Below are 60,948 nucleotides of genomic sequence, written 5' to 3' on the forward strand. Positions count from 1 at the left end.
TAATGACACCTTGGTTATCTAAGCCAAAATAGCAATTTACGATATAAGGAGAGTGTTTGTGGACTCAGACGGCTCCGTTAATGTCATATTCTAAGGATCACTAGACCAAATGGATTTAAAAGATTATAGACTTGACCCTGTGGAAATTGATATGTTTGGATTTGCAGGTCATATAGTTCACTCCGGGGGAGATTGTGCTCCCCTTGACAATAAGATTTGGAGAATTGAGAAATCAACTATGACCATTTCACGTTGGTCAACGCACCTCCTCTTCGTACAATGTCATACTGAGAAGACTGGTCATGAATGCTTTCAAGGCCATCGTCTCCACTTATCATCAGAAAATTAAGTTCCCAGTAAAAGGTAGAGTCGGGGAAGTTCGAGCAAATCAACCCTCCTCACGCAAATGTTACATTGAGACTGTCGGAGTGGAGAAGAATAGGGCAATAATGGATGAGTACGGAAAAAGAATAGGAAAAGGAGAAGAAGTGCATTCAGTAGAATAAATGCAGATGGTAGTGGGAGAGGGCATGAAGAAATTATCTTAATCCTTGGAAATCCTGGGAGAAGCACCAAAGTTGCCTGGGACCTGGAATCAGTCATCCGAGCTCAATTAATAACTTTTTTAAAGCAGAATGTGGATACTTCATGTGGTCCCTTATGGAATTAATAGGGATGCCCGTGTAGTTGAACACAAACTAAATACTCTCCCAAACTCTCGGCTAATGGTGTAGAAGAAAAGACATTTCGGACCAGAAAAAGACATGATAATAATAGAGCAAGTGGGGGAGCTTCTGAAATCTAGCCAAGTCCGAGAAGTGTTCTTGTCACGTCTACTGATTTTAAAAGTACGGAATTTTTTTTTTCTAGAAGCATTTTCGATTATAAATTTACATTTAAAATGATCTTAAATATTTGTCAGTAAAAATAACGCCGTTTAAAATAACCCAACTCGTCGAAAATCATACGTAAACATAAACGTATAAAATTCTTAAATTCATCAACGTATGAAAATATTCATCTCCTCTCAATCTCATAAATCGTAATGCGGAAAACATGTGGTCCTCGGGTCGTGTCACCCCACCAAATCTGCCTACTAAGAGTTCGGCACCTTCAGTCTCCTCAGCATTAAGCTCACCTGCATCACACATGCCTAGTGAGTCTAAAGACTCAACACGCCTGTACCAGGAATAACAAGTACATATACATATCACACAGCAGTAAAAAATATCATACTTAACATATCTTTCATGAACTTAAAAGCATAATGCCAACATACCTTTCATGAACTTAAAAGCATAATATAAACGTGTTGTGTAAAATCATATTGTGTCAAAACATGTCATCATATACATAAATGTGTCGTGTAAAATCATATTGTATTAAATCATGTGATCTCATGTCATCATATACGTATACATTTTCTTTTTAATTGAATTCAGTTCATTAGTTGTGACTTTCGTATCAGCTCTATCGATGGATTCATCTACGTATAACCACAGTACTGGGCGGCGGGGACACCAGCGACACTCTCACCCGTCAACTGGGCCTTGGCCTATCATATCATCATATCATGTCAATGGAAATACGATCGTCGAGCTCCCTCTGGGGCCTTCTCCCGTAAACGGGCTCCCTCTGGGGCCTTTTTCCTCACGATATCTCCAATCATATCATCATATACATATACATCGTCAGTCACAACCAACTCCCATCCTTCAAAAACATTATCATATTCACCACTTAATAAAAATATGCATATGCGTAATTTTTCCTTTAAACCAAGTAGGCAACGTGTATTTTCATAAAATCTTAAAAATCGTGAATCATGATGCTGTGAACATTTAAAATATCATGAATTTGTGCTCAGGGCGCTGCCAGGACCAAAATCTCATCTCGAGTGCAAAATGACTATATTGCCCCTGGAAACCCAAAAATTATCGTTTTACCCCTAGACGTCTAAAATTTACCCGAAGCTTACCGAACTCCTTAAAATATCCCAAAACATATTTATAAGCATTCATAGACGTAAACTCGAGCTCATTTTATAACCTAATCGATTCGTTTTAAAACTTGGACCGGGGTTCCGTTTTAACTCGAATCGGACCGCAACTTAACCAAAACTTTCCCAAATTTTTACCATACCTTAAAAACATCTAAAAGGTCCTAAAAACCTCAAAACCAGACCTTTAGACACTCGAATAAGACCTTGAACAGCTGCTGGAAATTCCAGCAAGCCATCACCCAACTCTAGCCATGACCCTAGCATGCTTCTAACTACTTCATGCTTAAACCGACTCGAACCAGACCCGAACCAGGCCCTAGACTCGACCCTTAGACATAACTTAAGACCATGGTTAAGCCCTTTTTAACTCAGAACCATCACCTAAGCCCCAAAAAATCAGAACCGTGACAGCAGCTACAAGAGTCTCAAATTGTGCAGCTTTCATGTTTCTGGTTGTACAGCTTTCTCCAGCCAACCAAGCCACAAACCACCTTAATTAGGCTCATCCTAGGACCCTTAGAGACTGCCTAAATCATAGCCAAGAGCCCCAACCCAGCCCCAAGCCGAAACCATAAGATCAAACACCTACAGCCCTTACATGCACCCCAATTCTGTGCAGCTGTATTGTTTTAGTTCCAGCCTTCTTTACAGCCAACCAGCTCATGAACCACCACACCAAGACTCATCCTAGGACCCTAAGACATGCCCCAAACCGTATCCAAGAGCCCTGGACCAGCCATACGCTGAACAACAAGATCCAACACCTACAGCCGCTACATGAACCTCAATTGCGTGCGGCTGTATTTTTTTCTAGTTCCAGCAACCTAGCTGCCACTCCAGGCCATCAACCATCCTAACAAGACTCATCCTAGGACCCTTAAACAACTAAAAGCCACAGTCCCTTGCACATGAAATCATAGAAACGTGAGTAATATTAAAAGAAATGCATGCCATGAACAAAAACCGAAGATCCTCCATGCTCTCGGTTAAATCGAGAATAATTCATGCATAATACATACACATCAGATATATATAACGTGAATGATGCAGCAATAAAAGTACATGGCGTGCCTTGGTGATTTGAAGTGCAAGAACGAGACAAGGGAACCCGGATGAATTTCCCTTTGCAAAACAATTGACCACCGAAGCTTCTCCATGGTTGGCTGCTGTAAAATCGAGGAAGAAATGTCTGAATGAGGAGGTGGGTGTCGGCTGGTTCTATTATTGGTGTAGCAATTATAATATTTAATTAATTATTAATCAAATAGCTAATGGCTCTAAATGGTTTAATTAAAAGATTAAAAAAGTTTTAAGTCCAAAGAGCTTAAAAGTTGGCTCATTGAATCCAAAGACACCACCGAAAAATATTTCGAGTTGGAAAGATTTTGAAAATATTAGCCGAACCCTCAAAAATTCTCCCGATTTGATAAAATTTGCGTATCGGTTAAAATAAAATAATGCGGGTCAAAATACACAATAAAATCCCATTTCTTGAAAAATACATTTACAACACCTTATATTAGTTAATAAAAATTAATCATGTAATAAAATAATTTTTCCTGAAAATTCTCCGATCTCCGTTCCTCGTTCGAGCGCGAAATGAAACTTAAAAATTTTTAATGAATGAACCTTAAATTTCATTAATTAAATTCTATCATGCATGAATTATGCATAAAATGCATAAAAATATTTAAACACAAATTAACGAAATAAAAATGCATTTAAAACTTCAAAACAATTTAATAAAATACCAAAGAAATTTAACAACTTACATGCATGTGGTTTACGTGAACCTTCAAATTCTCGGGACGTTACAGTTATAGTCCAAAAAGCCACCGGTATATGGAGGATATGTGTGGATTTCAGATATCTGAACAGAGCTTGTCCCAAAGATTATTATCCTTTGCCCCGGATTGATCATCTGGTCGATTCCACGTCTTGATATGAATTAATGTGCTTCATGGATGCCTACCAGGGATATCATCAAACAAGGTCAGTTTTATAATCTTTGGTGGAACATTTTTTTTTATACAGTAATGCCGTTTGTTTTGAAGAATGCATGGGCTACTTATCAAAAATTGATGGACAAAACTTTTGAAAAGCAAATCGAAAGGAATGTTGAGGTATACGTGGATGACATCTTGGTCAAATCCAAAGAGAAGGCAAGTTTCATTTTAGATCTGGAAGAAACTTTCTCAACTCTCAGAAAATAAGAGGTCAAGTTAAATTCACTAAAGTGCACTTTCGGAGTCAAGAGTGATAAGTTTCTGGGCTTCATAGTAACCAGGAGGGGAATTGAAGTTAATCCGAAAAAAGGTGAAGGCTATTTTGGAAATGGTCTCTCCTAAAACCATCAAGGATGTGCAAAAGCTGACGGGCCGGATTGCAGCTTTTTCTCGTTTCATATTAATATCGACACATCGAAGTTATCCCTTCTTCCAGGTACTCAGAAAGGAACAAATATTCGGATGTGATGATAAAACTGAGCAAGCCTTTCAAGATCTAAAAAGTTATCTAGTCGGGTTGTCTATCTTGATTAAACCCGGGCAGGGATAACAATTGCTGGTCTATTTGTCTGCCACTGAATGCGCCGTCAGCTCAATCTTATTCAATAAGATGGAACTGATCATAAGCTCGTGGCCCCGAATTGAGTTATACGGAACTGGAAAAAATACCCTTGGCATTGGTCATAACTGCAAGAAAATTGAAACCATATTTCCTGTCTTATCCTATCATTGTCTTTACCAACAGCTCCCTGGGAGAATCATGACCAATCCAGATATCTCGGGGAGGCTTGTAAAATGGACAATAGAGCTCGGGGAGTATGAGAGTCGTTCTAGTTTCGCCACAGGAGAAAAAATAAAGCTTGCTGTAAGATTGGACTTATGTGCCTTGAATAATGAAGCTGAGTATGAGTCGGTAGTGATCGGAATAAAAACTGCCCGGGAAGCTGCAAGTCAAAGGCTCTTATGAAGTTCAAGATGGGAGATTAAAAGAGTATTTAAAAGCCACTCAAGAACTATCGGAAAGTTTTACTAATTGGAATGCGGAACAAATCCTGAGAGAAGAAAATACTGAAGCAAATGCACTGGCTAAAATGACATCCTCTTTGACAGGAGAAGGTGGTAGATATGTTATTCATCATACCAAAAAGTGTCATTTTATGTAATTAATGATTAAAATTAGTAAGTAATAGTGTTTTATTATAATAAAGATATTTAAAATTTTAAATTTTAAATATTATACAAGAATTATTATATAAAAAATATTTATGTAATTTGAGATAACAAATGAGGATAACAATCTTCTATTGTTAAATTGTCTTCTTTGTCTTGGGTGAATGAAACTGTTACTAATAAAAAGAATAGAAAAAAATATTTAAATAGATCATATATTATTTTTATTTTTGAAATTTTAAACAACAAATAAGTATTTTTCAAAAATTCAAAATTGTTGTCATTTATTAGATGAATAAATTTTGATTAAATTTGTTAAGTAGTTTTTGAAGACATGTTGTAAAATATTTATATTAAAGCCCTAATTAAGGTAAATAATAATAACAATTTACGAACAATCAATAAGCTAAAAATTCAATACGACTGACTTTTTAAAATTTGAAAAACATAATATTATATATAAAAATATATATTTTTTATTTAATATGATGGAGATTAATTAGAATTAAAAATATAAAAGTAACACAAAACTCAAAATCATAACTAAAATTTAATGAAATGATATAATCAATGCAGACACTTAAATATAGTTCATATTTTCAAGAGATATCAAATTCAAATTTGAATTTTAAAAATAAAATGAAAAGACAACACTTTCCAAATATGACAAAAACTTGGTTTTATATATGTATTTTTAAATATAATAACAAAATAAATATGTTAATTTTTTCGCTTGGTTCGTGAGATGAAACGATGAATGATGTGATAATAAATTTTTCAAAAAAATTTATAATATATTATTTAAAATTTGAATGAAACGTTAAATGATCTAATAATATTGAATAATCATTTGTAGAAAAAAGTGACATTCCGCCATAGGGTGGTTGAATCTGAAATGTGGTGAAATTCAGGCTAACCCGTGGTTTAACCATCCTATAAATTCTAGTCAAATACAAAATTAAATATTTTATTGCATATAAAATAATCGTGTATTGATATATATGTTATGTAAAAATTCAGCAAAATCAAAATTTCACATCTTAAATAATATAATTAGAATATGTTAGGTTAAGTGTGCATTAATGAGAGTAGTATTGGGATGAGTGATATCTTGAGAAGTTCTCATGTGTCAATCTACTGACATTGCGCCGCTTGATCTAGTTGGCTAGGTAGGCCATAAAACAGTGAAATCAGATCTTAACGAGTAATATTGTCTATGCTGGGGACATGGTCGGCAATAGAGAAATGGTAAGATCGATCGCTAAGGATACGAGATAGCATCTGGAGATAAACACGGACCTCTTTGGACTTATTGACCTAACAACCCGACCCATTAGCACCCATGTAAGTGATTATTGTCGATGTCATGAGTATAAGGAAATAAAGTTGCACCTTGACTAACAGTTATAGCTTTTGATCTAGTGGTAAGCGATTGATCCTAACAATTAATGAGAATAATACTGCAATGGTTGATCTCTTGGGAAGTTCTCATACGTCAAACTGCTGACGTTGTGTCGCTTTGATCTGATTGGCTTGGTAGGCCGTAAAAAAGTGACCCCAAATCTTTAACGTTAACGAGTGATAGTATCTCCGCTGGGGACAGGGTCCGCTATATGGAAATGATAAGACTAATCTCTAAGGATATAAGACAACACCAGCAGACACACACACACTTCCCCGAACTCATGAGTCTAACAACCCGACCTATTAGCACCCAAGTAGGTGCATTTTACTCTGTCACGAATATAAAGAAATAAAGCTGATCTTTGACTAACAATATATCTTTGGACCTAGTGGTAAGCACTTGATCCTAACAGAATATTCTCAGGGATAATTATTGATTCATTGATAAAAATGCATTCAATGAAGAAAATATGGAAAAAAAATTATGTGTGTTAATAAAATAGCAAATAAGTTGTTTTAGAGTTTATAATATATGATAATTTTGTTTGGTAAAAAAATTTGCAAACAATTTATAAACTATCAAAATAAGTTGTTTGACACTTTATAAATTGTTTCTAGGGGTGATATATCGTACCGTATCGTACCAAAATTATATATCGTATCGATAATTACGGTATAAACAAATTTTATACCGATACCGTACCGACATTTTCAGTATACCAAAAATCGGTATACATAAAATTTCGGTACATATAACTAGTATACCGATTATACCAAAATTGTACGGTATACAGAAATTTCGGTACGATATCGGTATATACCGTTTTATATCGAAAAAATCTTACATTTTTGAAATTTTATAAATTATTGTTTTAAAATATTATATATTTTAAAAATTTTATATATTTTTCGATGTTTCAGTATTACAGTATATATCGAAATTTTCAAATTTCATACCATTACCGTACCAAAAAATTCGATATCGTTACCGTACTTTACCGAATTTTTTTCAAAAATATCTTATTTTAATATTTCACTTCTCCCAAAAAATATCATTGTAAACCTTCTTAAATCTCCACTTTACTTTATTCTTAAATCTCCACTTTATCACTTTGTTTTTTTTATCAAATTTAAAATTAAGATTTTGTTATATCTTTTTATTAAGATATTATAAATTGTTTTAAATAATTTTAGCCATATACCCTCTAAATCCAATATACCATAATAATTAATATTTTTAATCAAATATACAAATGTATAAATCATGAAGATAAAGAAATATACCAAACTCATTCAGAATACCTCCGGAAACAATTAAATTTGATGGCTTAAGAGAAGCGTAACATATAATATAAACTAAAATTGTGAAGAAAAACATAAATAAAACTTGAATCTAATAAATAGGGTCAAATAATATTTTAGGAAATATTGAAAATCATCGAAAGAAACATCGTACAATATTTCATGAATTTTATTTGCGTCTGGACGGCTCAAAACCCTAGGAATCAAAATGTTGTGTAGGCTAATTCGTTTTTCTTTTTTCATTTTTGGAGAAAAGACTAATGTATTTATTCTTATTTTTTTTAATACTTAATAATCATATTTTTTAATAATTCAAAAACTTTCTAATAGGAAATAACCCAGTGATTTTTTAGTAATCGGATCAGTGATTTAAACAAAAAAAACCACTTGTATTTTCGAATATTTTATGGGTCAGAGAAAATCCGGTTAACTAAATAATTCGGACCAAAAAATGGTTTTCCGATTTAACCATCGGTCCCATTTTAAAAACTATGTCTCGAATATTAATAACTTGAATAGTAGTATCGATAAATAAAAAATAAAAAAACAACAACAATGATAGTCTCATTCTAAATTCTCTCTTTTTATATTACATTTTGGTTTTATTTGTTCAGCAACGATAGAGTAGATCTCTTGTGAGACGGTCTCACGAATTTTTATCTGTGAGACGGGTCAACTCTACCGATATTCACAATAAAAAGTAATACTATTAGCATAAAAAGTAATATTTTTTCATGGATGACCCAAAGAAGATATTCGACACACGAAATTGATCCGTGAGACCGTCTCACAAGAGTTTTTGTGGCAACGATATTATTCGAGTACAACAATATTATACTTAAATTAAAATTCGTACTTTATTATTGTTTTTTTAAAAAAAAATTAGTTTTAATCGTCCAATAAATTCAATAAATGAACAAAATATTAATAAAATAATATTTGCAGCCATTGAATATATATGTGTATATATATATAAGAATTGCATGCAACTTATATATATATATACGTCCATCTATAGTGGCATCCCTTTCACATCTACGCTTAATTATGGGGTATTTTATTTTTAAATCTTGGTCAATTATTTAATTAATAAAATGACATCTTCCTGTGTATTTTAATTAAATAATTGACCGAGATTATTTTATAAATTTTACCAGTTATACAAGCCGGAGCCAGCGTCAAAACTAAGTACGATAATTAATAATAAATTTGGTCATATATATGTATGTATGCGTGTGTGAAATAAAATAAATACGAAAATTTGAAATTAAACAATGTAACATTATTCAAATTTATGACAGTCATCAGTCATATTTTTCTTTATCTTACATCACTTATATATATATGTGTGTGAGAGAGATAAACCGTATTTTTGGTCATGTATGTTTGTTTTTTGCGATTTCGATCTCCTATATTATCAAATTTTTTTCTTAGTGATGTTTCTTCTATTTTGACACTTTTTGCATTTTTAAATCGTAGTGTTAATATGTCACTACATACGTCAGTGCCATATCAGCGTCATTTGGAAAAATGATAAATTACCAAAAAAACTAATATATATGACTAAGATTGAAATTTGACAACAAAAAACCCAAATTATAGAAATACAAACATATATGACAAAATACGCAATTTTCCACACATATATATATATGTATGTATACTTTATGATGCTACTTTTTTTATACTTAATTTAGGTGTTGCACAACCAATACGGTTGACCCATTTTTGTTTATTTGGGAAAAAAATTTATTTTGACCGACTGTTAGGTATTTGTGAAAAAAATAAAATAAAATTCCCAAATAAAATATTTATACTAGCTCTACTTTAAATTTCATGTAGGAATATTTGGCTACAAAAGATCGAAATATACAGGTCAATCATCATATAATATTCCCAGAATTAAAAACAATTAAAGGACAGAAATTGCAAAATTCATATAATTATTGTACAAATTAAAATTGCAATTTTCCCCAAAAATTATATAGAACAAGATTTTTTTCAAAAAAATAAAAAAGAGAGAAGCACATGCATGCAAACTAAACAATGTGATCCCTGTCTGGAGAGTTTGATTTACTCTGAGAGTGTGTGAATGGAAACGAAGGCGAAAGAAATCTCAAACTTCCAGGCTGGGAACTCGTCGAGTTATTTACACTCGATGTAGTCGGATAGCTCGATAGAATCGGAAAAGAGTCGCTGCTCTTGATATTCTGGCTAGATTTTTCACTTCCATTTTGGTTTCCTGACGAGCTGGAGCCGGATAAACCCGAACCGAGTAGTGAAGTAAGTGCAGCTGCTAATGCAGATTGGAAACTAGGGTCGGATGTAAGAGCTTTTGTAGCAGCTGCAATGGTGTCTGGTGCGTGATCAGATTGTTGAATATTAAGGTTTCGAATATTCTTTTGCATGAATGAATGATAAAGGGTTTCATTATTTTGTGTTCCAAAGCTCAAAGAGTTTGGGGTAGTTTGAATGATCTGGTTTCCATATCCAAGTGTTCCATTATTCCAAGAAACTGGTAGAGAGCTTGATTCCAAAGAGCTGAAATTTAGATTTGTGGATGAGAATCTTGGAGGAATGTTGTTGGCTATTCGGTTTAAATGTGGCGATGAGGTTGACGATGGAGATGTGAGATCGATGGTGATGGTTGGATATGAAGGGGAAGATGAGATCGATGTACTTGGAAGGTAAAAGGGTTTTGATCTCGAGTTATTTGGGAGATAGAAGTTTAGTCCATTGAGATTCGCTGTCGAAGTGGTGGTGGTGATGGACGAAGAACTTGACCCTAAACCCGAGGTTGACGAGCCGGACAATAGCATGGAGACTGCTGCTGAGGTGGTGGAAGCCATGGCAGTTGCAGAGATAGGGAGGGGATGGTTGTGTGTTCCTTCGTATGTCGTGGTCAAGATGGACATGTCCTCGACGCATCTTTGCACCTTCAGGTTGAACACAAATGGTATATTTTAAAATTACAGTCATAAATCTTAGAATAAACAAGTAACTCACATTGTGATAGGACATGGAGCTAGGATATATTGTCGGCAAAGGTGGATGCAGGTGGAATTAAACGAGGTGTGTGGGAGTTTACACTTGAATGAATCATTTGACCTTCAAAGTATCCATTCGAGTTTTCAGGGGTTTTCTACGTAAATCTCGGTATCTAATTTTATACTTTATTTTCATATTATTATCTCAATATGTTGCATCTAATACCAACATATAGATCACTTGACAAACTTGCATTAATATACCTGTTTTCTCACGGGACAAGATTGTGCAACCGTGCAACGATAATATGCTCGCGGGCATGGGTTCCCTTTCGAAATCTTTTGTCCATATTTTCTCCATTGGCATCCATCATTCATCTACATGTCACGATTCGAATATATATTTCATATATCCACAACACATATAACTGAAAAAACCAAATTTAATCTTACTGTTGGCGTGTCGCATCTAAATCGAACAGAAACCCTAGCTCGTTTAGCATGATTTTGCTGCAAAAGCTCATCATCTCCACCATCTGATCTCGAGTTCTTCATGGACTTATTAGGCGACCACGTCGTAGTGTCACCTGTTTCTTTCCTCACTTCCTCCAAGCTATTCTCAGGGCTAGGATATTCGACCTGTGATGACGTTTTAGGCACTTCAAACTTGCATTCCAGTCCCAGTGCCAGTCCTTCTTTATCACCTTCACTATCCTCCTGGTGTATTCTTTCATTGATTGGCATTTTACGGGGACCATCTTTCGTCGCTTCGCTCAAACTTCTTCCCAGGGAAAGGAATACAAATTCAGATTCTTCCAGCTGATCATTACTTGCAATTGAATCTGCATTAGCACTTTTTTTAGCCTCTTGCTGATCAATGGCTTCTTTGTATTGGTTCTGTAAAGTCTTGTAATCCTTCAGAATTCGATCCAAGTACATTCGGAGCCGTTGATTCTCTTCCATAACTTCATCCATCTCAGCTTTGGCTAACTGAAGTTGCTCCATCTGCTACCATAATTTCAAATTAATATTTTGCTGATCTCAATTCTGAAAATATGATATTACATACTTAAAGAATTCTGCAGCAATATATATTATAACCTGTTCACTTTTGACTAATGAAGCTGTTCTTGATTCAGATTTACCAGGTGATGATCTCTCCTTTTTAGTTTCACCCTGCAATAGTTTAATATTTCGTTAGAAACTCGAAATTTTCCTTGTATAAATTGCTAGGAAACTTGCTTTTTTCTTCTTTTATATTTGGTTTCTTTTTTTCTTTTTGGTTCACTAAGTAATATGAGAGTTTTAGTCCTGCAGTTATCTTTATTTTTTTGTAATTTTATATTATCTTGCAAGTTTAGTTTTGCCAATAAAATTATTAACGTCGTTGCATTTGACACGTCAGCACCACATATAAATGATTAAAATTGTTAAAAAAATAAATATAATAGATTAAAACTGAAATTTAATAACATACAGATAAATAAGACTAAAATCGCAAAAGACAAATATATATTACAATTTGCGATTTTTCCTAATTAACCTCCACAATTGACAAAAGATTTCATCAAACACCCAAAAAAATACTAATAATAAATAAATAAAATAACATTCTTAAATGATTTGTAAAAACTTCTAGCCAACCACTTAATAAATCAATTTAAATTATATAAGAAAATGTAGTATTATTATAGTCTTATGAGAAGCCAGCTTCGAGTAGTTCCTATCATAATTAATAGAGTCTCCAAGTCTAAATATTAATTATCAAGTTGCATCTGATATTTATTAAATGGTCAAAGGTGCATACTGGAAGTTTCAAATAAAATAAATTGACTTGGAAATTTTGATTAAATGATGTCAAATTAAATAGTAAATATCAATTTAATTATCTGTTTTAACTTAATAATTCATGTATTTTTTTTTGAAAACATCATTGTTTATAAATTTGGCATGACTGGTGGTCTACCCCTGGATGCTAAGCTTTGCCGACGACTCGAAAAGTCCGACGTCGAACTCGGCACATTAAACACAAGTTTTCTTGAAATTAATCACCGCACAGGCTTCACATTATTTTCTTTCATGAAATATCAGAAGATATAATCATAATCAGTTCCCGCAATTTTATCGAATATTTATGAAACGAATCGAAAAAAATACATTATGTAAATCTGTTATGTGTTCTTTAAAAATATAATTTAGCATCAAAGTAAATATATATAGATTCTATATATATCTGTGTATGAATACATATTGTTATATATATATATATATATATATAATATAGTTGCTTTCTTACCTGCTTGCTATGATTTAAATTCATGAGATTCGGTGATTCTGTCTTTAATCCATCGTCATTTTGAACCCTTTTTCCAGCTCCAACCTAATATATACACGTAATTTATGGTAGATATATCATATATGTAAGATGAAATAATAAATAAAACTTACATATATATATCATCATCTTTTAAATTTCTGTGTCTCTCTTGAATCAAAATCTTTTTGAATTAACTTCAAAAAAAATATAAATGTATATATTATTACATATCTTGTCCTTAGATTTGTTCCATCCAAATTTCCAATTTGCTATATGTAACAGATCAAAGAAGCAAAAACATATATATATTTCATGCATCAAACTCGATTCTGATTAATTCGCAACCGAATAAACAATTGAAAACCCTCTTTTTTTGAATCTGTATGCATCCAACAAATCTGATCACAAGGAAAAACAACAACAACAACAAAACCACACTGATTTAAGGTTTAGATTCATCGAAAAGTACCTGATCATGAAGAAGGGTATCGTCTCGAAAACTTTTATCATCAGTACTGCTGGAAACTGCTTTGTTCTCCTCTTCCTTCACCATAGTTAACTGATCAAGAAGAGATTTACTATGCAGAGAAGTCTCCATTCTAATCGCACCGCGGTGCGTGTTTTTTCTTTTTCCAATTTATGTGATCTGAAGAAGAACAGCAATAATCTTGTTTTTTTATAAAGGGTGGCTGCAGTATTTGACTTGCAAATTCAAACTAAATGGCTTCATCCACCACACTTGTACAAAATGTCAATCAAATTTAAATATTTTACCATTCACTGTCAAACTCGTACACACTTTTAAAAATACAACTTGAAGAATTCAACTTCAACGTTTAAGTCTTTAAGACAACATGTCAATTTATATAAATAAAATAGATATATAATTAAATCATGATGGTAATTAAAGAAATATATACATTTATATATACCACTAGATATATCAGTGATGAATTAGTATAATAATTTCTTGCTTAATCGTCGATTAACGTAAACACGTCCTCATCAGGCTCGTATTTGAGCGGATTTCTTCATAGGAGTCGAACTTCGAAAGTTGGACACAACAAACAATACAGTGTGCCTTCAGATTTTTCTAGTTAATTAAAGTTTTTCAAAACAAAATTGTAAAAGACAATGAATTATAATATTCGAAATAATTCTGACGTAATCAAATTATAAATATAAAACATAATATAAATAAAAAAAATTAAAAAACTTGTCTTGCCATAAGAGGCCAAAAGTATTAGTTAAGTTTGCATAATCAAGATGTTTAAGTATTTTTTTATCGATTAGTAATATAAATCAATATATTTAATCTTTCTTATAACTTAGTTGATTAGAGATACGTCTAGCTACATTAGCTTTAACATGAAAAAACATTTCTTTATTTTCAGGTTACCGATTCGAAGCTCGATTAAGATCTAATATTATGTTTAACAAAATGTAAAAAAATTTTGGTGCCCCTTAGAATTAGGTCTAATGCAGAAATATATGCATTGCTATCACATTTACAAAGTGATCAAATGAACCTTAAAAAATCACGGCGTGCTGATTTAAATTTTTTTTAACAGGTACTATTTAACTACGTACGTTGATCTAATTTTTTTCATCGAAACTTCGTCTCCCACCGCCGTGTAGGGTGGTTGAATCGTTCGACAAACTCGCAAAAGTCGGTCAAAGTTGTCCTCCCATCGCCGGAGGGAAAATGGTATTAGGGCTGATTTGTTCTTGTGACAAGTCAAACGTTGTATTGTCTTGATGAGGGGTTCGTTGTCCCCATTGGTTAATTTCTAAGCATTGACCTTAATTTATAGGTAGATTTTCCCAACAATTACAGAGTTACTTGTTGAACTTATCTTAAAGTATTGACTGCGGGGCCTGAAATGTGAATATATTTTTTAAGATTTTTTTTAAAAAAAAATCAATTATTAATTATAAAATCATTATGTCAGCAAGAAAGACTAATTATGGTTAATGTAAGGGTTTCTCCATTAATTATCTTGTTGAATATTTAATTAAGATGAATTATTAATGTTGTTATATAATTGCGAGACGCAATTAAGTTTGACTAATTACATTCGAATGAGTTTATGACTTTATATATGAAAATGCAATTCACAGATAAAATTGGGTGTTGAGGTTTTAATAAATAATTAAAGAGTAATCATGATCTGTGTAAAAGTTTTCCCCTCCATACTTTATGGAGATTAGATCTTCAAATTATTAACATGACCCATGTGATAGATGGTATAAATGATTTGATCAGTTAGAGAAATTTGCATTTTTGGTTTCATATGTTTGTCGTTTTACGATTTTTATCATCTATGTTGTCAAATTTCAATCTTAATTCACTAATATTTTTATTTTGGAAGTCTAGTCTTTTTTCTGACATGATGTTGAACTGTTAATGTACGTAGAACTGAACGGTTGTCGCTTTACCAAAAGCTATAGCTGGTGGTAATGGTGCAACTCAAATCTTTTAAACTACATATATAGCAGTCAAGTGCAATGGTTCGATCGCTCTACTTCATAGAGACAATTAATGCACATCAATTATCTCCCTCCCAATAACTGCAGTCATTGCAATCAATAGGAATTGAACTCATAGCATTGACTATGATATCAATTGTAGGACCGAGCTCTAGCCGCTTTATCAAAAGCTATAACTTCTGGTAATTGTGGAACTTAAATCTTTTAAACCGCTCAGTAGTACAAGCGTCATAGTTCCATCGCTCCAATTATTGCACCTCAACAATGTGTTTATATAATGTCACATCAACATTTTATCTCCCGAGTAAATTGACTAATTAAATAGTCAAAATTGAAATATACTTGATTAATACTGAAATTTGATAATATAGAAGAGTAAAATCACAAAAAAAAAACATATATAGAAATAAAATGATGAATTTTTCTTTAAGTTTAACAAAAAAATACATGTATATAATTCATATTTTAAATATTTTTTAATATAAGTTTTGACATTTAAAGTAAAACATATCATACCTATTACAATTTTCAAACATGCTATGATAATTGCATGACTAGGCAGAATAATTGATTTATATACAAGGAATTTCAACACCTATGATATGGAAATAAGATAAATGTCTCTTAACAATGTAATTTAAAACAAAAACAAAAAAATTTGTGAAACACTCTCACGAGTCAATTTTGTGATACATATCTCATATTTGTGTCATTCATGAAAAATATTATTTTTTATGCAAAAAATATGACTTATTATTGTAAATATGAGCATGGTTAACATGTCTCACATATAAAAATCTGTGAGATCGTCTGACAAGATACTAGAATAAAGAAAATAACTTCAATTTGCAATAAACATTGATTTGTAATTCCTCCGTGAATGGAATTAAAACATAATTTACGTTTGAATCACCTTGAAATTCTGGATAATGAATAACTAATTCGTGCAACCCTTGGAAGTTTGGAAGCACCAAATTTAATATTTTGTCATTTATTATTCCTTAATCGCATCAATAATCATAAATTAATATATATTATACGCAACATGTGAACCTGTGACATTCATGGCTTCAAAACCAATGCAATCTAACAAGAAAAACTCAAAAGAAAATATTAGAAGATAATTAACAAAAATTATTATTCATTAAATATACATTATATTAACAAATAAAAAAAAAATCTGCTTAGAAATTTGTCGATAATATATCGCATTTTGCAAATGTCAACAACAATACGATTTATTGGTTTTCACTCACAACACACATCTCACGGGTCGTATTTTGTGAGACAGATCTTTTATTTAGGTCATCCATGAAAAATTATTACTTTTTATGCTAAGAGTATTACTTTTATTGTGAATATCGGTAAGGTGACCCGTCTCACGGATATGTGTTGTGAAATAAATTTACGAGTCGCAGTTCACTATCTTTATTTTTTAAAAAAAATTGGTTATTTCTCCGACGTGGATGTGGAGTTCTCATGTATAGTGACGTATAACATTTTTGGTTTTTTTTTTAAAAAAAAGAGCTGAAATTGTCGAAAATTGATAGTTATTCGACTAGAACCTGATTTTGACAATTTAGTGGATCGAACTTATAAATAGACGTAAATAGATTATGAAAATTACAAATGAATTATATATTCTCCGATGAAATTAATCACTTTATGAGAAGATTATGGACATGTAACTCGTGTCACGTTATCGGTGCTCATATAAATGTGTATAGTTGTGTGTAGGGATGTAATCGAGTCGAGCCGAGCCGAACTCTTGAATGTTTGAGCTTGGTTCGTTTATAATCGAGCCGAGCTTGAGCTTGGTTCGTTTATAATCGAGCCGAGCTCGAGCTTTATTTAACGAATATATGCATGGCTCACGAACTTATTCAAGCCTTTATCGAGCCTAAACAAGCTTAATAAATATAAATTATACATTTAAATTTTCATTAAATTAATTAAAAAGTAAATTATATATTTAAAGAAAAATATATTATTCTTATTAAAATTTGTAAATTTATTATAATAAATAAATTTAATAGATTTTTCTATATATTTCATAAATAATATGCAAAATCAATAAATCAAATATCAAAACTATTATTTTTTCATCTAAAAGATTACTCATGAACTTACCAACGAACATGTTCACGAGCTAACGAGCCGAATACTGTAAAACTTGAGTTTGGTTTGTTTATCTTAACGAGCCTCATTAAACGAGCTCAAACGAGCTTTTATCGAATCGAGCTTCGAATAGCTCACGAACGGTTTGGTTCGTTTCCATCCCTAGTCGTGTGCAACATTTATATATATATAAAAATTTATGATGCATTAAATAATTTTTTTAGTTGATTGGACTAAAATTTGTGGCGTGGCGGCGCTTAACGAATATATCTATGGAGTTGAAAAGGTGTGGCTGAAATAGTCAACAAGTCTGAAGAATTAAACTAAATGAACCATGTGAAGATAGATAGAGGTACTAATATTCAATTTTTCAACTTTCATTCAATATAATATAATATTATATTATTATGCATTAATAAAAGAATATTATTTTATGAAAAAGAATAACAAATAATTAAGGAAAACAATGAGGACGAGAAAAAATAACGATACTATTCGTTTTAGGGATTTTAAACTTTTCACCGATACTTTAGTTTTTTACTTGGAAAATTGATTGCTATAATTAGATCTCGAATTCGTGAGATCTTGATATCAGATGAGATATCAGATGAACCTGTACAAAATCATTAAAACTGTCCATTTTTCTTGCTATAAATTCATAGACATGATAATACCGGCACTATATGATATCATATTTGAGTTTGCGCAGGTATCTTGTGAGACGGTGTCACGAATCTTTATCTGTGAGACGGGTCAACCTTATCGATATTCACAATAAAAAATAATACTCTTAACATAAAAAGTAATATTTTTTCATGAATGACCCAAATAAGATATATGTCTCACAAAACACGACCTGTGATACCGTCTCACACAAGTTTTTGTATTTGAGTTTAGTGGGTTGCTCAGGATTCGAACCAAGAAATAGTCGGATGGAGTAAATAATTTCTTTGTTATATTAGATAAACAAAAAATTTACCATTTATTTATTTTTCATAAAACTTTTTGGAACAATACTAGTTGGCATGTTAATATGTTTAGAAGCACGTATATTTTTCTAAATAAACTCAACTCAATTTGTTTATTCATCCCAAGTAATATTTTTAATCTTCTGTATAATAATAAACTAAGAGTAGTCCACCAGCCTTATTTGACAACACATTAAAAGATGAGAAATTCGAATAATATAATTAATATATATAATTAACTCGATTTTGGTAAATAAACTGGTGAGAGCTTGTTACATTTATATATGTAGAAGTGGCATTCACATAATACATCAAAAAATTCCCTTGGAAACTGCTTATTTTAGCATACCAACTATCAATTGCATGTGGGGTCAAAAAAAACTCGTGAAAATTGCATTTTTTGTCATATAATATTGCGAGTTTTTCATTTTTGGTCTTATTATTAATCAGTTCATAAACTTAGTTTATTAATTTGCACTCTTCTTTTTCAAATTTTAGTCTATTTTACACTTAATGCTAACGTGTCTAAGATGTTCATCGGCCTGTCGTCGATTTTTGGCGGTATTTCATCATTTTTCAACATCACGCTTAGCACTCCGACAAAAAATGACTAAAACAAAAAACAATGAACCAAACTGTTTGTGAGCTATTCGAAGCTCGATTTGATAAAAGATCGTTTGAGCTCGTTCAATGAGGACTCGTTAAGATAAAAAAAATCAAACCCGAGCTTTACAATATTCGGCTTGTTAGCTCGTGAACACGTTCGTTGGTAAGTTCATAAGTAATCTCTTAGATGAAAAAATAATAGTTTTTATATTTGATTTATTGATTTTGCACATTACTTATGAAATACATATATAGTTTTGATACGTTGCACACCCATAGTGCACACTTATGTGAGCACCGATGAAGTGATACTCATTTATTTGATGTAATAAAACATATCAAAATTTTACATTTAATAAATGTGTGACACCTCATAGGCTCTCACATAAAATATGCAATGTGGGTGTGCAACATATTAAAACTATGTATATATAATTATAAGTTTTGTAATCAAACATGGAAGCAACAAATTGTCTTGATCATAGGTATCAGTGCATAATTAATTCATTAATCAGGTCAATCTTCCTTTTTAATTAAGAGCGAACGGATACCTTGGAGGCATTATCGATCTCATCTAGCTAATTTTCAAGATTATCTACATATAATATATATATATATATATATATATATATATATATATATATAGACACACACACACATATTAGTTGATTAAAATCAACACGTACAATCAAGGATATACTAAGGAATTTTGACAAAAATTGCCGACTTAAGTAAGCTGGACTATTAATATTCAAATAAAAAATGCTAAAATTCGAACATTTTATTTTTTAAAAAGAACATTTAAAAAAAATTACATATATTATACTATAGGATCAATGTCGGTAAGATCGAGCATTTACTGTTTTACTAAATTCTTTTAAATCGTCCAACACCACGGCCTGATGACTCTCCTGGTAGAGACAATATAATTATTGCATCACAACAATGATCTCTCTCATAATAATTACACTCTTCACAATTCACGAGAATCAAGCCCGTAACCTCGACTCTGATACCAATTATAAGACCAAATGTTTCTCGTTTTACCAAAATTTATAGCTGGTGTTTATAAAGTAACGGTACAACTTTAATCTTTTAAACCGTACAATAGCTCAAGCTCTACTGTTCGATCACTCCCCTAACATAGACAATTATTATACTCAACATCGTCTCTACATATTCGGAACTTTATTATGTTCAAATACTTATAGAAACAACTCATCACAGTACAATTAATTGAAAATTGAAATATAAATTGCCCTAAAAATTTAATGTACCACATGATGAGGAGTCATTATATAGTTGGACTTTCCCCTAGATTCTTGGCAATTATGGATGAATCGAGTGGCGTAACGTTGCTATTATATTGAAGGGGGTCAGAGGTATAGATTTTACTAGAACCACGATGTAAGAAATCCAAATAATTGATGGGACTTGTATGTATGTGGAAATAAATATCTTGCAAAATCTTTATTTATTTATTTTTTTATGATGTCTTATATTTTGTTTTTCGACAATAAATGTGTGTGTAATATTCGAAATATTTTATATATAAAAATTTACATGATCATTTACTGATAGGCAAAAACTTGTGTGAGACGGTCTCACGAGTCGTATTTTGTGATATATATCTCTTATTTGAGTCGTTCATGAAAAAGTATTATTTTTTATGCTAAGCAAATTACTTTTTATTGTGAATATCGGTAGGATTGACCCGTCTCACAGATAAAAATTCATGAGGCCGTCTCATGAGAGACATACTCTTATTGATATATCTTGTTAAGATTACATCTGAATTATCATTATGGCCATTTTAGCTATATATTGTTGTAAATAATTTTCCTTCTTGGTCAAGATGGTCACAAAAATTAAGTTTGTCCAATGTAGTTTATATGATTAGTGTAATTTACGAGTTATTGTGTTAGCTTGTAGGTTTACCTAGTGTACACCAAATGATAATAGCGATTGTGGGTTCTTCGACCAAAATTTTTTTTTTTTACAAATAACGCAAAGTTTGTTGTCTCAAAAACGTTTATAGAATGCGGTGAAAATATGAAATTTGTGTCGATTTTCTCATTTGACAAGTTTCCGATTTTCTCATTTGACATGTCTTTATCAGAAAATTGAAGGGAAGTTAATTTTTTGGCCTGTAATTTTAATGTTTTCATGTTGGTTATGTTGACGATCAATTCGCGCTACTTTTTCACCAGAAAATTGATGCTACAACATTTTTTTGTGCCACGGTCGTCATTTTTCGGTGTTAAATTATAATTTTCCGGTGCCACTTCATTATTCCGATGAAAAAATGAATTTAGAAAAAAAAATTATTGTACGAAGGCAGTAAATTGACCAAAAATATGACTAAAAATTATTTATATTTGAGTAAAGTCACCGCCATTCAAATGTCAAATACAACTCGTTATACATTGATTCTTTTAATTAATTACAGTTGGATTGCACGTTACCTAAGTCAAAATTAATTATATTTGAATATTTATGATGACCTCGTTTAATTTAAAATTGCTAATTTAAATATATCTAAAGATGATTATAAGAAAATTAAATTATGGTAAGTATAGCCTTGGAAAAATAATGTTTTTGCTATATATATATATATATATATATATATATATATATATATAAACTAACCTTCAAACATATAATAAAAATAAATATCAAACAAAGATTAAAATTCGAAAAGTTTGAGTACCTCTTGTGAGACGGTATCCCGCCCCGGGATGGGGGTTGTTTGACACCGGCGTTGCTCTCAAATTCACATTCGAAAACAACAAGCCTCAAAAGTACAGAATTCAAAAACCAGTTTTTTATTCATAATACTGAATAATTCATTATCTGTTACAACTCAAATAACTAATTTTTACAGCGAAAATGTAAAACTAGACATAACAGTGTCTTATCAAATACAGCGGAAATAACATGAATAATAGCTGAGAACAATAGTCTTCTTCACCAGCCCCAGAATTGATTCTGCTCTTCTTCTTCTAACTTTTCTTCCTCGTTCTTATCTGAGATGAGTTTGGTGGGTGAGTGATATGGTTGCCACTCAGTAAGCAGGGGCGAGAATAACTCTCAGTTTTCGAAATCGTTTTCAACAGAAACAGTAATACAATAATATACAGAAACTCTTATTTTCGGAACAGAAATCAGAATTCAGAATTCACAGGTTTCAGAACAGAAATCAGAAATAGTAAGCACTGAGCACGTTAGTGAATTTCATGGCTAAACTGATATCAGTCCCCTATATGTTCTCTCCTTTAAGGGGTGAGGCCAGAATCAGAATCAGAATTCAGAAATGTTCAGAATATATATTCCTACCATTAGTTCACTAGGGAGTTTCAGTGCTTTAAAATCATATATCAGAATTAAACATACAGAAACTGTGCTTTAGAACGGAATTATCAAACTGATTTCAAGATAGTTATATATAAACCAATTTGCTAGAATTTCGGTTGAAGTCTACTGGAATTCTGGTTGCTCTTTCTACTGGATTCTACTGCTCGAAAATAAGTACTCCTTTAGCTCGAAAATTCAAGTGATAATCTTAAGTTTTGTGTAACCCAATTCAAAGGTTTGAGAGTGTTATTTATAGGCCAAATTCTGACTGTTAGCCTCCCAATTAATGACCATAATCTACCATTAACAGCCTTTATTCCATGTTAATGCTTCAGTTATAAGTCTAAGCTGAGTCAGTAACTGTCTGCTGCTTTCTCGCTCTTCTGCTGCTGGATTCTGTCTGCTGGAAAATACATGTCTGCTGAAAAAATACCAGCTTCTGAAATATGAGTTGCTGCTGGAATTTTGATAGCTTCTGAAACATTTCCAGCTGCTGGAAATTCAGGTTCTCACATCCCTCCCTTCTTATGAGAAGTTTCGTCCTCGAAACTTGGCTATACATGATCCTCAAAGAGGTAAGGGTATGTTCTCGCATCTTTTCTTCCAACTCCCAAGTAGCTTCGCTTTCGGTATGATTGGACCATTGTACTTTGACATATGGAATAGTTCGTCTCCTCAGTACTTGGTCTTTATTATCCACAATTCGAATTGGAATCTATTCATATTTTAGCCCTTCATTTAAATTTCCCTCAACCAACAATGGTCCCGCTTCAAGAATATGACTAGGATCGGAAATATATCTTCTAAGCTGTGAAACGTGGAAAACATTATGGATTCTTGACATATCAGGTGGAAGTGCTAATCTGTAAGCAAGTGTTTCCACTTTGTCAAGAATCTCAAATGGTCCGACGTATCTGGGATTCAGTTTCTCAGCCTTATTGAATCGGATTACACCCTTCATGGATGACATTTTCACATATGCCTTCTCTCCAACTTCAAATTCCACGGGTCTTCTTTTCATGTCAGCCCAGCTTTTCTGTCGATCTTGTGCAGCTTTTAGTCGCTCTTTGATCACAAGCAACTTTATCTACTGTTTCTTGGATCAGTTCGGGTCCAACGATGGCTTTTTCCCCTACTTCATTCCAATAAAGTGGTGATCGACATTTTCGTCCATACAGCGCTTCGTATGGTGCCATTCCAATACTACTGTGGTAACTATTATTGTATGCGAACTCGATTAAAGGTAGGTGCTCACTCCAATTACCACTGAAGTCTAGAGCACATGCTCTCAGCATATCTTCTAGAATTTGAATTGTCCTCTCAGTTTGGCCATAAGTTTGAGGGTGGTAACGCCGTACTAAGAGTAACTTTTGTCCCCATAGCTTGTTGAAAGCTCTTCCAAAATCGAGATGTAAACCTAGGGTCTCTGTCTGACAGTATGCTAGCTGGAACTCCATGCAATCATACGATCTCATTCATGTACAATGTGGCTAGCTTGTCCAAATTATAATTCATGCGGACAAGTAAGAAATGAGCAGATTTCGTGAGTCTATCTACGATTACCCAGATACCGTCATGACTTTGTCTAGACTTTGGTAACCCGACAACAAAGTCCATGGAGATATGTTCCCATTTCCATTCTGGAATTTCTAGAGGTTGCAGAAGTCCTCCAGGTCTTTGGTGCTCTGCCTTGACTTGCTGGCACACGTGACACTTGGAAACATACATTGCCACGTCTTTCTTCATTCCACTCCACAAAAAATCTTTCTTCAAATCTCTGTACATCTTGGTACTGCCAGGATGTACTGAAAATTTTGACTTATGTGCTTCTGACATTACTTCTTGTCGAAGGTTATCGATGTCTGGTACGCACAATCGTCCTTTCATCCACAAGATTCCTTTGTGGTCCATAACGAAGTCTGGTGATTTCCCTTCTTTAGCTTGCTCTTTCAGTTTCACCAAAGCGGAATCTCTATCTTGATTTATCTTGATAGTCTCTCGAAGGCATGGTTGTGCTGAAAGTGATGTCAGGATCATCTTACTCATATTCTTTCAACTTAAAGCATCTGCTACCTTGTTGTCTTTGCCTGGGTGGTAGCTTATCGTCAAGTCGTAATCCTTCATGAGTTCAATCAATCGCCTCTGCCTCATGTTTAACTCTTTCTGAGTGAACAAGTACTTGAGGCTTTGATGATCGGTGAATATTTCACATCTAGCACCATATAAACAGTGTTTCCAAATCTTGAGTGCAAATACCTCTCCTGCTAGCTCGAGGTCATGTGTTGGGTAATTCTGTTCATACGTCCTCAACTGTCTCGACGCGTATGAAATCACCCTTCCCTCTTGCATGAGTACACATCCTAAATCTCCTTTAGATGCATCACTGTAGATGGTGAAGTATTTGCCTTCAGTTGGCAATACTAACACCGGAGTTGAGATAGGCTTCTTCTTCAAAGTCTCGAAGCTTTGCTCACATTTTTCACTCCTATTGAAACTTGGAGTTCTTCTGTGTGAGTTAGGTGAGGGGTATGGCTATTGAAGAAAATCCTTCAACAAATTTTCGGTAATAGCCCGCTAATCCAAAAAAAAAAACTTCTAATTTCCGTCATTGACTTTGGTCTCAGCCAATCTGAAATTGCTTCTACTTTCTTATGGTCCACAGCTACTCCTGCTGCTGATATGATGTGACCCAAGAATGTGACGCTTTCTAGCCAAAATTCGCATTTCTTGAACTTGGCGTATAGCTCTTTTTCTCTCAGTGTCTGGAGGGTGAGACGAAGATGTTCTTTGTGATCTTCCTCACTTGAAGAATATACCAGAATATCGTCGATGAATACCACCACAAACTTGTCAAGAAGTGGTTTGAACACTCTGTTCATGAGATCCATGAACACTGCTGGAGCGTTGGTTAATCCGAATGGTATTACCATGAACTCATAGTGTCCATATCTTGTCCTGAAGGCTGTCTTCGGAATATCGTCTGTCTTGACCTTCAATTGGTGGTAGCCTGACCTTAAGTCGAGCTTGGAAAAGACTGAAGCTCCTTTGAGTTGGTCAAACAGGTCATCTATCCTTGGAAGCAAATACTTGTTTTTTTATTTTGATCTTATTCAGTTCTCTGTAATCGATACTCAATCTCATGCTTCCGTCCTTTTTCTTTACGAACAGGACAGGAGCTCCCTACGGAGATGCGTTTGGTCGAATTTGCTTCTTATCCAAAAATTCTTGAAGTTGTTCTTTGAGTTCTTTCAACTCTGCTGGAGCCATACGGTATGGTGCTTTTGAGATTGGTGTAGCATTGTGCACTAAATTAATCTCAAATTCCACTTCACGGTCGGGGATTGTGCCAGGGAGTTCTTCGGGAAAGATGTCCGAAAATTCCTGAATAACTGGAATATCCTCTATCTGTAGAGTAACTTCGTTATTTACCTCGCTGATCATTGCTTAGTTAGACTTTCTAGGTCTGAAAAGTAGAAAGGAAGGATTTATGTTCCTTATCTTTACCACGAAGTACGATTTATTCTTGGATTGGGGTTTGACATTCTTATCCCGACAATCTACCATTACATGATTCTTGTCCAACCAATCAATTCCCATAATACACTGTATAAGATCGGCACTTAATATATGCGTACCATACTTATTTTATTCTATCTTAGAATTACCACGATTACTAACTCAAATCTTGAAACCAATATAGAATCTTAGAATATAACTCCTTATCAGCCGATTGCTTCAAGTCCCAATAATTATAAGTTAGTTAAAATTTCTTTCAACCTTGAACGGAAGAAACTAAATCCTCAGACAATTCTTCTTTTACTAAATCTTTCCTTAATCAAAACTATGAGTCTAGCATGTTTTAACACAAACAAGTTTCATTGGAGGTCCTTCACTTAGCATCCCAAATTTAATCTACATATCATTAATTATTGACACAAAATTTTTCCTACATCTGAATTTCAAAGCTTATATAATCCTTATCTCATATTTTCATAAATAATTTATTATCCTCGAGTCAAACAATTCATCTTAAGTCAGAAGCTTATCTTCGATAGGTAAATTCCCAAAAATGTAAGTCAACTTATATCAGATATGTACATTCCCAATATGATTCAACTTATCTTGGTACATTTCCAAAGAATATTACACTTCTTTCTTTTCGTATGATAATACCAATCTAGTCTACCTTATCATCTCTCCATTATCACTGTTCTTTTTCCACTACATCTATAGGTACTTCTTCTTCTCTAAGCTCTTAATGTAGCTACTTTGATCAGTCATAATCTTTATCTAAAACAGGAGAGTGAATGTTCAGAATTGATCTCAAGAGTACAGGTTGAGTTATAGACAATTAATGGAATGAACAAAATCAGTATTGTCTATGCATTCAATGAAAGAAAATAGCTCAAAATTTTTCGGTCTCAGAATTCCGTGAAAAATTTAGTAAAAATCCTTCACTTCAAGAACATGAATGGTACCAAGTTTGGTGTAAAAATGCTAAGCCGTTTGGAAATGAAAATTTCTCAAATTTTTGAAAAGTTGGAAAATTTTACGGAAATGATGATATCACTATTTTAACGAAGGATTTTGGGGTTCATCGGCGGTGCTAGTACGATTGAATGGTTCTAGGTTAGGTTCTCCTCGTCGAGAGCTTTCCAACGCCTACTTTTAATAGTAAAAATTCCTCATTGATCAAAAGTTATGGCCGTTTGAAGTTTGCGCGAAAAACACCTCAACTTCCATGCCATTTGCAAGGTCTACTGCATGCGCTTGCTGGAATACACTATCTACTGCAATTCTGATGCTTCTGCAATCAGTCTGCTGCTTTTCCAGCATTGTCTACTGCTTTCCAGCATTGTTAGAACCAGTCTGCTGCATTCCGAGTCTACTGACCCAGTCTTCTGCATTCAGATATACTGGTTTTCATTTCCTGGTTCTGGTTTCGGGCTACTGGTTTTGGGTCTACTGAATTTTTTTTTTTCTACTCATTTCAGACATGCTGCTTATTTCAGACATGCTACTGAAACACTCAGAGCTCTACTGTATTATGATTTGTTTCCCTTACTGATTTTTCCCAACTGTACGTAGTTAGTCTATATTTTCAGTAGTCTATTTCAGTAGTAAATTTTCAGAAGTCTATTACAGTAGCTTATTTCAGTAACCTTAAGGACTTAATTTCAGAACTCTATCAGAACTTATTATTTCTAGTTCCTCCTCCCCAGATTATGAAACCTGGTTTGCTCTTATACCACTTCAATGTCACGCCCTAGGACGGGGGTTGGTTGACACCGGCGTTGCTCTCAAATTCACATTCGAAAACAACAAGCCTCAAAAGTACAGAATTCAGAAACCAGTCTTTTATTCATAATACTGAATAATTCATTACCTGTTACAACTCAAATAACTAATGTTTTACAGCGCAAATTTAAAACTAGACATAACAGTGTCTTATCAAATGCAGCGGAAATAACATGAATAATAGCTGAGAACAGTAGTCTTCTTCACCAGCCCCAGAATTGATTCTGCTCTTCTTCTTCTAACTTTTCTTCCTCGTTCTTATCTGAGATGAGTTTGGTGGGTGAGTGATATGGTTGCCACTCAGTAAGCAGGGGCGGGAATAACTCCCAGTTTTCGAAATCGTTTTCAACAGAAACAGTAATACAATAATATACATGAAACTCTTATTTTCGGAACAGAAATCAGAATTCAGAATTCACAGATTTCAGAACAGAAATCAGAAATAGTAAGCACTGAGCACGTTAGTGAATTTCATGGCTAAACTGATATCAGTCCCCTATATGTTCTCTCCTCTAAGGGGTGAGGCCAGAATCAGAATCAGAATTCAGAAATGTTCAGAATATATATTCCTACCATTAGTTCACTAGGGAGTTTCAGTGCTTTAAAATCATATATAAGAATTAAACATACAGAAACTGTGCTTTAGAACGGAATTATCAAACTGATTTCAAGATATTTATATATAAACCCACTTACATTAATTTGCTAGAATTTCGGTTGAAGTCTACTGGAATTCTGGTTGCTCTTTCTACTGGATTCTACTGCTCGAAAATAAGTACTCCTTTAGCTCGAAAATTCAAGTAATAGTCTTAAGATTTGTGTAACCCAATTCAAAGGTTTGAGAGTGTTATTTATAGGCCAAATTCTGACTGTTAGCCTCCAATTAATGACCATAATCTACCATTAACAGCCTTTATTCCATGTTAATGCTTCAGTTACAAGTCTAAGCTGAGTCAGTAACTGTCTGCTGCTTTCTCGCTCTTCTGCTGCTGGGTTCTGTCTGCTGGAAAATACATGTCTGCTGGAAAAATACCAGCTTCTGAAATATGAGTTGCTGCTGGAATTTCGATAGCTGCTGAAACATTTCCAGCTGCTGGAAATTCAGGTTCTCACAGACGGTCTCACGAATTTTTATCTGTGAAACGGGTCAATCCTACCGATATTCACAATTAAAAATAATACTTTTAGATAAAAAGCAATATTTTTACATGGATGACCCAAATAAGAGATACGTCTCACAAAATACGACCCGTGAGACTGTGTCACCCAAGTTTTTGTCGAAAAAGTTTATATATCGAAATATTAATCAAATGGAGGCTAAATTTTAAATCTTTTCCAGAAATATAGTGCATCCAATTTAATTTTACATAAAAAAAATATTAATTTCTATTTATTTTTACCTGTTTAAAAATAAAACTTTGACAATAAAAAGTCTACTAATTCTCTGCTGAAATCGTTAAATCTTCTATAAAACAAATGAATATGACGTAATAAACAAGAATTGATTCATGCCCTTATTTTTTATTATTTGTTTCATTATTATAATTACTCTTCTTCGACTTAATGAAGGTTTGATTTGGTTAATAATAATAATAATAATAAGATTTGATCAGATACAAGTACACCATCGATTTGTCATGCTACATGTAACACATTAATATATTTTCACTAAACATATGGAAAAACTATGATTTCGTTAACATACATTTTGGTTCCTCTCCTCCTAAATTCGTCACATCTGGACGGATCCAAACACATTTCAAAATAAACCCTAGTCAAACCCTATTATTAAGCAAGGACACGGCTAGCAAGCGCAACCATACAAGTAGGAGTATGAGCCCATCAATCCTCAATAGGGCCGATCCCCTCAGCTTATCTACTAGAGGCCCGAGCCCTGACGCGATTAGGGGATTCGAAGATATTCTCAGTTAATGGATAAGGCATCCCGTTAATGGGGGAGTCGATTTTACAATTTTAATCTTAATCGGCTTGTATATTTCGGATTTAAGCAATTTTTATCATTTTTTTCTTCGAAAATGTTGATGTGACACGACACATATCGGGGTCATGTCGAAGGCACATAAACGCCGCATACCAACGATACATTGGAAAAACAACCAAAATTGCAAATATAACAAAGATATTATATCAATGCTGAAATTTGATAATATAGAAGATAAATATAAAATATTATTATAGTATTTTCCCGTATATTTAGATAAATTTTGAGCTATTTGAACGACAAATGGTCATGAAAATTTATAACATGTCATTGGGGAAACATGATTTATGTAAAATAAATTCAGTATTTAATTGTATAAAATGAATATATATAAATACTTGTTTTTATTTAATTTACTTGAATATATTTTGCGTTTTAATTTTTAAATAAATTTGGCTTATTTATTTACTATATTTGTTCTTTTTTATTTTTTTATTTGGTAGCAGATAATATTTTTTTAGGATTTAACCGTGACATTTTTGGAAAACAACATTGTTGCCACTTTAACATAAAATTAAATTAATGGGTTTATGCTTATAATAATAATAATAATAATAATAATACAAGTATGCCATAATTAAAATATGAAATTACTAAATTCACCCTTCTTTCACACGTTAGGTTAAAATCCGGCCCAATTTAATTTTGAACTCAAATCTCATATATATGGGCTCTCCCAACGAGGCCCAAAACCAACGAGGCCCATAACTGATTTGGCGATGGGAAATGAAACTAACGAACTGTCACTTATGGGGAGAGCTGAATAGGAAAAAAACATTCATCCAAATCCAATTTTGTAGTAAATAATCAAATTAAATCATAAAGTGTGGTGCCCAAAATTCCTGTTCCGTTCAACTCGAATTAGGAAACATGTATGGATCATGGGGTTTCAGGATTTTGAAAAGCAAAGCGCCCCAACATGCTTTCAGGAATTGGTTCGGCACGTGTAATTCTTCGAGGTACTTCAAGAGACTGTGTTTTATAGTTTTTTTTTTTTTGGATTTTCGTCTGTGGAATTTGGTGGAAAGATGAAGTTTTTATGGGTTCTTGTTGTATTTTAAGAAATGGGATTGCAGGTTTAGATGTTATGAATGAGAGAGCAATGTATTGATCCTTTGTTAAGTTGATACTTGGTAAGTTTCGACAATATTCGTTTGCTATTATTTTTCCAACTTCGGCTTTATCAGCTTAAAGTTAAACGAAGGCACCCACGGAATTTTGAAGTATTCTGGTGGCACTGGCAAATGCTTTTGTTGTGTGGTAGCGACAATTATTCTTTTGTTGGATGGCAATAAAATAGAAAAAGAGGATTGAATCAATAGATGATGTGGGATGGTGAAGTATGGAAATGTACGGAGGGCAATGCTGATTTACGTGGTTACGCTAAGTTTCTTGGTCGTGTTGAACTAATCTTCGTGTTTGTATGAGTTATTGTGATTTTGTATAACCTGTAACAGGTTCTTTGATTATTTTAAATCATACATACCCAATATACTTTATTTTTAACTCTGTAAGTTTTTGTCTGGTTAAATTCTTTGTTTGTGATGCGATCCGGGTGAAATGGGTGAGCTGGGTCGGACGCTCCACCGGATCAAATAAATAATTTATAGTGTTGTTTAGGAGAATGAGCAAAGTAGATGACTTCGATCGTGACCTGCACACAATGGAAGGAACTCGTGAATGGGCGCCAGAGGGGTGTCCGGCGTGGCCACTCCGATGCTTAAGTCAGTGAATGATTCAAGCCAAGAACCAATGTAACCAAGTGATGGTTGTGATATTGGTGTGAATGAATGAATTCATGAATATCTTAATGTAAAGAGAGAACCTGGTATTTATAGTATGAGAAGTAATGATGACCTCGTTCTCCGTGCTACCTACTAGTTATAGTAGGACGGCTGAGCACACCCTATATTCTGTCATGTCAAACCATATATTAGTCACATCCTTTCTGTCTGATTCCGTCAACCACTTGGATCGATGTCAGAGATGAGACAGTCGCCCACATCCTATTCTGCTAGTATACTCGAGTGCGGTGCTCATATCGAGGTGGCCCGGGTAGAAAGTTCCCGGGAGTTTGAACGAGAGCCCGGGCGTTTGATTGCCCGGGGAGTAGAGCCCAAGCTTGCGCCTGCCCGGCTTCAGAAGAATCCATCCAGCAGTTTGACCCTGATTTGGGAATCCATTTAATATCCCGGGTCATCGATGACCCGGGTCCTTACAAGGGTATCATCACACATCCCCTAAATAGTCGGGCTAGAGTCACACTCGCTGTCCCGATCAGTCATGCATGAATTCCCAAAGAGAGATAATCAGTTTTGTTTTATAAAAGCATCGGGGGCTTCAAATATCCCAGAGATGAGATGAGGCGCCGGGCGCTTCAGTATCCCGGGCTTTAAATATATGGTGCCGGGGCCTTATGTCTCCCGGACTTAGATAATATGCCGGGGCCTTGTATCTCCCGGACTTAGATAATGTGCCAGGGCCTTGTATCTCCCGGACTTTGAATATATGGTGTCTTTAGTATTATCGGGTAGTCCAAAGAGTGTCATTATTACCCATGCTTTAGCATTTATGCCGCCGAAAATTGTTTCATATTCCGAGGATCCGATAAGTCTGACATATTGACATTCGTGCACGTCCTTTCATATGCCCGGTACAATTTACGAGGGACATCTTGATCGTCCACGTGTATCTAGATTAGCGACAGAGATCTCCCCTTGCCCATATATATTGGCCCTCCTCATTTTCAAAAATTAATTTCAAATTCAAATTTGCGGCGAAGCTCTTGCAAATTTTCCTCTCAGCTTTCCGGCGTGTAAACTCCTCCTTTCTCCGGCGACCTGGTACCACTGCAACTAGTCCCTTCAAAAACTCGTAAGTTACTTTTCTCTAATCCATGTCTAATTCTACTTCTTCCACCTCAGGAGCCAATGCGCGAGGCTCATCTGGGTATGAGTCCACCGCGATGCGCTCCGATTCCCCCCCTTCTCCTCCTCGCCACCGTTTTGTTCAAACTTCTAAAAAGCCTGCAGCCCAACAAACTAAACCTTCTTCCTCGGGCACTTCACGGGTCCTGAAGAAGGACAAGGGTAAGGGCAAAGCCCGTGCTTCTGACCATCCTTCTATTGAGGCCCCGGGAGTTCCTTGGTTCTCCTCAATGAGCAGCACTTTGCGCTCAGGGGCGGACGAGGAGCTCCGGGTTCTGGGATCTATCCCTTCTGCTTTTTCCATTCTGATTCCCGGTCCTTCCGATAGAGCCAATAACCCTCCTCCCGGGTACACCACTTTCTTTCGGGACCAAGTCAGAAGTGGTCTTTGTTTTCCCCTCCCTCCGTTTTATACCGAGGTTGCTGAATTCTTTGGCGTGCCCATTAACCAATTCCATCCGAATTCCTTCCGCATTATGGCCTCGGCCTATATTCTTTTCAAAATGAATAATCTTCCTTATCACTCCCCTTATCCTCCACTATTTTTTCGTTTGTAGATTGGGAGATAATGCCTTCTCCCTCACTGCCCGGCTAAATGCCCGGTTTCTTGATGACATCCCTTCTTCCCAGAAGGGGTGGAAAGGAAGATTCTTTTATATTCGACTCCCGGGTCCTCTCTCCTGTTTAACAGAGTTTCTTACTTCCCTTCCTCAACAACCCACCCTTCCCCGGGCCTACAAATTTGAGGATTTTTATACCCGAAGCCAAGACTTGGTAGAGGGCAAAAGATACTCCTCCTCTATCCTTATTTCCCAGGAGAATCTGGTTGCCTATGGGTTGAGTGCCCGGGCTGAAGACCCCATAGATCGGGCGATTGATGAGGCGGCTGGCTCGGGCTCTCAGCCCGGTAACTCTCTTTTCCTTGTCTTGTCTTTCCTATTCTTTATTTATGTTTCTTAGGTGATACCCTTTGTTTTTCATAAATGCAGACAAGATGCAAGAAGATTTCGCAAAAAAGTGGGAGGCTGAGCAGCTAGCCAAGGAGAAGAAACTGGCAGCACGGAAGGCTGCTGCTGAAAAGAGGAAACAAGCACAAGAGGAGGCGGCGGCCCGGGAGAAGGAATTAGCCCGGGCAAATACTGAGCCAGAACGGGAGGTGCCTTGCTCCCCGGAGGATGAAGAAGATCATATCCCCCTTCGGCAGAGGAAACGAAAGGCGATCACAAGCTCAGAGTTGATTCTGGTTGAAGATGATCAGGCAGGAGACCAAGGTTCCTCCCTGGGCAAGCCAATCCAACACCCCTCCCCTCCAACAGGCCCCTCGGGAGCCACTCCAAGAGCCCTCCCTATCCGAGCAGCCTACCCGGGCCAGCATCTTCACTAGCAGGGGCTTCGGCACTCGGGGTGAACCTTGTTAGGCAGATGTTGATCCCTGCCGAGGAGGCTTTTCTGAAGAGCTCCACCCCGGGTCCTCGGTTCCTCGAGGGCTCAAACAGGCTTCTATCAGTAAGTTTCCTTACCCTTCTTTCCTCTTCTTTTTCCTGTTTGTTTCTAACCTCTTTCTTACAAAACAGGGCATGCAAATGCTGATATCAGCCTTCGAGGAGGTAGCTGCCATAGCTACTCGGCAGGCTCCCCAAGTCCGGGCTTCCAGAGAGATCCACGATCGCCTCCAGGGAGAGATTGCCCGGCTGAAAGGGCTCCATGAAGAAGAAAAGACTGCCCTTCACGCCTCCCTGGATGTAGCCCGGGATGATTTACAAGAAAGTCTTGTCCGGGAGAAATCCCTTCAAGAACACGTCTCGTTTCTTGAAGGCAAGAATAAATCCCTGGCCGAGGGTATGACTGAGCAAACGTCCCGGGCGGATGCCGTGGAGGAGGCTCTGGCTGAGGCTGAGCGAAAGAGGGAGCAACTTCAGACCTCCTTCCTCACCTCCCCAGAATTCAAGGCAGCAGTTGAGGATCGGGCTTATCCTCTTTTCAAGACTGGTTTCAACAAATGTCGCAAACAATTTGAAGAGGCCGGGCTCTTGCCTAAGGATAAGTCTAACTTCCCGGACTTTAGGCTAGCCATTGCATCACTTCCAAAGGCCGGGGAGGAGGAGAAAGAAGACTCCGAGGACGAAGAAGATCAGCCAGGGTCCGCGTACCCGGACATAGAATAGGATTTGTACTTGCGTTTCTCTGCTTTTTCCTGCTCTTACTTGTAATTCCTCGGCCTTCGGGCCTTCTCTTTTTTTTTTTAATGAAATCTTCATTTTCCCTTTATCATTTTTGCAGTCATATCCTGATAAATCTTCATAGACCCGAGTAATATAATTTCTTGTGTACAAAATAATTAGGAAATTTTCTAAGTGTTGTGATTTAACCGATAATCTTCAAATGAGTACTCGTGATCTTGATCCTTATAATGAATAAAATGCCTCATAATCAGTAAGTGACCCAGATGTAAGCAAACTTAAACCCGGATATTAATGCATATAACCAAAATAGGAAAATCGGGCAAGAAAGCAAATCTCGGGTTTTAGATTGGTCGAGGTGCGGAGACCCGAGCCAGGGTGTAGTGCCCTGGGCTTATGAATAACCAAGGTGCGGAGCCTTGGGCCGGGGAGCATGTCCCGGGACTTGGGAGTGGTCGAGGTGCGGAGCCCCGAGCCAGGGTGTACTGCCCTGGGCTTATGAATAACCAAGGTGCGGAGCCTTGGGCCGGGGAGCATGTCCCGGGACTTGGGAGTGGTCGAGGTGCGGAGCCCCGAGCCAGGGTGTAGTGCCCTGGGCTTATGAATAACCAAGGTGCGGAGCCTTGGGCCGGGGAGCATGTCCCGGGACTTGAGAGTGGTCGAGGTGCGGAGCCCCGAGCCAGGGTGTAGTGCCCTGGGCTTATGAATAACCAAGGTGCGGAGCCTTGGGCCGGGGAGCATGTCCCGGGACTTGGGAGTGGTCGAGGTGCGGAGCCCCGAGCCAGGGTGTAGTGCCCTGGGCTTATGAATAACCAAGGTGCGGAGCCTTGGGCCGGGGAGCATGTCCCGGGACTTGGGAGTGGTCGAGGTGCGGAGCCCCGAGCCAGGGTGTAGTGCCCTGGGCTTATGAATAACCAAGGTGCGGAGCCTTGGGCCGGGGAGCATGTCCCGGACTTGGGAGTGGTCGAGGTGCGGAGCCCCGAGCCAGGGTGTATGCCCTGGGCTTATGAATAACCAAGGTGCGGAGCCTTGGGCCGGGGAGCATGTCCCGGGACTTGGGAGTGGTCGAGGTGCGGAGCCCCGAGCCAGGGTGTAGTGCCCTGGGCTTATGAATAACCAAGGTGCGGAGCCTTGGGCCTGGGGAGCATGTCCCGGGACTTGGGAGTGGTCGAGGTGCGGAGCCCCGAGCCAGGGTGTAGTGCCCTGGGCTTATGAGATAACCAAGGTGCGGAGCCCCGGCCTTCATGAATGGTCGAGGTACGGAGCCCCGAGCCAGGGTACGGAGCCCTGGACTTTAGATAATAACCGGGACCTCATGTCTCCCGGGCTTAAGATAATGTGCCGGAGCCTCGTATCTCCCGGACTGTGCCGGGGCCTCATACCACCCGGACTTGAGATAATGTGCCGGGGCCTCGTACCTCCCGGGCTTAAGAGATTTTGTTTTACCTGCTGTTTTAGTTTTATTAAAAATCAAATCACTAACCTGGAAATATTGAATCCGAATTCATTTCCGGTAGAGTGAAACTTCTCTGGTTGAGCTAAATTAGGTGACTAATCTAGCTGTATGCTACTGAGTGCATAGTAAATGCTCTTCATGCCAATCCGGGATAGCTGCTGAGCTTTGAGCCCATATGAAATCCACATATAAGATCTGAGTGTCGAGCTAGTCGGACTTGTATATTTGCTAAGCAAAGTTGGGCTTATTTTTGAATGGAAACCATATCTACGTCTTGAGCTCAATTTCCCACAGACGGCGCCAATGATGCGATCCGGGTGAAATGGGTGAGCTGGGTCGGACGCTCCACCGGATCAAATCAATAATTTATAGTGTTGTTTAGGAGAATGAGCAAAGTAGATGACTTCGATCGTGACCTGCACACAATGGAAGGAACTCGTGAATGGGCGCCGGAGGGGTGTCCGGCGTGGCCACTCCGATGCTTAAGTCAGTGAATGATTCAAGCCAAGAACCAATGTAACCAAGTGATGGTTGTGATATTGGTGTGAATGAATGAATTCATGAATATCTTAATGTAAAGAGAGAACCTGGTATTTATAGTATGAGAAGTAATGATGACCTCGTTCTCCGTGCTACCTACTAGTGTTAGTAGGACGGCTGAGCACACCCTATATTCTGTCATGTCAAACCATATATTAGTCACATCCTTTCTGTCTGATTCCGTCAACCACTTGGATCGATGTCAGAGATGAGACAGTCGCCCACATCCTATTCTGCTAGTATACTCGAGTGCGGTGCTCATATCGAGGTGGCCCGGGTAGAAAGTTCCCGGGAGTTTGAACGAGAACCCGGGCGTTTGATTGCCCGGGGAGTAGAGCCCAAGCTTGCGCCTGCCCGGCTTCAGAAGAATCCATCCAGCAGTTTGACCCTGATTTGGGAATCCATTTAATATCCCGGGTCATCGATGACCCGGGTCCTTACAAGGGTATCAGTATTGATCCTTTGTTAAGTTGATACTTGGTAAGTTTCGACAATATTCGTTTGCTATTATTTTTCCAACTTCGGCTTTATCAGCTTAAAGTTAAACGAAGGCACCCACGGAATTTTGAAGTATTCTGGTGGCACTAGCAAATGCTTTTGTTGTGTGGTAGCGACAATTATTCTTTTGTTGGATGGCAATAAAATAGAAAAAGAGGATTGAATCAATAGATGATGTGGGATGGTGAAGTATGGAAATGTACGGAGGGCAATGCTGATTTACGTGGTTACGCTAAGTTTCTTGGTCGTGTTGAACTAATCTTCGTGTTTGTATGAGTTATTGTGATTTTGTATAACCTGTAACAGGTTCTTTGATTATTTTAAATCATACATACCCAATATACTTTATTTTTAACTCTGTAAGTTTTTGTCTGGTTAAATTCTTTGTTTGTGAAGAAGCTTCATGCTATTTTATGTACAATGCAGATTCGTTCATACTTTAAGTTTTGTTTGTAAGAAACTTCATGCTATCTTATGTACAATGCAGATTCGTTCATACTTTAAGTTTTGCCACTGTGAAGGTTGAGGAGATATCAGGTGCTCGGCCTGCAGAAGTGATGAATTTGGGTATGTAATACGAGTTCCAAAGCAGGGCTCATTTAGTTGTGAGTGTGAATTTCTTTTGATGACACAAACAAATTTGTGTACCAAAAAGCAATTACATGCATTTATATCATCCTTTAGTGAATTGCATTTTCAACCATTATTTGATTAAAGTAGGTATTGTTCTCGATAAATGAACCAAGTAAATTCCAGCTTGCTGTCAATTACAAAACAACATGACCGTACTGGTTTCTTGGATTTTTAGCGCAGGGGAGTTGGACTAGAACTTCTAATTGGAAAACTATTGTGGATCCGTTGAACGGCGAATCTTTTATTAAAGTTGCCGAAGTAGATGAAAAGGGCATACTTGTAAGTAGTCCCCTTGGTGCCAAATGTCATTGCATGCCTTTTTCTTGTTTTAACGCATCAGAATTTATGCAGCCTTTTGTGGAGAGCTTGTCCTGGTGCCCCAAGCATGGTTTACACAATCCTTTTAAAGCACCAGAAAGGTTGCGTAAGATGATTTCCTCTCTTCTGTACTTTTTTTTCTTCATTTGTCTTAATCAAAATTGCTTGAACTTCTAGACTACTGCCTCTCTTGTTTAGTGGCTGTCGAGGTGTCGCTGAGCTGTAAATAGCTCTGTAAATAGGTTGGGAGAATTAATTTGTAATCCCTGAGATTGAGGGAATTAGTTAGGTAGTTTCCAGATTTAGGATTGAGTTAGTTTCCTTATTTTTCTCCTTGTAATCTCCTATATAATACCGTGTATTATATCAATTCAAAGAGAAGACATACAAAAAATTCTTTTTCTCTATTATCTGATTTCCCATATGGTATCAGAGCCCTAGGAATTTTTCTGGGGTTTCGTATTCTTCAAGCAGCCTTCATTGCTGTGTGTTTCCTTTTCATATTCCAGTTTTTTTCTGGGCTTCCATTTCTACGTGTTCCAGCCTTCATTGCTGTGAATCTCTTCTTCACCATGTCTATGTCCGAAGAATCCAATTCTGTTCAGAAAATTGGAGAGTTGCAGAATATTCGGGCATCCAACAGATTCAATGGGAAGAAATATATCAAATGGTCCCAAATTGTCCGCACATACCTAAAGGGCAAAGGGAGGCTTAATCACCTACTTGGAACCGGACCAGAAGAAAGGGATCCAACCTTTGCCGCATGGGATGAGGAGGATTCCATGATTATGTCCTGGCTATGGGATTCCATGGAGCCAACGATCAGTGACACTTGCATGTTCTTGAATACCGCAAAGGAAATTTGGGACTATATCAACCGCACATACTCGAAGGCCCGCGATGCTGCCCTGGTGTATGAAATTAAGGAAAAAACCTCCGCCACCAAGCAGGGAGACAAATCTGTCATAGAGTATGCAACCCTGTTGCAAAATCTTTGGCAGGAATTGGATCACTATCGGGTAATTGAGATGAAATGCCCTGATGATGCGGCCACATTGAAGAAATTCATTGTGAAGGATAGGATTTATGATTTTTTGGCAGGACTGAATTCTGAATTTGATCAAGTTAGAATCCAAATCCTCGGCAAGGAGGATACACCGTCTCTAGAAGAGACAATCTCATTAATCCGAGCAGAAGAAAGTCGGAGGAGTGTCATGCTAGAACCTCATACTATGGATGGGTCAGCCTTGGCAGCGAAAACAAATCAGGAGCAGTCGAAGAATGATCTGCCTAAACACTCGGGTAGAGATAACACCAAGGGAACAAAGACAATCTTTGGTGTACTTTTTTGCAAGAAACCGAGGCATACAAGGGAGACGTGTTGGAGGCTGAATGGTAAACCTCCGAGCCGAGAATGGGGCAACCGTGGGGGGCAACAAAGGCCTCAGGCACATATGGCAGAGCAGCCCAATATTGAGGAAAATTCAGCAATAGGGGGGTTCAGCAGCGAAGAAATTGAGAAGCTGAGAAGCTTAATGGGATCTCTTGAGAAGCCTTCTGGAGCATGTTCAATGGCTCTTTCAGGTAAACCTGTTTGCATGAATGTCTTAGACAAATTCTATCCCAACTCTTGGATCATAGACTCCGGTGCTACAGACCATATGACCCCCACATCACAAATCTTCCATTCCCTGTACCCCATGTCCAAGTAATAGAAAAATTGTTGTGGCCAATGGCTCTTTAGCTACTGTTGCAGGGATTGGTGATATACATATCACACCTAGCCTTATCCTTAAAAACGTCCTCCATGTACCCAAACTGTCAACGAGCCTTGTGTCTATTCAAAAGTTGACTCATGATCTCAAATGCTATGCTGTTTTTTGCTCTTCTTATTGTGTTTTTCAGGACCAGGACTCGGGGAGGAGGATTGGACTTGCTAAGGAAAGGAACGGTCTTTACCACCTTGAGCCATCCCAGAAACTCAGGAGCAACTTGTCTTCATCTTTCCTTAGTTCCTCAAACAAAGATGTCATTTGGCTATACCACCTACGTCTTGGTCATCCCTCTTTTAGGGTCCTAAATATAATGTATCCTCATTTATTCCAAGGATTAGATATTTCGAAGTTTCAGTGTGACATTTGTGAATTGGCAAAACATACCCGTGTATCTTTTCCTATTAGCAATAAAAGAAGTTCTCATCCTTTTCATTTGATTCATAGTGACATATGGGGTCCTTCAACTATACCTAATGTTTCCGGGGCTCGGTGGTTTGTGTCCTTAATTGATGATTGCACCCGAGTTACATGGCTCTTTCTTCTTAAACAAAAATCTGATGTTAGCACTGTTATACCTAATTTCCATTCAATGGTTCAAAATCAATTTGGGGGCAAAATAAAAAGCTTTAGGACAGACAATGCTAGAGACTACTTCAATCAGATTATATCCCCTTACTTCCAATCTCAGGGAATAATCCATGATTCATCATGTGTGGACACACCCCAACAAAATGGGGTAGCTGAAAGAAAGAATGGCCATTTACTCAACAGCACCCGAGCCTTACTGTTTCAAGGGAATGTTTCTAAGTCCTATTGGGGAGAAGCCGTTCTTACTGCCACATATATGATAAATAGACTTCCCTCCCGCGTGTTAGAAAACAAAAGCCCCATAGAGGTCCTTAATAGCTTCTACCCTCACTTCAGAACCTCAAATGGCATCACACCTAGGGTATTTGGGTGTACTGCATTTGTTCATGTCCACAAACAACATAGAGGGAAACTAGACCCCAGAGCCATCAAATGTGTTTTCCTCGGTTACTCATCCACTCAAAAGGGATACAAGTGTTACGACCCCTCTAACAGAAAATTTTACATCTCTGCAGATGTCACTTTCACAGAAAATAAACCTTTTTTTTCCAAGTCCTCTCTTCAGGAGGAGATTTCAATGATGGAAGATAGTACTTGTGAGTCCTTTGAACCACTTAAAACCCTTGACCTTCCGTATGTGCCAACCCGTGTTGTTGAACCCGAGTCCTCTGAACCAGTCACATCTGAGTCACCCGATCCTGTCACTGAACCCGTATCATCTCCTACTCACAATTTCCTAAGATTTCCTCAGGTGTATTCAAGGAGAAAGACCGTTCCTGAACTGACACAAGTCCAAGAATCCAATCCAAATTCTGGAAATGAAATTACGGTAAGATCAGATCCACCTTTACACACACAACCTGTTGAACAAACCACTAATTCAACAACCGTTCTGGATCTTCCCATTGCTGTTAGAAAAGGAACCAGAGAATGTACTAAACATCCACTCTATCCACTATCTCACTATGTCTCTCTCAAGCGCCTATCACCAACCCAAAAAGGATTCATTGTGAGTTTGAACACCATTGCCATCCCTAACAATATGGCTGAGGCATTGTCAAAAAGGGAATGAAGGGATGCTATGAGAGAGGAAATGAGTGCATTAGAAAAGAATAAAACATGGGAGATCGTTGATAAACCGAAGGGAAAAAACATTGTTGATTGCAAGTGGATTTTTACATTGAAGTACAAGGCTGATGGATCCCTTGAAAGATATAAAGCAAGGTTAGTAGCCAAAGGGTACACTCAGACTTATGGGGTGGATTATCAGGAAACCTTTGCTCCAGTTGCAAAAATGAACACTGTGAGAATCCTGTTAGCATTGGCTGCTCACTTCAATTGGCAACTGCTACAATATGATGTTAAGAATGCATTCCTCCATGGTGACCTAAATGAGGAAATCTACATGAACATCCCACCGGGATTTGAAGGGGACACAGGTAACAATGTGTGCAAGCTGAAAAAGGCCCTTTATGGGTTAAAACAATCTCCTAGAGCATGGTTTGGCAGATTTGCAAAAGTCATGAAGGAATCTGGCTATAAACAAAGCCAAGGTGACCACACCTTATTCATTAAGCATTCGGCTGGAGGGGGAGTGACTGCTCTTTTAGTCTATGTGGACGACATCATCGTGACTGGAAATGATGAGAAAGAGAAGCATGAATTGAAGCTAAGACTAGTAAAAGAATTTGAAACAAAGGAGCTGGGGAAATTGAAGTACTTCCTCGGTATTGAGGTGGCACATTCAACACAGGGAATCTACATATCCCAGCAAAAGTACGTAATTGATTTATTGGCAGAAACAGGGAAGACTGGGTGTAAACCGATCTCTACTCCAATAGATCCAAACTATAAGTTGGGAGAAGCTAAAGAAGAACCAGCTGTGGATAAAAGAATGTACCAAAGGTTGGTTGGCAGACTCATATACCTTACTCACACTCGACCAGACATAACATATGTTGTAAGTATGATCAGTCAATTCATGCATGATCCAAGAGAACCTCATCTTCAGGCTGCTTACAGGGTACTGCATTACTTGAAAGGCAATCCGGGGAAAGGAATCTTGTTCAAAAGGAATGGCACTCTTACTCTGGAAGCCTACACCGACGCTGACTATGCTGGCTCCCTAGTGGATAGAAGATCAACTACAGGATATTGTACTTTTCTTGGAGGTAACCTAGTGACATGGAGGAGCAAGAAGCAGAATGTAGTGGCAAGGTCATCTGCGGAATCAGAATTCAGGGCTATTGCTCAAGGATTATGCGAATTACTTTGGCTGAGAATCATTTTGGATGATTTGAGAGTCCAATGGGAGGGTCCTATGAAGCTCTACTGTGACAACAAGTCCGCTATTAATATGGCTCATAATCCCATACAACATGATAGGACAAAGCATATTGAAATTGATAGACATTTCATCAAAGAAAAACTGGTGGAAGGGTTAGTGTGTATGTCCTATGTTCCATCAGAGAGACAATTAGCCGATGTTCTAACAAAGGGGCTGAACAGTTCGAGTTTCCATGATCTTGTATCCAAGCTGGGAATGGAAGACATCTATTCCTCAGCTTGGGGGGGAGTGTCGAGGTGTCGCTGAGCTGTAAATAGCTCTGTAAATAGGTTGGGAGAATTAATTTGTAATCCCTGAGATTGAGGGAATTAGTTAGGTAGTTTCCAGATTTAGGATTGAGTTAGTTTCCTTATTTTTCTCCTTGTAATCTCCTATATAATACCGTGTATTATATCAATTCAAAGAGAAGACATACAAAAAATTCTTTTTCTCTATTATCTGATTTCCCACAGTGGCATGATCTTGTAGGATGTTATAAAGTGCTATATTTATATTTGATTTCAATTGAAATAATTCCAATTTCCCGACGCCCCAGGTATCTCATGCTTGGAGAAGTAACAGCAAAAGCAGCCAACAAGCTCTCTCTTCCAGAGGTAAACTACTTATATCTAAGAAAAATCATGTGTTGTTCCCAATTATAGGTTAAACTTTTGAGATTTTACCTTTACTAGATCGTTAGTCTTGTTTTGTTCCTAGGTTTCGGACTTCTTTGCTAAGTTGATACAAAGAGTGGCTCCAAAAAGTTACCAGCAAGCCCTTGGTGAAGTTGTAGTCACTCAGAAGTTTTTCGAAAATTTCTGTGGTGATCAGGTAATATGGTACATTATAACTTTATGGTGTAATTTAATCTTGAGGAAAACGTACGACCACTGCTGTTTAATTTAGTTTTACTTATTTACTTTTGATTGTTCGTGTAGATGTTGTGAAGCATTTAATTGATCATTGTATGAATGTTTTTATCTAATTTACTTTGATTCAGATTCCCAGTGGCATTTTATGACTTTTTTTTCTTTTGCTTTCTAGATTTTCTGAATTCATTAATACTTTGAGATTGAAAAGGAGTATTTTAGATTGGAGAAGCTTAAGAATTATTTGTAGTGAAAATTATAAATCAGCACTAAGATAATTCTTACTAAAACATGTAAGTAACCTTGTGTTCGATTCATCTTGCAGGTTCGTTTCCTAGCTAGATCATTTTCAGTACCTGGAAATCATCTTGGTCAGCACAGCCATGGTTTTCGGTGGCCTTATGGTCCTGTAAGTCAGTTTTCATGGAAATATTCTGGAGATTCAACTGAACGGATGAGAAAACTTCTGCACACAGTGTGTACTAATCAAATAAAAAAACATGCGGCACTCTTAGAATCGAGTTTTCGTAGACCTTCAAAGGATCAGCTCACTTTCTATTTTTCTGGAAGCCCATTTCTTGATAAGTGATCAGTTTGAAAGTTCTTATGCATCAGGTTGCAATTATTACTCCCTTCAATTTTCCTTTAGAAATTCCTATGCTTCAGCTGATGGGTGCACTTTACATGGGGAACAAGCCTCTGCTTAAAGTCGATAGCAAGGTAAGCCTGATTCTGCTTTTACGAATTTTAACATATTTGGTATTCTTATTTTCTATTTGATGATGGATACTTGTTCTGCTGTATATGGTATTATTTTTTATATACTTATCTCAAAGGTCTGCATAGTTATGGAACAAATGATTCGACTACTCCATGATTGTGGATTGCCTATGGAGGATGTTGATTTTATAAATTCTGATGGGAATACAATGAACAAACTTCTCATGCAGGTTAGCTCATCATATGGCCAAATGAGTGTGGTTCAATATTTACATTTTTATCTGAGCACCTAACTGTTTGACATTGCTTGGCTTGTCGGATGAGATGATAAATGATTTATGACATGATGATAATAAATTGAAAGCTATGGATTATATAATTATTTTAAAATACTTCTATAATTGTAAAACTCGAGCTAAACGATGATGAATCAAGGATGTACAATCTTCTCCTGTCATGCTAAATTGTGCCTTCATGTATCATTTTTAAAATAATTAGAACATAATTTGCATGAGCCATAAAATATGTGCTATTCAACTCTCTCTTCTCTGAACTAAAATCAACCGAATCAAGGGGAAAAAAATCAACAGTCTGGAATATAAATATTTCACAAATCAAAATACAATAGAAAAAATTGAAATGTCCAGATTGTGCTTATCACCACGAATTGTAAATGATATTTACATGCCATAATTTGAAATCTTAGGTGTTCATTTTAGCCTTACATTTCCGATGACATACATTCCCTTTTTTTCTCCCAACTAAAGCACTAATTGCATAATATATCATCAGGCGAAGCCACGGATGACTCTCTTTACCGGCAGTTCAAGAGTGGCCGAGAAATTGGCTATTGACCTCAAGGGTCGTATCAGGTTGGAAGATGCTGGCTTCGACTGGAAGGTTCTTGGCCCTGATGTTCAGGAGGTTCATGACTTTTACCTTCTTTTTTCTTTTGAAAAAGTTACACATGTTTCTTCACAGAGCAACCAATTTTAAGATTTTTGTTTTTACATTTTATATGTGTTGGATCTCTTTTATCCACAGGAAGATTATGTTGCGTGGGTTTGTGATCAAGATGCATATGCCTGTAGCGGTCAAAAATGCTCTGCACAGTCCATGTTGTTCATGCATGAGGTAACCTCAATCAATTTGATGTTTTTCGCTTCTTATCGATGATTAGATAATTTAATGCTTCTCTTGTTATCTAATATTTTATTTTGTTGAACTCGATGCCTTAATTAAATTGGATCTACTTCTTTGTTGAATCATGCAGAACTGGTCTAAAAGTACACTTGTTGATAAATTGACTAATCTTGCCGCTAGAAGGAAACTCGAAGATTTAACAATTGGTCCTGTCCTTACTGTAAGTTTCTATGTTTTTCCTTTTTGTTTCTTATTGAGTTCAAAAACTTTGCATAAGACAACACGGTATCTTCTTTTTCGTCTCAGTTCACAACAGAAGCAATGCTCGATCATACAAACAAATTGCTTAAGATAAAGGGATCGAAGCTTTTATTTGGTGGTGAAGCTTTACAAAACCATTCTATTCCAGCAGTATATGGTGCCATCAAACCCACCGCCGTATTTATTCCGCTCACAGAAATATTGAAGGATGACAATTATGAGTTGGTAACAAAAGAAATATTTGGTCCGTTCCAGGTAAGCATTTACAGTGTTGCATCCAAACTCTTGAGCATTTTTACTTTAGTTTTATCATGCGGAAATTCCGCCAAGATAATGTCTCACGAGTTGGCCAACAAATCTTGTTGATGCATTGTTATTTTGTAGATTCTCACGGAATACAAACAAGACCAACTTCCTCTGGTATTGGACATTCTTGAAAGAATGCACGCGCATTTAACAGCTGCGGTAGTTTCAAATGATCCTCTGTTCTTACAAGTAAGGCCAAGCCCTTGGGTTCTGACTTCTGATGACAATTTATATTTTTCTTTAGAAAATTTGTTTTTGTTTTGATATAATTTTTGGACTAGTTTATCAAACCTTATTGCCAAACTAGTATGGTTTCAACTTTTTGTGCTACTAGAGTTGATCCTGTAAAAGGAGAGCGGTTCCTAGAACTGCAAAGTTCTCTTGGGTCTGTCCCTATGTACAGTTATCTCTGATGGTTGATGATGAACTATGATTAAACGATTTACGTATTCAAATCCTTCTCGTTCGACGCTGTCACACCCACTTTTCATCCATTGTTCTCATTGTTATCATAATCCAACTGTCAACCCAGCATATTCAGCCTGATAACTTAACCTCTGAATCACATGCAATATCAAGTATATTTGACTTGTAACTGTACAGGAAGTCATAGGTCATTCGGTTAATGGAACTACTTATGCTGGTTTGAGGGCAAGAACAACCGGGGCTCCTCAAAATCACTGGTTAGTAAAAAACCGAGTGCGAAATTTTCAGTTGTGTCAACTCATGTTTTCACTCTTGGGGATCATATAAACGAGGATATTTTGCAGGTTTGGTCCGGCCGGTGATCCTAGGGGTGCGGGGATAGGGACTCCAGAAGCTATAAAGCTCGTTTGGTCGTGCCACCGGGAAGTCATATACGACTTCGGCCCTTTGCCAGAAAAATGGGAAACTCCAAAGGCAACTTGAAGGAAGATGGAGTAGATTTGAATTTCTATGTTTTTAGGTGAATTTTTTTTGGGATTGTGTATGTTCTAGTTTACTTGTCACTGATGCAGAATTAGTAGGACAGAACATGTGCACAAAATTTGAAGTTTCGAGAAATTAAACACAAACTTTAATGAATATATTATGATTTGATTATTTATTTTTAAAAATAATTTCATGAACTGTTAAATCCTAAAAAAAATTCATTTAAAATTATAAATTTTAACTATATTGAAGCTATAAGTGCACCTAAACGTATAACATGTTATTTTTAAAATCTAAGCTATATTAGTTTATTTTTTAAAGAGTATGTCTCTTGTGAGACAGTCTCACAAATCTTTATCTTTATCTGTGAGATGGGTCAATCTTACCAATATTCACAATAAAAAGTAATGTTTTTAGCATAAAAAGTAAACAAAAACTTGTGTGAGACGGTCTCACAGGTCGTATTTTGTGAGACAGATATCTTATTTGTGTTATCTATGAAAAAATATTACTTTTTATGCTAAAAATATTACTTTTTATTGTGAATATCGATGGGATTGATCCGTCTCACAGATAAAGATTCGTGACAGTAATATTTTTCATGGATGATCCAAATAAGAGATCTCTCATAAAATACGATTCGTGAGATTGTCTCACACAAGTTTTTGTCTTTTTTAAAAAGAAATCGATATGTTTTCTGCATAATTTTAATTATTAGATATTAGTTTATAACAATTTTTTAATTAAAAATATATTTTTATCACTAATTTAAATAAATTTATCGTCTCATTCTAGGTTTTGCAAAATACTGTATTTCTTAGCTAAACTTTAGATCAGCAGATTCACTTCAAACCTAGAACCCGCCGCCAGCGCCGCCGCAGTTCATCTCTGAATCATACGAAATCTTCTTTAGTTCTATCCATTTTCTTTCGAATATGTCTTTGTTGGAGATAATTACAAAAGCTTCGTCGGCCAGCACTACAATGTCGGAGGAAGAGTTAAACTATCCCATTATTCTTAATCCAGACCCTATTATTATCAGCTTAAAGCCAGAATCTGAGGACCCGAAATCTAAACGTCCTATAAAAAAGATGACGGGTTGGGAAATTTCTCAGACAGATAAGGAACTTATCGAATCAGGGGAAAATTTCTGTAAGCAACTGAGAAGGAAGTTGAAGAATGCGAACCATCATGGTAAAGATGAGTTCTTGGAGCTCGTCATTTATCATTTAAAGAAAATTGGGGAGAAATTTGAGATTTCGATTAAACTGGATCAGTTGGAGGAAGGGTATGCCTGTAGGTTGATCGAGAAATTGGGGCGTTCAATGGGTAGAGATGTGAGGAGTTTGATTCTGGAGGCTTGTATTGTTTTCGAGGTTTGGGGTGTTTTGGAGAGTTTGGTAACTAATGGCCTTGTGGAACATTCTTGTACTTCAAATTTGGTTAATAATTTGATTGAAAAACGAAAGTCGAATTTGATTGATTTGTGTGTGAAGCATTTATCAGATATACAGGCTTATGAGTTGATGTGTATTTTGAAGTATTTTTTGCTGCTGCCTGATGACGGGTACGAGAGTTTGGTCGCAGTGAGGAAGGATTGGGAGAGTCAGGCACTGCTAGCGATTGAGAAAGCAAGTGGTAATGAAATTAGTGGCAAACATAAGAGCTTGGCGAAGGATGCTTCGCTTCTGGTCATGCTGGCACATGATGGATTTTCGGTTGCAGAATTGTGCTTGCATAGTTTATTTTCGTCTCGGAATTTGGATGAGGTAATCTTTTCAGCTTGTATTGGCAAGTTGAATGGCGAGGAGTTGAAGGCTTTGATTCGATACTTGGGGAAATGGCTTAGGAAATATGAGAGATTTCCTCAAGTGGTCCCTTGTCCGAAGGCGTCGTCAGCATTTGGCTTAAAGGTTTGTGATTGGATCCCGACGTTGGAAAATGTCATAAAGGGTCTTAGCTTGGTTGTGGATGAGCATTTTTCTTCACTGGCTTTGCAATCCGAGTTTCGTGAGGAGTTGAGATCTTTTGAGGACGTTGTTAATTCATTAGCTTCTGAAGCAAGGCTTTGTGGTACTTTGGCAATTTTAACTGAGAAATTATGATTTGAATACAGTGGTATGTTTTCGAAAAAAATTGCTTTACTTTTAAAAGCAATATTGTTTGTTGTACATTAAGCTTGTACATTAAGCAATATTGTTTGTTGTTTATTATATTTGAGTTCTGTTTTTAGTCTCTTAATCACTTCCATTTTGTACTCTAGTTTGATATCTTCTTGCAATGATTCTGGTGCAAACTTTTTAGCTTATATAAAACAGAGTAATTGTGAACATGCTATGTTTGATTTTGATGTTCTTTGTTGTTTGAAAAACTTTAGTATTGAAATAAATGCACATATTCTCAATCCGCTGGTTGAATGTTAGAACCTATTTATTGATGAGTATATTGTGAGATTCATCTTATGCATAAATTAATTGGAAGAGCTAAAAAAGGCTAGACATGCTTATGTTTTATTTGGTCCCAGTTTCCCAGATCAATAAGGAACCGAAACATTTGACCTAGTTTGCAATTCTATTTAATGGCATAATTGAATTCGGGTTGTAAGCCATTCTCTATGTTAAGAACTCGAACCAATTTGTATTTGGACCTTTAGCACCGGTTAGTTAAGAACTTGGACCATTTGAATGTGGTCCCTCGAGAATTCAAACTGGATCAAAGAGTTCATGTAACCAAACTTGAATTGTCTCGTCAGGAGTCCTTTTACATTATCTTTCTATACAAGTACCATCTTGAAAAGAAATATACACGGAATGAAGCCAGAAAAAAATTCTTTTCATCAGTTCACTTTCTCATCTTCCCATACAATTATCATCTTGAAAAAGAAATATACGTGGAATTAAGCTGGGGAGAGAAAAAGAAAAAGCAACTTATTAATTGTAATGAGCTAGAGAAGATTCATTGCAGAAGTGATGCTAAGGGAGATAGTTAGATAAATCCATAAGATGTATATAAGTTAGTGACTGCAAACTAATGAAGCCAGTGAGTGCAACTAATAAGGATGAATGAAATTCACTTGCAGCTTCTCTAATTTGCTTTGCAGCATCATGAAACAGAACTAAATTTCTAGTGCTGCAAGTTGGCAGATGATATATAGTATTTACATGAAAATAACTTGGTCATAGAAAAGTTTTCTTGCTCAATATCTACCTCGGTCCATATAGAATTACTTGGAAAGGAACGGGGCATCATTCTTAACGACAAAACCATCTTCTGCCTGATGCTGCGAAGAGTCTCTCGGGAATTGTTTTATGCTTAGAGAACTCAATCTGCGATCTCTATCCGGTATTCTTACTAGCAAATCATTTGAAAATCATTTGAACAAAATTTTCCTTCTTTTCTTGCTGAACGCGAATAATCTTTTTCCAAAGATGTCATCTTGTAGCAACTTTTCACCCTTTGTTTTATATGTTCATCTAATATGTAAATTGTTTTCTGGTCAATGCATCGACCGTTTTTTAATATTTGGCTGTGTTGACCTCATTCTGCAGTCTAGAAGCATCATCCATGCAGATTTTGGCTTTCTAACAACTTTGATATCCACAACTGCAGCATTTGATTCATCAGAAAGCTGATATCAACGAATGACAGAGAGAAACGGAGACGAGAGCTTGTAATCAGTTGCCGAATATCAAAATGCGGAGGACCCGAACCCTTTTTTTTCTCCTAGTTTTTGGGATAGTAGTTCAGTTCATCATAATCCTTTGCGTTTGTGTTCCATACAGTTTGTGAAAATTGGCTTGTGCTATCAAAAATCAAATTTCCCCCAAAAAATTTACCATTGCTAGTCATAGCATAGCTGAGTGGGCAATTATGTAGTTTTAGTTTGAACATGTATTTTTGTAGCTGGTTGTTTCGGATGTTAGCCGGGGCTTAACATTCCATCCAAAATGCATTAATCCATCATTTTTAACTGTAGGTGCATGTCCTAAATGGTAGGTACATTTTAGTTGGCTCTTGCGCTAGAATCATTGCATGAAGATGCCAAACTCGTTCAATACAAAAACCGAGGTTAGTAAGAATGATATCGAAACACAGCAGACCAGAAACAGAATTCAGATACAATAAAGAACACATCCCTTTGCTTAATGTACTATGCTTAAAACTAAATCCAGAACAGAGCCAGTCTTGTAAAAGCAAGCAATTTTCAACACTTTCCAATGTGCCATCACCACAATGCATCTCTCTCTGTTCAAAGAACCACGAAGCCTTGTTTCAGAAGCTAAGCTACTGACTAGGCGAAATCCGCATTAACCGAAGAACACAAGGCAATTGCAAACCTTCAAGCTCAAAGCTGATGATGCCTTTGGCCATTTCCCAAGTATTGGATCGAAGCCTTGACTCGTCACCATTCGACTTGCCAATACAAGCTCAAAATATCACCTCATCCAAAACCGGAGATGCAAGCACAACTATGTAATCGAAGATCCATCATGTGCCAGCAGCAGCCAGCAAGACCAAAAGCCACGGCTCCTTCGCCAATTCCATTTAATCTGAACTTCATTTATCAATCAAATTATGAACTAATTGAACTACAAGAATGTTCCGGTGAGACCATCGATCATGAAACTCTCCAAAAACACCCCCAAACCTCAAAAACGATGTGCACACAAGTAGTGAAACATCATAAAGATATGCACATGTATATACAACCAGCTCGAATAAAGACTTCGACATATAACATATGCACAATGAATCAATCAAATGAACAGACAAAGAAAGAGCAAGAGTAAATTGTGTAACAATGCATTTTAGGTAGCACGAACAGTTGGAAAAACAACTAAACAATATTTGTACGAGTACATACGGTATATATCACTAATAATACTGAATCCAAGCTATCTATTGTACAGTCATCAAGCTAAAATCTGGTATTGCGTCGTACTTGATCACAGTCACACCATCACTGATACCCTTAAACTAAAATGCATAAAAAAAATCACACTATATATATTGCCATCTATCCATCTAGCTGTGTATCATCATCACCCTGATCTGGAATTAAAGTCGTAAACTTAAATCCAAATATGGATGACGAAAGCCGGCCGAATCCACGGAAGAGTAGGATGAAGCATATTCTTGATCTTCACCATCCACAGCTGGAAAATTCAAATCAAAACCTCCTGCCTCCTCCTCAGCGGCGGCCTTCTCCCAATGACATCTCTTGTGTCCACCCAAGGCTTGGCCACTCGAAAAGACCCGCATACAGATGCCGCATTTGTGCCCTGCAATCATCTGATTAGTATCATGAGTGCTGTCACCTTCTATGCTGTGTTCCTGATCATCGACATTATTCATCGCAATCGCGTAGCATCCCTTCACGTTCTTGTGGCTTGCTCTATGCCCCCCCAAAGCCTGGTGAGAGACAAACACCTTCTTGCAACTAGAACACTCGAACCCTCGGTCATTATTGCTGTTATTATTATTAGTATTATTGTCCAAATTGTAATAATAATAAAAATCGAAATGCGGCGGCGGCGTCCCTTGGTTAACAGTGCAAGCAGTAGAACGAGACTCGTGATCATCATCTCCGTTAGCCAGAAGCAGCAGACACGAGGCCACCTCATGATCCTCCTCAGTCACTGCGGAGGAATCTTCACTGTCATGATGGCGGCGGAAGTATGGCGGTGGGTTGATCCCCCTCCACTCTCTTTCCGGGTGGCAGCGCATGTGCCCGAAAAGGGCCTTCCACGACCAAAACCTCTTACCGCATTCAGTGCATGGCCTCGTGATCTTCGGGGCGGCGGGGTCGGGCTTTCTTGTGGACTTGGAGACTCTGGAAGCTGCTCCGCCGGCCATAATCTTGGACCTTTTCTTTCTAGGGTTTTGTTTGGCGAGACCAGTGGGTACTTGTCGTAGAGGAGACAAAGAAAACATCGTCGTCGGTGGATGGAAATCGGAGCAGCGGTTATCCATGATGCTCTGTGGAGTGGCGTTGTGGAGGTGGAAAAATGGTGTAAGAATGGAGGAGCGGGGCGGTTATTGTTGTTCTTCCTGCAGGGTAGTTACGATGTTACCGTTAATGGTTGTAAAATTCTATCCTCAAACTTCGTCTTAATCCGTAATTAACCAAATTCGAAATTAATCCCATTTAAATAAAACTAAATTTTCCATATTATAGAATTATATATTTGTATTCATTAAAAATTAAAATAACATTAATTATGTGTAGTTAGGGGTGAGCATTCGGTCGGTTCGGTTACTGACCGAACCGAATTAGCCATAACCGAACCGAACCGAACCGAACCGAAATAATTAGCCATAACCAAATCGACAGAATTAATTTTCATAACCGATGAAAACCGAACCGAATTAAAATCGGTTAATTCGGATAAAAAAACTGATAAAAAATAAAATTATTAAATAATATTATTATTATATCGGTTAATTCGGTTAATCGATTTCAAAATTTTGAAATCCGTAACCAAACAGAATTAATCGATATAACCGATTGTTTTTAATTGGAAAACCGAATTTTCGAAATAACCGAACCGAATTTTCGAATTGGCTCGATTCGGTCGGTTAATTCGGTTTAACCGAAATCTCGCTCACCTCTATAAATAGTGTTAACACATACTAATTATGTTAGTTCGTGCATAACAAATTTGTTCCGATGCAAAGATTGTCTCCACAAATCAACACGAGTTTTTAGTTTAAATTTATTTTTAGTTTAAAGATTAGGAGCTCGGGATAGGTGAGGAGAAAACGCTATATAATGACGAGGTTAAGTTTTTGTCGATTTTTGGCTAATTATTTAATAAAATTAGTGAAAGTAGAAAAATATTAATGTTCAGAAAATAAACTTTGTGAATAGCCTATAGGAAATATTTTATCCTAGTATTTTTTACCCATAAATAATGTAGAAAGTTAGCATATTCATGTTCACTTAACTCCAAGAGAAGAAAATATTTTTATAATTAAATCAGTGTTCTAAAAAGTGATAAAAGGTAATCGAGAGGCCAATCACAACCTAACACTTAGGCGATTTTTTGCCTCAAGCATAAATGTCTAATTCTTCTTGTTTATCTCTATATTTATCCAACACTTTTTTTTGTATCAAATTCAAACTCAAAATACATGACTTGTTTTTCTTCTTTTCATCCGATACAATTTCTTCTTCGGGAAGTTCTATTACAGAATAGAGAAGTAGTGATGTACAAATAATGTAATGTGTGTGTGTGCGTGTTATATATCCGCTTGCAGTCATATCCTCAAATCGACTAGGCGGTGGCAGCCTATTAATGCGGAACAACCCAGAGGAATCGTCTTTGGAAAAATCGAGATGGTTGATGATCGTCCAACGCAAATGCGGTCATAAACGACGTTTTTTAGAACACTTAATTAAATAAACGACGGTAAAAGAAATTATTAATTGGATAGAAAAAATTTGTAAAGGAATTATTATCTTAAAATATGTAAGGTTGTGTTTTGATTGGAAGATTTGGATTTGGGAAAGTATACGAAGAGATGATTTGAAATAACTCGTATTGAAGTGAATTTGAAATTTACCCAAAAGTTGCGATTTGAAATTCAGTGTGAAGTGAATTTTGGCAAACAATTCAATGAATTTGTTATTATGGATTTGAAATTCTTAAATGCAAATTAATTAATCTAAATTCAACGTAAAGTTGTGTTTGTATTGATGAATTTGGATTTGTGGGAGAATTTCAAATCAAAATATTTGAAATCCACGTATCTGAAATAACTATGTTGATGAGTTGATTATTCTGACTTATGGAGATTTATCTGCAGAAATAACTGAAGAATAAATAACTCTTTGCAATGATATCAAGTTAAAAAGACAACTTGATATGCAAAAAAAAAAAGAAAATCGTAATATTATTGGGGATTTTTGTGAGCAAATAGGCTTTCAACCAATACAATATCCTAAAAAGGATAAGAAAAGAAAAAGATTTCCTTTTAAAAGGAAGAAACCCTATCTAAAAGATAAAGAAAAATCTAAAAAATATTCTAAGAAAAGATTTAAAAAACCCAAAAAAAATAATTCTACTAAAGTTCCAATATGCTGGAAATGTGGAAAAATTGGGCATAAAGCTAATAAGTGTTATGTCAAGAAAAAGATTAATAATCTTAATATAAACAATGATTTAAAAGAATCATTGATAAATATTCTTCTTAATAAAGAAGAAAATTTAAAACAAAAAGATTTTTATATCAATATTATTAATAATGAATTCTCTGAATATTCTGATAGTAGTTCAGATAATAATTCTGAAATATCAGAACATAAAATCTGTGAACCAGATTGTGATTGTGATACTTGTCTCATAAATTTTATGGGCCTAGAAATAAATGTTATATCAAATGAAGAAAATTTCATTTTAGATCTCATAGATCAAATAAAAGATCCTATAGAAAAAAGAAAAGCTATAGAACATTATTTAAATATGACAAATCATAAGCCTACTAAACTTGTACAAAATACGGTACAAGAACATGAATTATATTCTTATAACAAAATATTAGAAAGAGATATACAAAAAGAAAGAGAACCTACGATATCCGAATTAAAAGGAGAAATCGATCAGATAAAATCTGCGATCAAATATTTAAAAAAAAGAGTAAATACTCTTAGTATTAATAATAATCATATTTGAGAAAAAGATTCTACTTCTGATGAAGAAAAAGAAGAAATTTTACCCAAAGATGATAATGATAATGAAATTAATCAAATGATTTGAATCAATAAAATTGATCAGATTATTTCTCAAAAATGGTGCTCAAAAGTAACATTAATTATTAATAAAAAATTTAAAATTACGATTGAAGCACTATTAGATACAGGAGCTGATGTAAATTGTATCAGTGAAGGAATTGTTCCTTCTAAATATTATAAAAAGATTACTCAGTTTATAACAGCTGCTAATAAGCAACCTCTCATAGTAAATTACAAATTGTCTGATGTGGCAATGTGTAATTCTGGAGTTTGTTTAAATACTTCTTTTATTCTTATTAAAAATATTTCTACTCCCGTTATTTTAGGAACTCCATTTTTCCAAATGTTGTTTCCCATTAATAAAATTAATGAAAAGGGGTTATATACCAATATCAAAGGAAATGATTTATTTTTTCCTTTTACAACAATACCAGTTTCAAAATCTATCAATATTTTACAAAAAATAGTAACTAATAAAGAAAATTTTGTTACTTCATTAAAAGATGAAGTTCTTTTTAAAAATATTAAAGAAAAAATAAATTCTGATAAAATTCAAGAAAAAATAAAAATTATTTCTGAAGGCGTATCTAAAAAGATATGTGCAGATGTTCCTAATGCCTTTTGGAATAGGAAAAAACATCAAGTTAGTCTTCCTTATACAGATGATTTTAATGAGGATAAAATTCCTACAAAAGCAAGGCTTATTGCAATGGGTCCTAGACTTTTAAACTATTGTAAAGAAGAAATAGATAGTCTTCTTAAAAAAGAATTAATTAGACCAAGTAATAGCCCTTGGAGTTGTCCAGCTTTCTATGTAGAAAATGCAGCTGAAATAGAAAGAGGGGCTCCAAGACTTGTTATTAATTATAAACCGCTTAATAAAGCATTAAAATGGATAAAACATCCATTACCAAATAAAAGAGATTTATTAAATAGATTATTCAAAGGAAAAATATTTTCTTCTTTCGATTTAAAATCAGGATTTTATCAAATTCTTCTAAAAGAAGAAGACAAATATAAAACAGCTTTTACTGTACCATTTGGACATTACGAATGGAATGTAATGCCATTTGGATTAAAAAATGCTCCTATGGAATTCCAAAATATAATGAATGAAGTTTATAATTCATATATTGATTATATTATAGTCTATATAGATGATGTTCTCATTTATTCTGATAATATTGATCAGCATTTTAAACATCTTAATATTTTTATTGAAATTACTAAAAAAGCTGGTTTAGCAGTAAACCAGAAAAAGGTAAAACTTTTTCAAACTAAGATAAAATTCTTAGGACACTATATTGAAAATGGAATAATGATTCCTATTGAAAGAGCAATTGTTTTTGCTGATAAATTTCCTGATAAAATCACTTATGTAAATCAACTACAAAGATTTCTTGGAAGTCTTAATTATATAGGAGATTTTTATAAAGATTATGTACAAGATTGTAAATTATTATTTCAAAGGTTGAAGAAAAATCCTCAACCATGGGCTAATAGTCATACTTTGGCAATACAAAAAATAAAAGAAAGAGTTAAAGAACTCCCTTGTTTATCTATTGCTAATCCTGAAGCATTCAAAATAGTTGAAACAGACGCCTCTGATATTGGATACGGAGGAATACTTAAACAAAACCTAGATAATACATCTAAAGAAATTCTTGTTAGATATACTTCTGGAACTTGGAATAATACACAGAAAAATTATTCTACAATAAAGAAATAAATTCTTTCAATTGTTAAATGTATTACAAAATTTGAAAGTGATCTTTTAAATAAGAAATTCTTATTACAAGTTGATTGCAAATCTGCCAAAGATATTCTTTTAAAAGATGTTAAAGTTATAGCATCAAAAAAAATATTTGCTAGATGGCAAGCCATATTAGCTTGTTTTGATTTTGATATTGAACATATATCTGGAAAATCTAATTCTCTACCAGACTTTCTAACTAGAGAATTCTTGCAGGGATCAACCTTGGAAGACAGTCTTAAAAAGACCAGCCACCGGAAAGAAGCCGATGAATAAACCACCTTTTAAAAAAGGTGCCACTACTTCTCAGCCTAATATGGCCAAAGAAGAAGAAAAATTTGATCCAATTAAAGAATTTGCAGAAGATCCTACTGCATATGACATACATTATTATAATAATGTCATATTTGCCTTAAAAGGATCAAAAGAGGAATTAAAATATCCCTATTTAATTTCAGGATGCCTTAACCGTTGTCCTGTTGATAAAGACCTTAAAGGTCTATTACCTATTCATATAGCTCAAAGCTATTTAATAAAAGATTTACAACCCATATTGGGTAGAAAAACCAGAGACTACTTTGAAACAATTTTAGTAGAAACTGGATCAGTTGAAATTCAACACATGAATCGCAATCGCGATTATGCATTTTCTAAAATGATAATAAAAAAGATAATCTCAGCGGCTAATTGGGGTTTACCCTTTGGCCAAGCAAGACAATTAATTGATGAATTGATGAATATCATCTAATTGGAATTTCATCCACCAAGAGTGTTTTTTTTGAGAATTTTCATACAATACAATAGTATCCCAAGCCATGATATAATCATGATAATTAAACATATTAGGCATTACCTGAAAAGTGTTTAATTGTCTTGCTTGGCCAAAGGGTAAACCCCAATTAGCCGCTGGGATTATTTTTTTATTATCATTTTAGAAAATGCATAATCGCGATTGCGATCCATGTGTTGAATTTCAACTGATCCAGTTTCTACTAAAATTGTTTCAAAGTAGTCTCTGGTTTTTCTACCCAATATGGGTTGTAAATCTTTTATTAAATAGCTTTGAGCTATATGAATAGGTGATAGACCTTTAAGGTCTTTATCAACAGGACAACAGTTAAGGCATCCTGAAATTAAATAGGGATATTTTAATTCCTCTTTTGATCCTTTTAAGACAAATGTGGCATTATTATAATAATGTATGTCATATGCAGTAGGATCTTCTGCAAATTCTTTAATTGGATCAAATTTTTCTTCTTCTCTGGCCATATTAGGCTGAGAAGTAGTGGCACCTTTTTTAAAAGGTGGTTTATTCATCGGCTTCTTTCCGGTGGCTGGTCTTTTTAAGACTGTCTTCCAAGTTGATCCCTGCAAGAATTCTCTAGTTAGAAAGTCTGGTAGAGAATTAGATTTTCCAGATATATGTTCAATATCAAAATCAAAACAAGCTAATATGGCTTGCCATCTAGCAAATATTTTTTTTGATGCTATAACTTTAACATCTTTTAAAAGAATATCTTTGGCAGATTTGCAATCAACTCGTAATAAGAATTTCTTATTTAAAAGACCACTTTCAAATTTTGTAATACATTTAACAATTGAAAAAATTTCTTTCTTTATTGTAGAATAATTTTTCTGTGTATTATTCCAAGTTCCAGAAGTATATCTAACAAGAATTTCTTTAGATGTATTATCTAGGTTTTGTTTAAGTATTCCTCCGTATCCAATATCAGAGGCGTCTGTTTCAACTATTTTGAATGCTTCAGGATTAGCAATAGATAAACAAGGGAGTTCTTTAACTCTTTCTTTTATTTTTTGTATTGCCAAAGTATGACTATTAGTCCACGGTTGAGGATTTTTCTTCAACATTTGAAATAATAATTTACAATCTTGTGCAAGATCTTTATAAAAATATCCTATATAATTAAGACTTCCAAGAAATCTTTGTAGTTGATTTACATCAGTGATTTTATCAGGAAATTTATCAGCAAAAACAATTGCTCTTTCAATAGGAATCATTATTCCATTTTCAATATAGTGTCCTAAGAATTTTATCTTAGTTTGAAAAAGTTTTACCTTTTTCTGGTTTACTGCTAAACCAGCTTTTTTAGTAATTTCAATAAAAATATTAAGATGTTTAAAATGCTGATCAATATTATCAGAATAAATGAGAACATCATCTATATAGACTATAATATAATCAATATATGAATTATAAATTTCATTCATTATATTTTGGAATTCCATAGGAGCATTTTTTAATCCAAATGGCATTACATTCCATTCGTAATGTCCAAATGGTACAGTAAAAGCTGTTTTATATTTGTCTTCTTCTTTTAGAAGAATTTGATAAAATCCTGATTTTAAATCGAAAGAAGAAAATATTTTCCCTTTGAATAATCTATTTAATAAATCTCTTTTATTTGGTAATGGATGTTTTATCCATTTTAATGCTTTATTAAGCGGTTTATAATTAATAACAAGTCTTGGAGCCCCTCTTTCTATTTCAGCTGCATTTTCTACATAGAAAGCTGGACAACTCCAAGGACTATTACTTGGTCTAATTAATTCTTTTTTAAGAAGACTATCTATTTCTTCTTTACAATAGTTTAAAAGTCTAGGACCCATTGCAATAAGCCTTGCTTTTGTAGGAATTTTATCCTCATTAAAATCATCTGTATAAGGAAGACTAACTTGATGTTTTTTCCTATTTCAAAAGGCATTAGGAACATCTGCACATATCTCTTTAGATATGGCTTCAGAAATAATTTTTATTTTTTCTTGAATTTTATCCGAATTTATTTTTTCTTTAATATTTTTAAAAAGAACTTCATCTTTTAATGAAGTAACAAAATTTTCTTTATTAGTTACTATTTTTTGTAAAATATTGATAGATTTTGAAACTGGTATTGTTGTAAAAGGAAAAAATAAATCATTTCCTTTGATATTGGTATATAACCTCTTTTCATTAATTTTATTAATGGG

The 60,948-nt window shown here is 35.6% G+C and overlaps 4 protein-coding genes across 9 annotated transcripts; 2 read left to right on the forward strand and 2 right to left on the reverse strand.

The window, feature by feature from the left end:
* Positions 1-9,744: 9,744 nt before the first annotated feature.
* On the reverse strand, positions 9,745-13,911 carry LOC142520704 (WRKY transcription factor 72B-like). 2 transcript variants are annotated; one of them, XM_075623807.1, is made up of 6 exons: positions 13,658-13,911; positions 13,168-13,251; positions 11,973-12,047; positions 11,325-11,876; positions 11,136-11,249; positions 9,745-10,820 (listed from the first exon to the last, which is right to left on the reverse strand). In XM_075623807.1, exons 1-6 carry the CDS (start codon positions 13,784-13,786, stop codon positions 9,924-9,926), a joined length of 1,851 nt encoding a protein of 616 aa, XP_075479922.1. In that variant the 5' UTR covers positions 13,787-13,911; the 3' UTR covers positions 9,745-9,923. The 2 variants fall into 2 exon arrangements, with proteins under 2 accessions (XP_075479922.1, XP_075479923.1); XM_075623808.1 differs by lacking the exon at positions 13,168-13,251.
* A 16,863-nt stretch (positions 13,912-30,774) lies between these two features.
* LOC142520681 (delta-1-pyrroline-5-carboxylate dehydrogenase 12A1, mitochondrial-like) lies at positions 30,775-47,631 on the forward strand. Of its 2 annotated transcripts, none has more exons than XM_075623770.1 (16): positions 30,775-30,983; positions 38,113-38,192; positions 38,434-38,537; positions 38,610-38,677; positions 43,822-43,879; positions 43,983-44,096; positions 44,460-44,543; positions 44,750-44,854; positions 44,971-45,084; positions 45,647-45,778; positions 45,899-45,988; positions 46,128-46,217; positions 46,304-46,513; positions 46,643-46,753; positions 47,168-47,247; positions 47,335-47,631. In XM_075623770.1, the coding sequence occupies exons 1-16, from the start codon at positions 30,895-30,897 to the stop codon at positions 47,471-47,473; spliced, it is 1,668 nt and encodes a 555-aa protein (XP_075479885.1). In that variant the 5' UTR covers positions 30,775-30,894; the 3' UTR covers positions 47,474-47,631. The 2 variants fall into 2 exon arrangements, with proteins under 2 accessions (XP_075479885.1, XP_075479886.1); XM_075623771.1 differs by lacking the exon at positions 30,775-30,983 and adding an exon at positions 31,133-31,157.
* A 645-nt stretch (positions 47,632-48,276) lies between these two features.
* On the forward strand, positions 48,277-51,486 carry LOC142520945 (uncharacterized). Of its 4 annotated transcripts, XR_012814037.1 has the most exons (3): positions 48,277-49,594; positions 50,698-50,818; positions 51,025-51,486. XR_012814037.1 is itself a non-coding variant. In XM_075624105.1 (2 exons), exon 1 carries the CDS (start codon positions 48,412-48,414, stop codon positions 49,579-49,581), a length of 1,170 nt encoding a protein of 389 aa, XP_075480220.1. In that variant the 5' UTR covers positions 48,277-48,411; the 3' UTR covers positions 49,582-49,594; positions 51,025-51,486. The 4 variants fall into 4 exon arrangements, 3 of the variants coding, with proteins under 3 accessions (XP_075480220.1, XP_075480221.1, XP_075480222.1); XM_075624105.1 differs by lacking the exon at positions 50,698-50,818; XM_075624106.1 differs by lacking the exon at positions 50,698-50,818 and having other exon boundaries at positions 51,030-51,486.
* Positions 51,487-52,335: 849 nt separating this feature from the next.
* LOC142521095 (zinc finger protein ZAT2-like) lies at positions 52,336-53,521 on the reverse strand. The gene has a single exon (XM_075624287.1). It carries the CDS (start codon positions 53,447-53,449, stop codon positions 52,535-52,537), a length of 915 nt encoding a protein of 304 aa, XP_075480402.1. The 5' UTR covers positions 53,450-53,521; the 3' UTR covers positions 52,336-52,534.
* Between the last annotated feature and the right edge of the window lie 7,427 nt (positions 53,522-60,948).

This window comes from Primulina tabacum, chromosome 12 (assembly GCF_025594145.1).
Source record: "Primulina tabacum isolate GXHZ01 chromosome 12, ASM2559414v2, whole genome shotgun sequence".
Lineage (NCBI taxonomy): Eukaryota > Viridiplantae > Streptophyta > Magnoliopsida > Lamiales > Gesneriaceae > Primulina > Primulina tabacum.

Excerpts from the sequence above, each read along its gene's own strand:
- LOC142521095 (XM_075624287.1), bottom strand. The coding sequence starts at position 53,449 with ATGGATAACCGCTGCTCCGATTTCCATCCACCGACGACGATGTTTTCT.
- LOC142520704 (XM_075623807.1), bottom strand. The coding sequence starts at position 13,786 with ATGGAGACTTCTCTGCATAGTAAATCTCTTCTTGATCAGTTAACTATG. Across the intron at positions 11,877-11,972 it reads CATTAGTCAAAAGTGAACAG|ATGGAGCAACTTCAGTTAGC; the intron begins GTTATAATATAT and ends TTATGGTAGCAG. Across the intron at positions 11,250-11,324 it reads TTAGATGCGACACGCCAACA|ATGAATGATGGATGCCAATG; the intron begins GTAAGATTAAAT and ends CGTGACATGTAG.
- LOC142520681 (XM_075623770.1), top strand. The coding sequence starts at position 30,895 with ATGTATGGATCATGGGGTTTCAGGATTTTGAAAAGCAAAGCGCCCCAA. Across the intron at positions 45,085-45,646 it reads TGAACAAACTTCTCATGCAG|GCGAAGCCACGGATGACTCT; the intron begins GTTAGCTCATCA and ends ATATATCATCAG. Across the intron at positions 45,779-45,898 it reads TTGGCCCTGATGTTCAGGAG|GAAGATTATGTTGCGTGGGT; the intron begins GTTCATGACTTT and ends TTTTATCCACAG.
- LOC142520945 (XM_075624105.1), top strand. The coding sequence starts at position 48,412 with ATGTCTTTGTTGGAGATAATTACAAAAGCTTCGTCGGCCAGCACTACA.